The 72,089-nt window shown below is 45.6% G+C and overlaps 1 protein-coding gene across 2 annotated transcripts; it reads right to left on the reverse strand.

The window, feature by feature from the left end:
* Positions 1-1,364: 1,364 nt before the first annotated feature.
* PHF12 (PHD finger protein 12) lies at positions 1,365-57,257 on the reverse strand. 2 transcript variants are annotated; one of them, XM_073667903.1, is made up of 15 exons: positions 56,662-57,254; positions 52,366-52,547; positions 22,973-23,045; positions 22,142-22,526; positions 21,882-22,002; positions 16,688-16,820; positions 16,293-16,457; positions 15,921-16,079; positions 14,379-15,117; positions 7,734-7,862; positions 7,471-7,614; positions 4,957-5,058; positions 4,488-4,570; positions 3,252-3,390; positions 1,365-1,966 (listed from the first exon to the last, which is right to left on the reverse strand). In XM_073667903.1, exons 1-15 carry the CDS (start codon positions 56,713-56,715, stop codon positions 1,626-1,628), a joined length of 2,949 nt encoding a protein of 982 aa, XP_073524004.1. In that variant the 5' UTR covers positions 56,716-57,254; the 3' UTR covers positions 1,365-1,625. The 2 variants fall into 2 exon arrangements, with proteins under 2 accessions (XP_073524004.1, XP_073524011.1); XM_073667910.1 differs by lacking the exon at positions 52,366-52,547 and having other exon boundaries at positions 56,662-57,257.
* Positions 57,258-72,089: the final 14,832 nt, after the last annotated feature.

A 72,089-nucleotide genomic window follows, 5' to 3' on the forward strand; every position in this document is an offset into this window, starting at 1 on the left:
CGGTTTTAAACGGCAGAGATGGCGGTGGGGGTATTAGCGTAAGGGGGAGCACTTAAAGGGTCCCCCTGAGGCACCATAGCGCTGGTGCCAGCAGAGAGACAGGGCTGGGAGGCCTGTATCTCTGTATGCCTTGTCTGCCTGTACTGTACCCCGGCCCCAACAGGAGTCTGCAGCAGGGCTGGGATTCCTGGAACTTGGTGCAGAGTGTCAGCTACTGGGAGCTGCGGATGCCTGCGCAGGCCCTACCTGAGGTGTCTCAACCTAATGCCCCCCAGAGGGGGATTGGGGAAGGAGGGGGGTCTCGACTTCGGACCAGCACCCGAGGGGCTGGGGAAGGAGCGACATGGTAAGGAGACGTCTCGACTTCAACTGTGCACCCCATAAAAGGGGGCAGAGGAAGAAGCCATGCCGGGAGTCTCGCAGGAGACCCACTTATCTTCATCTGTAATTCCGTCGGAAAAAAATCGGAAAAAAAAATGGAGTAAAAATCTTTAGGTGTGCCTCCTATGCGACACTAAGCAAAAACTGGAGAAGGCTGACGCCGTCCAGGGGTGTATACTGCAGAGGAGGAGCCACTGTTAATCTTTTTCAGATTAAGCATAGTGTCGCCTCCTAGTGGACAGCAGCATAACACCCATGATCCTGTGTCCCCCAATGAGGTGACAGAGTAATACGCTGCGTCCAAAACGCTGTTATTTCCTGATCGTGGGCACATAGCCTCATCACTCCCAAAGATCGGAACTTATGGAAAGGTATTACACACAAAAGCTCAGAAAGAATCAACTTTTTATATATACAGAATACAGGAAAAAAGGTTTGTAAAATCTAAAACGATACAATTATATTTACATTGAATCTAGCTCGTCCAATCTCCTCAAAGAGAAGTGGCAGTATTACATTAAAAAAAAAAAAAAGGGGACAAACAAGTATACAACAAAAACGTTTGTTACAACAGACAGGAGCCAAAAGGCATATCACACGCAGCACTGTATACATTAAAAAAATATTGAAAAAAAAAAAAAATCCAGGGCAAAAGGGCAGCCATCTGTTGTATATGTACAAAACGCTGAATGCTGTACTCGCTGTCACAATGAAGAGGCTTTATTAGAGCGGTGGTCAGACTAAGGGTGGACGCTTGTAAGCAGTTACATGTAACAAAATTAATCCTGTATTAATGGAAACCTGAAATGCTCTATAAAAGTGTCACTGGCACAAAAACAGGTATGAGCTTGTGGTGTCATTTATTCATTTACAATGGCATGAAAAGAAAAAAAAAATCCTAAATTCAGTTTTTCGGGTCTCCAAACGTTACAATCTTGTCCTGGGTAAACTCGCTACAGGGAAAGGGGCTCTCGGAGTCTTAGAATAAAAAAAAATAGATATTTATATATATTTATAATATATGAAATGTATGATAGAAATATATGTGCAAATGCCCCTAAAATGAGCAGAGGAAAAAAAAAAAAAGAAAAATAAAAAAGGTGAAGCTTCTTCATATCATGCAAATGTGCAAACTCGTTCTGGCCAAAACAGTTTCCGAGAGGCCGTTGGACATGTTTGCTCTGCCGAATAGGTTGAATTTCAGGAAGAGTTTGCCGTCTTGTAAGAGTTCTAGTGTTTGGTTCCTAAGGAACAGAGTTGGATCGTAAAACGGGCACCTGGTGGGGCGACTTCAGAGAGATCTTGTCTTCCAAGTCCAGGTCTTGTGCTAGGACTTCACTCTCGCCCTTGGGCTGCCTTGTTGCAAACTCAGTGATGGAGAACAGGAATTGAATGCAGCCCAACTTAATGTAGCTTCCATGGTGAAGGAGAGCGGTGCCCTCCCAGCCAGCCCCACTGCCTCCGATGAGACTGGAGCTGCTGGCTTTGCAGTTACACGGCTGGACGTGGGGACCTTGTGCATGGGAGTTCATGACCGCCTCTTCCTTAACTGACTCTGGCTCGGGGTTTTGGCTCTTGCGGTGCTCTAAGAGGGAAAAAAAAAAGTTTTAATGAAAATTTTTAATTAGTCTTCTTCTCAGAGTGTGACATCATGTGAACACGTAATCGAAGGACATGGTAAAATGTGCCGAACACAGTGGATTTTACAACTGCATTTGTGCATGGAAAATCCATAGCAAATAGTTGCAGCAAAGTGGATACGATTTTACCAAATCCCATTCACACGCCGTAGAAAGAATCCCCGAACCATGCAGATTTTACATGGATGAGAGAACTTATGGCAAATTCACATACATGAATGACACCTCATGAAGTGGTTATATCCAGGGTGGTGCAGGAAATAACCTATACTCACTTCCCAACCAGCGCTACACCGACAGTATGGGGTCCCACCGGCCTCCTGGCATCATAAAGCAGGGGTGTTCATGTGACCACTGATCGACTGCAGCCTTTACATTTCAGAAGAAAAGGAAGACATCTCTTGTCCTATTCGGACAAAATGTGAAAGCTGCAGCTGATCAGCGGTAATGCAATGTCTCCAGAAAAGGGGGCGGAGGAGCAGCGCCGACATCGGAAGTGAGTATAGGGTTTTTTTAAAATTGCACCTCGCTGAACCCATTAAGTTTAAACTTTAAGTAGGGGAAAAACCCCTTTCAGACAAAAAAATAAATGGGATGTATGGGATTACAAAAACAGGGCTGCTTTCTTCCACACAATGCTACATCTGATAGTTTTGTGGGCAAGTGTTGCGGTTTTCCGTCAAAAAAGCGAGGCAAATTTATCTAATCCACTACAATACCTTCAAAAGGGGTTTTCTCACAATCATCTAATATTGCTGGGGTCCCACCTCTAAGCCCCGCAGTGATAGCATAGTGGGGTCTCCCAAGTGCCCTCATGCAGTGTGGAAACCCCAGGACTTTGGTCTCCTTTTCCAGAGATCGATGGTCCCTAGCAATCTTACATTTATGACCTATGCTATAGACAGATAATAAATTCTATTTGTGGGGAAAGTCCTTGTAATAGGTGGGCTTTGAGGTGTCCATTTTTCTTTCTGAGTACAAGAACTTTTAACAAGTGACTCTTGGGAAGTCTACAAATCGGAGGTATATCATGGATCCTACAGACAATGGAGTCAATTCCATCATTCAATATAAAACCTCCAAGAAAACGCTTGATATTTACCAGGTTATATCACTCAGTGATGGACGACATCTATGTTTGCACAAAATTTACAGAAATAGGAACACGTTTTTCTATCATATTACTGAAATTGGGACCGGGGAACAACACAAAAAATACCACCCGCTTACTTATAACGTTCTGCACTTTGGCAACAATACTGCTAGGAGGGGTCGGGAGGATCTTCTCAGAAAAGTCGCACGAATACAAGACGTTATCAACAGTCGTCCCGTGTTCACTGTAATTCAGCAGCTCGTAATGCTTTGTGTTCTGTATGGGGGAGAGCAGAGGAGACATTTCAACAATTCCTTCATTATCAGGAGCAGCAATATTAGAGTAAGGTTCATGACCAAAGCAAGCGAGTGTGGGAGGAAACAAAATCCCACAAATATGGGGAGTACATGGAAACTCCAAGCAGATGTTACCCTCAGATGATTAGAAGCCGAGAACCTCAGTACCCAGAAAACTCACTGAACGATAATGAGCTTTACAAAGCAGATCCGCCATTGCAGGATTCAGACATTTTCTAGCATTAGGCCCCATGAGGAAAAACTAGCGCTGAAACAAGGCGAGAGCAGAAGTGCCATAGCCGGGTGAATGGGAGTCTCCATAAACATATGACCACAAACTTCTGATTTCCTGGTGCAGTGACTGGAACGACTTGTCTGCACACAGGGTATAGGTGGAACTAATGACTGTACAAATTAAAGGAGATGACACTGTATTTTTTACTGCAAAATGGATTTTTCCTTGTGACTGGGGTAACTATACAGTAGTTCCAGAGCTGATGATCGAGGTGAGCCAAGACTGGGTTAAATCAAAGGCAAATGTACAGGTACCAGATGGATATATGGTAACTGCCGATGCAAGTGTATACACATTAAAGGGTTATCTGGGACTTTGTTTGGCTAAGAGTCTAAGCAATTAGCGGCAGGTAATTAACTACCTGCCTGTTCTGCAATGATGTCTTCTGGCTTATGCAGTGATTCTGTGGCTTCATTTGACCTCTCGTCACCAGAGAAGCTCTCTCTCTTCTGCTCTGCTGGTTGGGTGTCACTGCTGACATTATGCTGATTGACAGCCGGCTCCCAGCAGATGGGCAGTGAGGAGCAGGCTGTCAATCAGCATGACATCGGCAATGACGTCCTGATGACAGAACAGTGGATGAGAAGGAGCTGCTCTGTCGAAGTGACATCATCGGAAGCATAATTGCCAGCAGGAGTGATCCGTGACTACTTTGAGCCGGCAGAGATCGGCATCGGTGCAGCACAGGCAGGAAGTTAGGAACTGCCTGCAGCTAATTGCATAGCCTCATGACCAAACCCCCTCCCCCACCACAAATCCTGGATAATCATACACATACTCACCTCATCGTAAAATATGCAGGCATGCTTCCCAGAAACATAGTTGCAATGCCCATAATTTGTAAGGCACACGTCCATGTCTGCTCCTGCAATGACAGTGGTGACATATAATGAATGTGCTGATGGGCACAGGAACTAAGCAACAGCAGAGATAACAGGTTTAAGTATTCAAGCAGAATTATAATGTAGGATCAGTTTTTGCAGTAACAAAAGGTGGGAGAAAAAAAACAAACAAAACAAACCCTTAACTCCATAATTAATGTCTATGAAAAAAAAAGAAGAAAAGCATTGTGCAGCAGACATGTGATGTTGTGATGTAACAATCGCCACTGTCTCACCTGTCACCTATATTGTTTTAACACTATAAATGCTTGCCACTTATGCTACCCAAGAAAACATGAGAAGAATTGCAAGGGTTCAATGATTTACAAGAATAGTTTTAAGACTGAACGAAGCAATGTTGTAAACTAACCTGTGCCAATATAGAGAGTCCGGTAGCACATATTGACGGGAGCCCCCGTACCCATCATCAGGGGGTAAAACACGGCCCTGGCCTGCACATCTCTTCTCTGGGCTGCATCAAGGCAAACAGATAAGAGACACAGTTATCACAACTACAGGAAAACAAGACGTCTACTCACACGGCAGTGCTCTGCTCAGTATTCCCTCCTCACACGGCAGTGCTCTGCTCAGTATCCCCTCCTCACACGGCAGTGCTCTGCTCAGTATCCCCTCCTCACACGGCAGTGCTCTGCTCAGTATCCCCTCCTCACACGGCAGTGCTCTGCTCAGTATCCCCTCCTCACACGGCAGTGCTCTGCTCAGTATCCCCTCCTCACACGGCAGTGCTCTGCTCAGTATCCCCTCCTCACACGGCAGTGCTCTGCTCAGTATCCCCTCCTCACACGGCAGTGCTCTGCTCAGTATCCCCTCCTCACACGGCAGTGCTCTGCTCAGTATCCCCCATTAGTATTTCTAAGCTGAAATTAGAAGTGGGTCCTAAACAAAGATGTCACAGTGGAAAGATTTTTATCTTTTGAGTGTCTAGTTTCTCCTACATAAAATGCTCATTTTAATGTGAGGCAGAGAACTTACAAAAGCCATTCTGAAAAGGATTTACAAAGTACACCAGTCTCATCAAGTCTAAAAGATCTATGTAACTCCTTCCCTCCGCAGACATTTTATAGTTTTTGCACTATCGTTTTTTCCAACCCCTTCTTCTAATGCCGGGGTCACACGAGTGTTGACTCGCTCATGCGAGAGGACCGGGCCATTATGCTAATGATACTCGGCTCTAACTCTGATCAGAGCTTGGTCCGAATGTCAGCTCAATGATCAGATTCTCTAGGAGAGAATCGTAGCACAGGTGAGGAGAAGATGGAGAACTTCATTTCGCCATCGTCTGAGTCTGCAGATGTCGGACTGCACTTGGATAACATCAGAGTGCAGTCTGAGGTTTTACCCATGGACTTTTATAGGTGCATGTCATTCAATTTGCAGAGTCACTCATAGCTGCGATTTTTTCCACAGACAGATTCATTCTGTGGAAAAAAAACCCTCTGATTTGCACTGCCCCATTATATAACATTGGTCCAAGAGTACTACCTGATAAAATATTGGATAACACTCGTCCGAGTTATACGCTGGTGTGAGCCCTAAGAGCATTTACATTTTTCCATCAACATAGCTGTATGAGGGCTCATTTTTTGAGTTGCAGTGTTTAATGACAGCATTCATTTTAACAATCAATGCAGTGGAAAAACAAAAATCCAAGTATTATTTACCAAATACAGTGAAATTCTGAAAAAAAAACACGCAATGCTTTTGGGGGTTTGTTTGTATGGAATACATTCTGGTAAACTAACTGAATCGCGATTCTCCAGGTCAGGGCAATCACAGACTAACTTGAACCTTTTTTTTTTCATATAAGTTAATACATTTTTTCGTTTTCTGTCGCCATTTTCCGAGACCATAACACTTTTGTTTCTCCATCGACTGAGCAGGATCACTGCTTGTTTTTTAGCATGACGATATTATTGATAGACATTTGGGCTATACAAGACATTTTGATCTGTTTTTATTAAATTTTTTTTCTTTTTAATGAATAGTGACCAAAAAAAAAAACTAATTCAGGTGTTCTGATTACTCTTCTCACTATGGCATTTACCGATCAAATCAATTTATTTTATATTTTGATAGATTGGAGTTTTTTTTAATTCGGCAATAGCAAATGTGTTATTTTCTTTATTTTAACGGGGTGTGGGGTGGTGATTCAAAGTTATAATTTTTTTAAACCTATTTTTTTTACTTTTATAGTTCCCTTAGAGGACATGAGCCTGTGACTGTCTGATCGCTTATGCTATAAATGGAATTATTATATTGTAAAATATAGTGAAAGTTACGGTCTCCTTTGAAGCGTAGCATACAGGGGACAGAGATGGCAGTGACCGGGGCAGTCAGCAGGCCCCCGGCTGTCACAATAACCCATTGGCACCATGCAGTCGTGTCACAGAGCACAGATGGGAACCAGCATGCAGAAGCATTGAAGCGCCTTCTGAGTAAATGTCGCTACCAAAGACTGACATTGGTGTTTATATGGTTAGAGACAGATGCCGGCTATTTCATATAGCCGGTATCTGCAGCGTGTGGAGGGAGCTCAGCCCCTGGGTCCCTTATACACGTGATCACTCTTGCAATCATTTACATGTATGTGAAGTTGAACTGAGGGGTCAAAGGAGTCATCTCACGACGGACATAGTGCTTTTCTGCCATCTCTGGAACTGGCATCTCCCTCTAGAACAGGGATCTGTCTGGCAACTGACCAGTCAAAACCGTGCACTAAATGGAGAACGTACTCATTAAATGACATGAGACAATCCCTTTACGAATATATGAAATCTGTATTGTGAAGTCTGGTGATCGTTCCTCTTTTAGGCTTACTGGTTTCTGCACAAGTCGACATGACTGGAGACAGAATACAACCCACCTTCCACATGATGTCCAAGCGAAGGCGTTGGCGGTGGACGGGTGGCACTTGCTACAGGATGGTCTTTGGAAGAGAAGATCTCTTGGATTCTTTGCATGGCCAAAAACTTTACCAGCTTCTCATCCAGCAAGTTTATCTGGATCTCTGCAATATTACAAAAAGAATAATTCCATAATAGTGAGTTATAAGAAGCATCAGGTGATAAGAGGAGTATTTAACACCACAAATATGAAAAAACAAACCCCCTTAATACGGTCAATTACCTCCGTTTCCGTCCATCAACGATTTTAGAGAGTTTGTAAGTTCTGTCATCGCTGCAGAGTTTACTGTACACGGGGCAGAACCAGTTGAGGCCCCATCGATTAATAATGTACTGGCTTGGACTTTACCATCTGTAACAAATCAATCCAATCACTACAACAGATAATGTACAAATGTTTCTGGTCCATATGTAAAGTGCCTGTAGTTTTAGAAAACTTCTCATATGTAACATGTTTTAAATGGTGAGACCCCAAACAACGACAAAACAGCTCAGCTGTGCCCCTTTGGCTTTAAATGGACCTTCAACAATCAAAACCTCTGACCTGTCACTATGTCTGGCTTTCTGAAGCCAGAGGTGCACACCAATGTTCTGTACATTTATTGCTCATAACAGACTATACAAAATTAAAAAAACTATTGCTCAACACATTTTTATTTTTAATGGACCAAACAATCTTCTAAAGTTTATTCCAAAATATGACCAAGAGGGGACAGGGACACGAGAGGGGACAGGGACGATAACCTCAGCGCACAAATACAAAGTAATTTTGTGCTGTACAAGTTAAAAACACTAAAATAAAATTAGACAGGTGTGCACACACAGTATATGTATACCCCTCCCCTCTTCCAAAGTAATTTTACTCTGGCTGTACGAGTTCTGCCTCTCTTCGACTAAGGACCTGACTGAATCTATATTCTAGAGCCAGGGATAACTTTTTTTTTTTAAAAGGAGTTGTCCCCTTTCAGAAAATCACCCTCCCCAGGTCCATTGCTGTGTCTCCACTGCTGCTCCTGATGTCGTGTAGACAGTGGGGTATCCAATCACTTTGCTCAGCGGCTCTGCCCGTGTAGATGCATCGCTCCGCTTAAAGCTCAGTTATTGGCTGCTGTGCTGTGGACAGGTCATTACGTAGAGTTGCGACTTCGTTCTGTACCTGGGGAGGGTGCAGTTTTTTTTTTTGTTGTTAATGAAATACTGCGCAGGGGGGGGAGAAAAAAAAAAAAAAAACAAAAAAAAAAAAACGGGATTTTCTGAAGGGGTACAACACCTTTTACATAGGTTTTCTAAAATGTGCTCATTAACAAGTGTGATGTCTAAATTGTCCAAAATCACAAGAACTGGCCACCACCAGCCTGTAAGACGTGTACCCGATGGCCTGGCAGCCACGTCTTTAGAGGGCTTTCTCTGTCCTAATGCTGAACATTCAAATTTGCTGCACCATGTATGAGTGATCGTAGACGCAGCACTTCATAGGGGGTAACCTGGCTATATTTACTATATATAAGCCCCTAAAACCTGTTCATCTGTCATAATATTTTCAAACTCTGCAAGATGCATTGGTACAAGATCAATGCCAACTACTTGCAGGGGGGTGTCTTTATTAAAAAGGGTACACCGCAAAATGTCAGTACATAAATGCCTTATAAATGTGGATCTTCTCTCTGGGACTCGCACCCATCTCCAAAATGGGGTCCCACGACCGTAGTCCTATCTGGTGAGTTAGTCACTGGCGCCACATCCACCGGGGAAGAGAGTGAACAGCACAAGTATGCAGCTCTCTAGTCACTTCTATAGGAATCACAGAAACAAGCTTCCCGGTACGCCGGCTATTCGTCCCCATTGGTACTCCGACTATACGTCCCCATTGGTGGCTATTATTGCAAACATCAGATGAGATTTACATTTATTTACTAATGAAGATCACTTTTATCATTATCATTGATCTTTTTGTCATTTAAAATTGGGTCAAATTAGTCATTTAGACTGGACCTTAGGATGGGTGATATTAGGCTGTGTGCCCACGATGCGTTTAAGCGTTTCTGCAGCGGCAAAAAAGCTGCAGAAAAGCTTAAAAAACGCATGGTAGAAGGCCTGCCATGATCCCCAATGATAATCCGCATGTGCTGTGCACATGCTGCAGTAATTTCCGCTGCGGATTATCATTGCGGGAAAAAAACGCAGCACTACCAATTATTTTGCGGAAGTGCTGCGTTTTCGCCGCCATTGACTTGCATTGAAACGCATGGATTCCTCATCACTGTATATGTAGATGCGCATTCCATGCGTTCTAATGTGCAGATGGTACCCAGGTGTGGAGGACAGGAGACTCTCCTCTGGACCCGGGTACCATAGAACCTGTGAAAAAAAAGAATATGATAAAAAATAAATGTTATATTTCCCTCCTGATGGCCCCCGCTGCGCTTGTCCTCCCATGCCGGCAGCTCGCGATGGACTGAAGGACCTGCCCTGACATCATAGTCATGTGACGGCAGCTGCTGACAAGGGAGAACGGAGCGAAGCAAGACTGTGGGGGCCATCGGAAGGCAAGTATAATATTTATTTTTACCATTCTTTCGGTCACAGTATATAAATCCATGCTGTTTGCATGGATTTATATAGTGTGACCAAGTTGACAAGCACTTTCCAAGTAATGCTAAAATCACTTGGAAAGCGCTTGTCAACCCGCATGCGGAAATGCATGTGAAGAACGCTTCACATCCGCATGTCCCTGGCAGGAAAACGCATGTACAATCCGCATGTACAATCCGCATGTACAATCCACATGCCTTTTTTCTGCCAGGGAGACGCAGAAACGCTCAGGAAAAATCTGGAGCATTTCTGCATCGTGGGCACATAGCCTTACAGTAAGCCTGAACAACCCCTTCAAGATTGAATGGAAACTTAAAAAAACCCCAAAAAAAAACAACAAAAAAAAACAAAACCCATTAGGATCACTGTGTAAAGTTGGCCAAAAAAAAAAACGTGTGCATGCAGCATTCTGTCCAAAATGCTCCCATGTTTTGCTTCGCCTGGCTTCTGTGTAGAAGTGGTCATCTATGGCTGTGGTCTGCAACTTGAAGCTCTCCACCTGTGAAACTACCAACTCCTAGCATGCCCTGACACCACAGCATGCTGGTGCTTCATCGCAGCTGGAGCACTACAGGCTGCCGACCTCTCTTCTATGGGAACTTGAGCCAACAGGATTGGGACAAAACCTGGAAGGTGAAGAACATCAATGCTTCCAACTTAGTGCAACACCAAACATAGTTCGATTATTCCCACCAGCAAGCTGTGCCGGCCAAGTGTGCAGGTTATGGGGAGGGCCGGGAGAGAGCAGTCATCCGAAGATGCTATAACTACTGTATATGGCCAGTCTTTGTGTAGGGGCTAGTTCAGAAGAGTGGATTATATATATGTACGTGTGCTGTCCATGTTAAAATCACATACCCCACTGGCGAAAGTTAATCAATATGTGTGTTAAGTTTTTCCACTTGGACCAAATGTCTGAGTGGCAGGGGAAAAAAAAAATTCAGTATGCACTAATCTTCTGTATCTTGGACGAGACTCGTCAATTACACATTCTATGGGTGACCAAGAAAAAAAAAAAAAAAAAAAAAAAAAAAAAAAAAAAAATCGGATGCCATATGGATCATCAGGTGAGCCCAAAGGCCAATCAGCGCTTGGCGTCACTGTCCCCACCTCCTTTGGATGTATTACTATTTAAGAGAAAGTGAACGGCCAGCCGCACATCTCCGTTCCTCTTGATTATGAATAGGTCCAAAGGCAGGGACGGTGATGGCAGCAATGATTGGGCGCAGGGCTCATAACAGAACAGGTGCCCCGGGAACGTGAGTGCAGACACCGCTGGAACGGCGCCGGCATGGCAGGTATAAGGATGCCATACAGGTAAAAAAAGAAATCTGGACACAGATGACTATTGTCTTACTTCTGGATGAATATCAAATGATTTTTTCATATACTTGTCTGAGCCTGGCCTAAAGTTGAGACTTACAGCTGGTGCCCAATTTTTATCTAAGTGTTGGAATTCTTATTCAAACCGGCTCATAATGTCCCTAAGTGTAATTTATCGGCTCAGCGGGGGTCCCAAACGACAAACCATCAATATCAAAGCAGTGGACAACTTCTATAAAGGAAACCTATGACATACGGATTTCAGAACAACTCTACGTGCTGAGTTTTTGACAACAGTTAGAATTGCTATAATCCAAATCTGCAGTCATGCTAAAATGTATTTGAGAGTCAACAAACAATGATAGCTGCTGAGGATGGAAGGCATCAAGGCCACATGCTGCTGCCAATGACTGTGGTCTCCTCAGTGCAGTAGACATTAGGCATGGACATCAGCAGGAGAAGTTGCTCTTTAACCACCAAATGTAGAAAGTTGCATCCAAGTGATAGGAGATAACTTTCTGAAAGCTGGGGGTGCAACCACCGTGGCGTCACCGATCCTGAGAAACGGGGCTCTGAAAAGCTCGGGCTGAATGGAGCAGAGGTTGGTCATGTGCACTGCCTCTCCATTCATTCTTAATAGGAGCACCGGAAATTGCAGCGCTCGGCTGGTCTTCAGCGCGCCTATAGGAATGAAAGAAGTGGCCGTGCGCATGGCCAACTACTGCTCCATTCAACTGGGATTCTACAGAGCCCTGGTTATCAGGATTGTGGGGGCCACAGCAGTGAGACTCTTGCAATTGGAAAGTTATCCCCCCTCCCTTGGATGAGTTAACTTTCAAACATCCTTTTAATTGGCCATTATTCAAAAAGAGAACTATTCCTTCTAGACCCCCCTCACCTCACTGTACACATGTACACTCAGCTCCACTGGAGGCTTTCACAGGGGAGAACAAAAAAGGGCCGTGCATGTTGAAATCCATCATCATTGACCATTATTTCCACCTCACATCTGCGGTTGAGGGAGAAACTAAACAGCCCTATGCAGATTACAGTCGCTGCTTCTCCTGATGTTTACTGAATGCACAGGGCCTTTGAAGCCCTCGTCCGCATTAGAGAACAGTCGGCCAAATGATCGACCGTCATCTCCCCCTACAGAGGACACAAGAGCGTTCTTATCCAAGAGAACCTGCCAGAGTCCACTAAATTGGAAACTGGACAGATTTTATTTCCACCCAGGACACAATGCGATCGTAACCCAAGCTGCAGGTAGCATTAGCCAGTTTAGGATAAAGCCATTTTCCACCAGTCCTGACCAGGCAAACTTAAGACCCAGCAGCTCTTGCTCACTCCCTACACAAGACCGCTGGGTAACAGAGGAAGCACAGTTAGTGCGTCCTAATCTGTATACATAAGCGCAGGTTCAGAGCTGTATATAAGGAGAACTGAAAAGGAAAACATGTTTATCTTCCCTGTGAGAAGTCTGGCTGTGTCTGACTGCCGGCTCCCATTCTCCATAGCTGCACATTCTCGTGTAAGCTGCTTACATCGCACTGACGTTTTACAACATCAGTGCAGAGTAAAGAGTGGACTACCCACACGTATATAGTCTATGGGCGGTCTGGAGGTAGTTAATACAAGCCATAATAAGATTGAAAGTCATAAGAGTCAGTCTCCTCCAGTGCACAAAATAAAAATAAAGACTACATAAAAATATATATACGCGACTGTTCTACAATGCAGTTGGAGTTTATATTTGCCGACTATATAAGTAAAGGCTCATCAAAGGGGAGCTTCCAATTCATGTCTATTTTTTCCCACTGAAGAATCACAACCCAGAAAACTTTTGTGACGTAGCACACAAGAGACCTGACCCGGGTCTTGATGCTGCAGTTCCCACAACGCAGCAGTTCCCTGGTGATTATTTCCTTAGGAGACACAAATAAAATATGACGGAGTGCTGTGGACTCTAATTTCTAAACAGAGATCAGCAATGCCTTTGTTAAAACTACATTTGAGCACAATTATTTGCATGACCCTAGTGGCTGTGTCTGTTCTCCTAGTCTGCTGGACCAGCTTGCCACTCCCTGTGCCATCCTTGGTGCTGTTCTTCATTAGTAAGTCTTACAACATCATGGGGCCTACTAACAAGGCAGAAGGCAGGCAGAAGAAAGTTTGTAGTACTCTGATCCGCTGCCATGGTTTGCTCAGCTATAGTTACAGGGCTTATAAAATTAAATACATTTTCAGCCAGCCCTGCAGCTCGCCAAATTCTAGCGCCGTGAAATGTACACGCCATTAGGAATCAGGGACCGCTGGAACTGGCAAGCGGATTTATGTGGCCGCAATTTTCCCTGCCAAGCTGCAGTGCGTGCTGAAAATTTACTATGGGTTGGACAACCAGTTTTAACCCGTATCTGAGCGTTAGGGAATTTCAAGAAGCCCTCTATTACCGCAGATGTTGTCTTTTAGAGCAGAAACTATTCTACTAATATCAAGACAACTGAATAGGGAGAATGGAGTTGGCACTAGCGCCAATGACAATATTGCAGGCCTTCTGCTTGCCTCTCTCACAAAATACATACAAAATAGCGCTAACTATGCAAGAAAAGTAGTCCTTGACAACCCTTTCCAGAAGCGCTGATCATGTACAGCAGTGCCCATGTACAGTAGTGCATATATGTATGGCTCTGGCGCAGTGGCCTATGTCCGCTATAATATGCATTCAACATCCAGCTCAGCTAAGGCGGCCGCAATTAGAGATTAACCACCTAAATGCCTCCATGTAGTCAGACAAAGATGGGGCACCCTCTGTCAACCCCTACCATGCTTATGTGACAAAAGCCTCGCTGGAAACGTAACACCATTTTGAAATGTTCCAACTGTGTTCAAAACCTTGTAAATCATTACAAGCAGGAGAGACTCCCAAAGTGGGGGCCGTAACAAAATGACCTACCTGTGGGTGGAGCTGCTACACAAAGCCTGGATGCGCTGGAGGCAGCAGAGGCCAGGTCGCCCCCAGCTGCCTGTGGAGGTGTAAGTGCCCGGGTGCCAGAGAGAGGTGACCCAACTGGTCTGGAATCGTGCTGACTGAGTGGAGGAGCAGGTTGCGTTTGTTTCCATGACAAAGTGCTAGTAAGCTCCGGACTGGTGCAAGAATTAGGAGGGGTAAGAGCAGGACTCGGAAGCCTCTGGGTGCAGTGCGCAGGTCCCGTCGTTCCTTCACTCTTCAATATGTGATTTGGGAGAGCAACTGTTGTGGGAGGAGTGCCTGACCGAGGCCGCGCTTGTCTCTGAGAAAGTACAGAAATGCCAGGGCTGGTTGCAGACAGCCTTTGATGGTCATGTAACTGTTCCGTGGGGCTTGGGCTAATATAAGCATGAGGCCCGTTAGATTTGGACTCCGGTACAGCAGGTCCATTGGAAGTAACACTGCTGGCTGAGGGATGTGGTTTCACCACAAAAGCAGCATCATCTTCCAACACTGTAGATTGACTGCTCGGACACAGTCCTAAAGATGGAGAAAACGGAGGCTTGCCATCAGCGTGCTGGTGAGAGTTGGACAAGGGACCATCAGGCGATATAACTGGTTTCACATCCAACGAGTCGCCGTCCTCTGATCCCCAGCTTGGCATCTGCTTAGCAGATAAGTATTTCAATATGCTGCACTGAAGTGCAACCACACTACGGAGCCACTGAGGATTCAAAACAAAACCCAGAGAAAGGTGGATTAAAACTAGGAATACAACTCCCACCCGATACCTCGGGGTACAGGATTACATGCATAATGGAGGATGTAGGCATTTGTGGCTCTAAGGCTATGTTCACACTTTGACTGCAGCAAAAATGCAAAGGCGGTTCTCTTGGCAGTAAAGAAGCTGCTTACAAAAAGCAGGTTTTGCAGCATTTTTTAAAATACATTTGTCTCTTGTCCATGCGGATACAGTTTATTGCCTGTTGTTCCTGAGTTTTCTGCACAAAAAAAAAAAAAAAAAAAAAAGCAGCAAAATCTGATACCTGTGTTTTTGCAGCATTTTTTGAACTTACTCGTTGCTTTCTATGGGTGAAAAAACGCTGCAAAAACACTGAAAGATTTGACATGCTGCAGATTTCAAAAACGCAGCTCTTTGACAAAACAGTCAAGGAAATAAAAACCACAAGTTTGTGCACGAGATTTATGAAATCCTAATAGTTTTTGCTGCTATTATAAAATGCAGCTTTTAATTTGCATTAAAAAAAAAAAAACACAGAAAAAACACAACGTGTGAACATAGCCTTAGTGTTCTGCCAATAAACATTTAGGGTGTCAGAGTGGTAGCATCTCACTATAGGTGGACAATTACCCCATAGTGACAATTAGAAATAAAACAAGTCCAGAACTAGAACTAGAATTATAAAAGAAATGCTCTCAACATGCAATCCATACTCAAGATTACCAAAGTAACAAAACTGCCCTTTTTACCATTTTACACCTTGTGATGGGGGGTGGTCTACTAACCTCTTGTTGCTCGGCTTGGTTTGCTAAGTGCTCAGAGTGCAGGAGGTGCTTTTGTGATTCATCCGGTACACCATTGCAGATTAGCTCCCCATCACGTATTCCTGCAGGGGGCAGTAACTCTGGAGGTGATTGATACTGGGCCTTGATCGCTTCAGGAACCTGATGAGAAGCAATAAAGAAAATCAGAACAAGAAATTGCATTGTAAACTATTTTAAAACCAGTAATAACCTAAAACACTCAGAAGTATTGAATTGTGTAAAAATCCTTTATCCATTATGCCACAATAATCCATAGCAAATGCACTAAATAGTTATTTTCTCCATGAACGTTTCCCTTTAAAACCTTTGGAAAATGCTTTTAGTTGTTAGCACCTTGACTGTGTTTTTCCTGGTGGATGGCAGCTGCCTCCGGTTTGGGGGATATATTTTATGGATACGGCTCAGAAAGTCCAGCTTTACCGCATGCTGTGAAATGCCATCCTGGAAGCGGTCAAACACCTGGCATCGATTACTCAGGGTCATATTCTTCTGGTTTAGCTGGAAGACACACAGTGACATTATACTACAGACTAAAATTCTTCATTAAAAAAAAATATAATGTATAAAAAAATAAAAATAAAATCAGGAAGCAATTTTGATCCATTTACCCAACAAGCCGATTTTGTAGTTATCCCGCAATATAGGAGCTATTGGGGGTAAATACCTTAGACAATCTTTCTACAAAGGAATCAATCATCATCAACTGTGTCCAGCAGAGAATCACTCACCACGATGTGCTCAATATGGTTGGGACACATCCAGCGGCCGGTCGGCATGGCAGTAAGAGGGGGGTCTAAGCAGTCCATATGGAATAAGAGCGGGCAGTAATCACACTGAATTAGTGGTGCCACACGACAGCTCCTAGCAGGTAAAATGACAGAAGGGAATCAGATATGGGTATCTGCAGCTAGTGTACATAGATTTCCATAAGATCACATTTCAATATTGCAAAAAAATAAATTGCTGGATCAGAGTAGATCCCACTAAACCGCAGAACGGTGGACTTGTGTTCCCGCTTCTCTCATTCTTTTACATCCATAATTCACAAGGAGCTGAATGAAGCAGCAGGATGAGCATAAACCCCGCTGCTCCACTCTAAATCTATGGTGTTAGATATGACAGTAGCCAAATACACGGAAGCTCTGAGCCATATTTGTCCTTTTAGTACCAAAGACCAGTCCGTTAACTATTGGGACTTTAAGGGTTGACTCCTTCCATGATATACTGTATTATGGAAGGAGTGTCCACTTTATGTATTGCTTTACACAGAGGTGTAACTACAGGGGGCACAGCGATGTCGGTCATACCTAAGCAGTGGTGTCTGAGGGGGCCCAAGTCCTCTCTCCCATACAGGTACTGTAGTATGCAGATCACTTGGCAAGTGTGAAGCCAGTTACAAACTTTGCATTGGGGAACAGGAACTTCAGGTTATGGCTCTGCCACAACAGTGTGCACTGTCATTGTGCACATCGCACAGCATGCAGGGATTAGCCCTGCTCATAAAAGGAGCATCACCGCAGTCTCTGCCCCTTGATCACACTTCGGTGGAGTATTCCAGCACTCACTGGGATTCTCAAACAAAGCATCATCAAAAAGGAAGTGGGGAAAAAAAAAAGAAAAGCAGTTAGATCGTTTTGTTAGGGAATTTTTAATTTAATTATATTTGAGAGCGACCCTTTAATCCCTGACTCATATAGGTCCATATCTTTATTGTCAACTGAAGTTAAAATTATTGCGAAGGTTCTGGTGTCTAGATTGAATGCAGTAATTTCTGCAGTTACCCATACTGACCAGTCAGGCTTCATGCCTGCTAGATCCACAGCTGTTAATATCCGGACATTGTTTCTTCATCTTCAATTGTCGGTGGATGGTGATAGAGCTGTATGTTCTCTGGACGCCGCTAAGGCGTTTGATTCTGTTGAATGGGAATATTTATGGGCGGTGTTGGAAAAGTTTGGTATAGGACTTAGTTTTATTTCATGGGTTAAATTGCGGTATGGTAGGCTGATTGCTAGAATACGGGTAAATGGACACCTCTCCCCAGCTTTTAGACTAAGTAGAGGTACGTGGCAGGGTTGCCCGTTGTCCCCCCTGCTCTTTGCACTGGCCATTGAACCACTGGCATCGACTATCAGGGGTTGTGTTTAGTAGAGGGAATAGTGAAGAGAAGGTCGCGTTATACGCTGATGACACTTTATTATTTCTGGCTAAAACTTCTGAGTCCCTTCCTATAGCAATAGAAACGATAGAAACATTTGGAAAATACTCTGGTCTTAAGAGAAACTGGAGCAAATCAGTCAAACTTCCATTGGATAATACAGATGAGAATGCTTCCCACTACATTAACTCAAGTTTACAAGTGGTATCGGAGTTTAAATATTTAGGCATCAATATAATCGACAAAAATAAAATGATTGAGAAGTTGAATCTTGATCCAGTTTTAATTAAATTTAGAGGTAAACTAGGCACCTGGTCTAAGTTACCGCTGTCGGCCGTGCTAACCTGGTCAAAATGATCTGGATGCCACAATTGCTGTATGTTCTACACAACTGCCCAATATGGATAAATCGGAGGTTTTTCTTTAACGCCTTTCCGACGAGGTCAGTAATAGTGCGCACCAGGCTGCCACCCCCTGTTCAGCGCGGGCTCCGGCGCGGAGCACATGTCAGCTGATTATTACAACTGACATGTGCCCGCAACAGCCGCGGGTGGAATCGCGATCCACCCGCGGCTGTTAACTAGTTAAATGCCGCTGTCAATCTGACAGCGGAATTTAACAGCGCCGCAAGCGCGTCACTTACCCCGCCCATCGGTGACCCCGTCACGTGATCGAGGGTCACTGATGGGTTGGCATGACAACCCGCGGTCTGCAGCAGACCCCAGTGGTTGTCATGTAAAGATTGCTATGAGCACAACCTAGTGGTCGGTGCTCATAGCACAGGAGCATTTCTGCTACATAGAGGTGATCTGCTCATCACCCCTATTGTAGCAGAGGTGATCGGACAGTTGCTGCTTGTAGTCTCCTATGGAGACTATAGAAGCAAGCAAGAAGTGTAAAAAAAAAATGTTTTAAAAAATAATTTAAAAAAAAAAAAAAAAAATATATAAAGTTTAAATCACCCCCCTTTTGCCCCATTCAAAATAAAATAGTAAAAAATAAACCCCACATACACATATTTGGTATCGCTGCGTTCAGAATCGCCCGATCTATCAATATAAAAAAAGAATTAATTAGATCGGTAAATGGCGTAACGAGAAAAAAATTCCAAACGCCAGAATTACATTTTTTGGTCGCCGCAACATTGCAATAAAATGCAATAAAATATCGGATCTACCCCAAAATGGTATCAATAAAAACGTCAGCAAGGGTGCGCAAAAAATAAGCCCTCACCCAGCCCCAGATCCCAAAAAATGGCTTTTTTTGTTGTTGTTTTTTTTAAAGCAAACTTTGGAATTTTTTTTCACCACCTAAATAAAAAAGAACCTATACATGTTTGGTGTCTACGAACTCGTAATGTCCTGGAGAATAATAATGGCAGGTCAGTTTTAGCATTCAGTGATCGTGGAAAGAAAAAAGAAAAACAAAAAACAACTGTGTAATTGCATTTTTTTTTGCAATTTTACTGCACTTGGAATTTTCACCCCGTTTTCCAGCACAGGATATGGTAAAACTAGTAATGGCGTTTAAAAGTACAACTCGTCCCGCAAAAAATAAGCCCTCACATGGCCATACTGACCGAAAAATAAAAAAAACTATGGCTCTGGGAAGAAGGGGAGCAAAAAACGAAAACTCAAAAAGGAAAATGCTCCGGTCATGAAGGGGTTCAATTCAGTCAAATTTAGAAAATTAATATGGGGCAAACAGACTCCGAGAATTAAACTGGAAAGATTGCAAAGAAACAAAACAATGGGAGGGCTTGCGGTTCCTAACCCATGGGTATATTATGTGGTATCTCAGCTTCAGCATATTCGGGGATGGGACGACCCTGGGGGAGGGGGAGCTCAGCGTATGTTGCTACAGCATTATTTCCAATCAGAGAAACTGAGTTATTGGAGGCAAAATACCGACAATGCTGTTATGCCACAAACTTTGGGGGATGGTGAAAAAATTACAAGGAATAGAAGGTGTTTCGCAATTTACTTCATTATGGAACACTCCATGGCTTCCAAGTCTATACCAACTGGTGGGATTTAACTCCTGGAGCGCCAAGGGTTAAAACAGACTTAATCAAATGCTGATAGGTGATGTGATTAAGGAATTCTCACAGCTACAAAACGAATATGGGTTACCTCACTCTGAACTCTATAAATACTTACAATTTAGGCATGCATATCAGGTGGATGGCATTGTTTTGGAAGGAGGGGTACCCCGAAACGCAATAATACAGAGAATAGCTAATCTGCACAGTTCTCGTGGACAGATCTCATTACTTTATAACATTCTCTTAGACGTTAAATTGACAAACCAGCCGATGCGATCAAAAGAGAAATGGGAGAGTGTAATGGGACCCATAGAGGAAAATCACAGGTCAGATATACTGGAAAGAGCTCCACATCTGTCTTTAAGTGAATCCCATAGATTGTCCCATATATATGAGGCACACATCAGAGAACAGAAAAGATCGCACTCACCACGGGATGCCTTGTGAATGATCCTTTATTTCAGATCTGGCGTGTTATCATAGGCGCAGGTACATGGGTGCACCCATATACCTGCACCTGTGATAACACGCCAGATCTGAAATAAAGGATCATTCACAAGGCATCCCGTGGTGAGTGCGATCTTTTCTATCCTCTGATGTGTGCCTCGTGATTATCTGCTTCAGTCGATGCAGCACCACCCTCAGTGGATTAGCCAAGGACTCAGGATTGCCTGTATTACAGGACTGTGTGCTGGAAAAGGCTGAAGGCAGAGCTGGTGCCGGTCAGCAGCTCTTCTGTTTAGTATTGTCCCATATATATGTGATACACCAGGTATGCAGGACACCTCAATTCTTATTTAATATAGGATTTCGTTCAAGTCCCCACTGCCCTAGATGAAAAACTAACATAGCAGATCTGCTTCATATGATGTGGAACTGTTCTAACTTGGGTGTCCTTTTGGAAGAGTGTTATAGCAATGATTAACAGCTTTTATTCAATTGACGTAGAGCTTTCACCATTAGTATGTATACTGGGATATGTTGAAGATCTGACTACTGACGAGTACAGTAAAATTGCGGCAAGTATATATGGCAAATAAATTGATAGCCCAAAAATGGATAGCAAGTCAGGAGTCTACGATATCAGAATTTATTGATAAAGTTAACTGGCTAGTAAATTTGGAAAAAGGCATATACCTAAAAACAGATGATCTCTCTAAATTTGGCAAGATATGGGGTCTATGCATTGATGGCTCTGGTTTGACATCTAGGGAACTGAGGAGATTTAGCCTCGGCTTGCTTTGAGTTACGTTTATATGAGGCCTCAAATTAACATTTTTATTAATTTTCAAAGAAGTTTATTAGTACTTCCACAAATTATATGTAATTGGATTGACTTGCTACTATGTTCAAATATTTGTTCCTCTAATTATGCTGGTTTTGCAGAGCCAAGATGTATAAATAACTCATGTTTAATGCTTTTTAAGGTTGGGGGGTGGAGAACTGTGTTTCTCCGATGTTTGTCGTCTTGTTTTTTCCTTTTTTTTAAAAAAACTTTTTTTCCTTTGTGTAAATCTTTATAAAAATCAATAAAAAACTTTTTTTTTTTTTTTAAATCAAATCAAAAGTATATTAGAGTAGTTTAGATTATGGCACTAAATAAATAGGAATTTAGGAAGAAAATTACTTTGGACAATGGACCACCCCTATAAGGTAGAGGCTGTGTGTGCGTTCGGTCCTGGTAAACATAAGATCTAAGATCACTGGTTATAATTCATACCTGCTACAAGTGAAGCAGACTTTAACCGGTAAAGGCACCAAGCCGTTGTGATCCAATTCATGCTGTGCTTTCTTCACGTTTTTCCCTGTCATTTCTTCTTTCCTACGACGCTTGCTGGTGCCTGCAGAACAATTGGTAGCACATTATGTAACCAAAAACTGTGCAAGCAACTTCACAGCAAGAAGAAATCCAAGAAGCAAACAAACAGACTGTGGATATTCTGGCATGTGCCGTACTTGTGAACGGCAATGAGCGCTGACCTGGAAGTGCTGTGGTGCAGGTAAGTTCATTAGGCAGCTGAAACTGGGTCGGGTTTCGTTCCATGGCTGCTGCAATAAGCAACTGAAATGGTCTCTTGAGTTGAGAATGACTGTAGTCAGAATCTACAGGAGGCTCCTCATCCACATCTATCATGTCCTCATCCATGTCATTTTGCTCAGAGTTGGGTGTATCGGTGCTGGCACTAGATGTTGGTGTGCCTGGGCGGCTTACTCTTCTCTCTAACATCCGCGCTTGGGCAAGGGCTCGAAAGCTGCCAGCAGCTCTTTCAGAAAAATCCATGTCACTGGTGGGTGACACTGTCCTTCTTCCGTATCGGTCAAACAAGCCATTCACTTGCCCAAGCTCCTTCTTACGCTCACGTTTCTGCAAGGACAGAAATCCCGTTATTGAGGTTTGTATAATTGTAATAAGAATGTAACCTGCAGATTGCTTCCTGACTTCTAGACTTTGAGGACTGGCATCAATAAATACAGAAATCTGTCACAAAGAGCCAAGAAATCATCGGGTACTCCAGCCCTACATGGACAAGTATGATTTCTTTCCAGAGAACACCAGGTTTTGCAGCCAAATTATACATTGTGCAGGAAGAGGGGTTTTATCTGAAGAAATGTGGAAGGAAAACAGCCTGGCATTTGTTAGACTACATTTGGGCATGCAGCCAATGCTGGTGAATGCCCGCCACTGCACAACACAGCCACTCTCTGAAACCCCCCTTTGTCCATGTCTTATCCAAACTAGGAAGGAAAGCTCAATGCACAAGACCCCACCTGCTGCATGTCCATAAATACATAAAGCCTAGAACACAATACCTTCCTACGTATGGTGCAGCGATGACACATCCACTCTCCAGGGGGCAGCATTTCCTCGCTCAGGGGAGGATTGCTAAAAGAAAAAAAGGGGGAAAGTAAACAATTAACATCTAAGAGTGTGAGCCATGTATTCCTACAGATCACCCATTATTTTTTTCAGTTCACATATATGATACAAATAAAGAATTATGTGACTATTAAGAACATCCCCCATTAATAAGATTAAACAAATACATATTTGGTATTACCACCTCCCTCCCGGAGTTGCAAAAAAATAAAAATTGCAATATAAAAAAAAATATATATGATCAAAAAACATATTCCAAAATGGTATAAATAAAAACACCAGCTAGCTTCACAAAATAGGAAAAAAATCCACAGCTATTTGCACACAGTTGCACTGATCAAAAGAAGAAAACGCGCCACTTTTAACATTTTTTTCATCATGTCCGAAAAAAAAAAATAAAAAGATGCAAATTGGTTATTGCCATAACCGTACCGACCTGCAGGAATCATACTGCCACGGATTTTTTTTTACTGTATAGCGACCACCATAAAAACAATCCCCCCTCCCAAAAAAAACAATAGCAGAATTGCATCGGAAAAATTGAAAAAAGTTATGGCTCTTGGAAGAAGGCGAGGAAAAAAAGTAAGTGCAAAAACAGAAAATTGTCCAGTTCTTAAGGGGTTAAAGACTAATTTCAGCTGCAATTCTAATGTAAAATGAGGAGACCGGAAATCCCTTATCTGCTCACCAGCGGTTACACCTTGACATATAAATACATGTATATCTGCTCTCTAACAGGTGGGACGCCACAGGAAAACACTACAGACAGAAGCTGCAGATGTCGGAGGTTGGCACATAACACACAGATGATTCTTGATACATTTTATATATTACTATGCCAAAAATAATCTGTGGCGTTCGTTCACATAGAATTTTTAATGACAATGATTTGGAAGTGGATTGTGCTTCCAAAAATCCAAAGAGGTGTCAAATAACCTTTGAATAAGTTTCCTATTGCTTTCAATAGGAGCACACTACTATTGTGCAGGAAGTTCTGGCTTTTTATTTAAACACTTGTTTTGAGAATTTCCAGTTAAAATCAATAGGAAAGTTACTAAAAGTATTTGACTTTTTTTTTTTTAAATGTTGATTTCAGAGCACAATTCGCTTCAAAAGGCTCATCAAATTCTGTGTGTGAACATATCCTGAGAGTTCGGCCAGATGGTGCATTTGTGACGCGGTTAACAAAAGCTGTATTCACAAATGTGCGTTTTACAACAGCGTTGCCCAAATTTAACAGGTGATTATCAAAACACCAGTTTGCAACCAACGGCAATCATAGAAATCACCGACAATGACCAGGTTTGTGTATGCAAAAACGGCACACGGTTTTTACCATGACAGTAACAACGACCGAAGGCGCTTCCGTTGGTGGTGGGGGGGTTTCCAATCCACAATTATAGTAGTTGTTTAATACTTTTACATTGATGCCCTATGTCTGAACGGCCGGGGTCCTGCACCCAGCATCCCCACTCCGGAAGTGCTTACTTGCAGAGCTTGGCCGTCTAGCTGTAGTGGCCGTCGCGGGGTACTGCACATCCGCCTGCTATTCAACTCAATGAGAGGCAGATGTGTAGTACGCCAAAGCACCCATGCTCCGCAAGTAAGCACTTCAGGCTGGCAGCGACCAATAACAGCTGATTGGCAGGGGTGCCGGGTGAAGAAAAGCAGCAAACTTGAAAGATTCTACTATTTATTTGCTGCAATAATGATCCGACAATCAAAGTGCAACCGACGTATTCACATGAAAGGGATCAAAAAGGTAAAAACAAGCTAAATTTGAACAGTTTAAAAAACCTTTGCAAAATGAGTTTCCACTATAAAAATCTTCATCAGGTGCCTAAAAATCTTCCCACAGGGAAGATCTAATCAATTTTGTTCATTCTACTAAGAGTTTCATTGGGTAGACATGACTTTAGGTATTTGATATATTGAAAACCCTTTTAATGGTGTGAATTCAACCATATTATGTGAATTTCGTATTGATATAAATAATTGAATAATTATAAAATATAGGTTATGTTATCATTGTTCTTATGTTTATTTCAAATTCCGAGAGAGATGAGAAGGGGGGGGGGGGGGGAATCAAAAAATAAAACGCAGAAAAATAAGTGGAGGGAATGTATTTGTCATTACACAGATTCTAAGGTTTCATTGCGTCCATCTGGATACAGGCGGCCCAGCCGATATATACAGTAGGACTCCGTAGCATTGAGGACCGTTTTCCTATTTCACGTAGAAGGGGGAATTTTTTTTTAAGTGCGACACAGATAGAGTCAAATTTTTTATTGTGTATTAGGGTAATGTGTTTAGATAAACTTTGTTTAAGATATCCTTGTTTGACATTATAACTATGGCTATTCATACAAATTAGAGGTTGAGTTGTCTGGCCAACATATTGGAGCCCACAGATGAATGTCACAACATAGATGATGAAATCTGAATTATATGAAATTTCTTGTGTACATTGTATTGTCATTTTAACTTTCATGGTTTTTATCCCACTGTCAATAATTTTACAACAATGACATGGTATGATTCCCCCTATTAAATGAAGTGACAAAACTATTTCCATTTTGACGTGTCCTCACTTATTGTGAATCTTTCTGGATGTTTAGTTAGACAATCATTTTGTGTTCTTTTAATATAATGTTCAGGCTGATCTAATTAATGTCTTAGGCTGCGTGCCCACTATGCGTCTTTCAAGCAGTTTTGCCACGGCATTTCCGCTTGGTAATACATGCCCCATGGTCCCCAATGATAATCCGCATGTGCTGTGCACATGCTGCGGAAATTTCCGCTGCGGATTATCATTGAGGAAAAATACGCAGCATGTCCATTAATTTTGCGGACAAACAGTGTAATTGCCGCCATTGACTTGCATAATATCCGCATCACTACATGTGCACATGTGGATATTGAGCGATTCAATGTGTGGATGGTACCCGGGTCTGGAGAAGAGGAGACTCTCATCCAGACCCGGGTACCATAGTACCTGTAAAAAAAAAGAATTTAAAATAAAAAATATACATTATACTTACCTTCTGATGGCCCCCGGTCTCCTGTACGATGCGTTCTGGCTCCCGATGGTGTAAAAGGACCTTCCATGACGTCATTTAGTCATGTGACAGGTCACGCGACTGCTGACACGGCGAGCCGTACAAGAGAGACCGGATGCACCGGAGAGAAGACCGGGGGCCATTGAAGGTGAGTAGAATGCTCTTTTTACCAGTTTTATTTTTAACTATTAACCTTTCCAAGTGATGCTAAAATCGCTTGGAAAGCGCTTGAAAACCCACATGAAGAAATGCATGTGAAGAACGCTTGACAAACGCTTCTACCTGGCAGGAAAAACGCATGTAAAATCCGCATGCGTTTTTCCTGCCAGGGAGATGCAGAAAAAATCTGTAGCATTTCTGCACCGTGGGCACATAGCCTTAGGGCAGGGTTCCCCAACTCCAGTCCTCAAGGCCCACCAACAGGTCATGTTTTCAGGATTTCCTTAGTATTGCACAGGTGATGTAACTATTGCCTGTGCTGATGATGCAATTATCACCTGTTCAATACTAAGGAAATCCTGAAAACATGACCTGTTGGTGGGCCTTGAGGACTGGAGTTGGGGAACCCTGCCTTAAGGGTATTGTTTTTCCTTGAATCTGTAATATCTTGGATTGTTGTATATATTCCTGTAGAATGTTAGCCCACAAGGACAGGGTCCTCTTCCCTCCGTACCGTTCTATCATTGTTAGTTTGTTTACTGTAAGTGATATCTGTATTTGCTATGTAACCCCTTGTTATGGAATCAATGGCGCTATATGAATAAATAATAATATAATCTGTGGTGGATGTGCAGTTGCATATAATTTGTCAGAACTGGCTCGCCGTTATATTTGTTTTCTATTTGGAATAGTGTGAACTATAATAGTCCAAGTAGCCATTGGTGTCCACTGGCTTAAAATGAGTTTTACTTAGTCCTTGATATACAATTCCAGATCCAGGATTACAACATGTTTTATATATATTTGCTATATTCTACAGCACAGACAAAGCCAATTAACAGCAAGGTAATATCACAGAGCACCATACTTCCGGCGAGATGATGGATTGAGGCTACGGTCACCTCTGAATTAGGAGCCACAGTCACAGATCCTGGAAGAAACGCTGGATAACAGTTCAGAATTCTGCACAGTTTTGTACAGTAAAATGCCAGGCCCCATGACGGTCACCCAACAGACCTCAATATAGTCAATGGTGTCTGTTAGCAGCGCCGTCCATATGCTTTATCTCAGGAATTCTGCACTTCCACATTTTCATTATTCCATCCAATGACGGAGAACAAGAAATGAAGAACATGTGTGAACATAGGTATAATCGCACTTCAAGGGCAGAAAACAGTCTGGTAACATTGAGACAAATAGGAATCTTCCGCGTCTCTACAGATGGACACACAGTACATGGCAACATGTATTAATCTAATGTAGAAGAATATGGCGATTATGGCATTTGGGGATCTTTCACACCATTATTAGTACAATGTCAGGTTTTGCATGAGAGATATATAGTAATAATGGGAACATATATCATACACCTACATCACAGTTGAATTGCTTCACACATTATAAGGTTAAACTCTTATTTTGCTGTTGAAGCTGCAACTAAAAATGATTTTCGGAGCAGTTGACATTTGAAGTAGGCCAACTAATACTACGGATATTCTCAGAGAATTTCACCCTTTGCAATGAGATTCAACAGAAAAACATGTCCAGTGTGAATATGCACTAAAGGTTCTTATAGGAGGGTAACTGTGTATATTCATTTCCCACCTGTAAGAACCTTCAACATATTCAGCTCACATGTGGCAGGTTTTCTGCAAAATTACAGTATATCGCAAAGTGTGAAATCTTGAAGGACTCGAGAATAACTATAAAAAGAAGAAGAATATACACGTGTTCTTAAATCCAGGGCTGTGGAGTCTGTAAGCCAAACCACAGACTCGGCCCCCTCAATTTCCTTGACTCCACAGACGGCCTCACTACTGAGCGTGTACATAAAGTGCAGCACAGATTCATCTCAACTAAAAGCCGAGACCCTTAGATCAGGAACAGAACAGACCTTTATAGGACATTTCATAACTTTCCCAAATTCTTATGAAACCATTTACAGCACATACGGCATTGTACTACTGTACCCAATATATTATATATTTTAGGAGTAAGTCCATTTTATACCGACTCCAAAGCCCTGCTTAAATCATATCTATTTAGTAACCGGAGTGCATGCATATTCATGATATACACACACATATTGTGGATGTGTGTAACATATAAATATATACATATGTGTAAATAATGAACATACTACACACAGTTTTTCTTAAATGGGTAAAATTATATAAGGCTAATAAGACCAAGCAACTTTGCCGTTTACAGGTTATTAAAAATCATCTACATGGAGAGGTTTTTAAATGTTGCAGTTAACTGCTTGTTGCCTAGGTTACTGGCCACCTCTGCAATCAATCAGCAGTTGTTGATTTCTTAAAGCAAGTAGTGCAGTGCATACAACCTCTTTGCTATAGAGCTTGTAAGTGCTGCTCTGAAGCTGGCATGATTGCTGGATCTGGCCAGCCTCAGTGTCCTTTCGATCATCTGATGCTGCAGAGGCAAGGTTGCTTCAGAGCATAGGAAAGGGCAAATTTTCACGAGTTTACTGACCCCCGGCAAGCAGAAAGATGGCAGGCTGGGGAGCGCTTCTGAAAAGTCAACTTCAGACAAGACCCAAGTTTGCCATGAACCTTAAATAGCTGTTGAGTATTCTTTCAACCCTCCCATAGACATGCACCCTCAGCTTGATCTGGCATGCATGTGTTCACATTGAGGAAAAAAGGATCAAGTCTCAGCCAAACATGGCTTGTGGCAGCTTATCTCCAGTGGGAAAAAAAAAGAAATAAAGGATTGTATGTTGAAACACAAGTCTTGTGTACCATCGGGAATGTGTCAGGACACTCCTATAAACATGAGAAGGTGGGCCGAAGTCAGACACACCCACACATTACATTGTCAACAGCGTTAATCTAATACCAATGCATGGGCCAAGCAAACACTAGAGTAAGGGCCCCGTCACACTAAGCGATGCAGCAGCGATCCCGACAACGATACGACCTGTCAGGGATCGTTGCTGCATCGCTAATACATCGCTGGTGAGCTGTCAAACAGGCAGGCTCACCAGCGATCAGGGGAGCAGCAACATCGTGGAAAGAATCTTTCCACGATATCCTGCTCCTAGTTACCAGCCTGCTGAAGCAGGAGCAGGCTGGTAACTATGGTAAACATCGGGTTACTAAGTGAGCGTGTGCCCCTAGTAACCCGCTGTTTACCATGGATACCACTCTGCTACGGTGCGCGGGAGCCTCCGCGCACCGTAGCAGAGTGGTATCCATGGTAAACAGCGGGTTACTAAGTGCGCGCGTGCCCCTAGTAACCCGATGTTTACCATAGTTACCAGCCAGATCGTTGGTCCCGCTGGTCACACACAGCGATGTGTGCTGGCCAGCGGGAGGCCAACGACCAAAAAATGGTCCAGGACACTTTGCAACGATCAGCAACCTCACAGCAGGGGCCTGATCGTTGCAAAGTGTCACACACAGCGACATCGCTGGTGAGGTCGCTGGTGAGTCACCAAAACCGTGACTCAGCAGCGATATCGCTATGTGAGACGGGGGCTTAAAGATCTGAAAGCAGATGCCTGGGGGTGTCACATAGCCAGAAGTAATGTGGTATAAGAGACTTTCCGCTCATTTTCTCTAGAAATAAGCAATAGCTTTCCTAAACATTTATACAGCATCTCTTTTAGAAAGGAGGAGCATTAACCAGTCTGGAGGGCCGTAGAGATGACGAGGAACTGGAGACAAAGAAAGCAGAAGTCTGGAACAGGTCTGGAGACAGGAGCACAAAGCCCGCATACCTCGCTTCATTCCAAGAGAGCGAGACCAAAGAACCATGCACCATCATCTCAGGAGTCCGAGCGCATGCCATCCCCTCAATACTTCACCATACAAACGCCCTGCACCGTCACAGCCTGACTGCATAAAATGCCGTAGACCCGAGCTTTATGTAATGAAGGGCAGCCGTAAGTACATCCCCTAAACATAACTGAAATTTGTGTCAATGTAAAGCTATGTCAAATTTGGCAGTGAAAAATGGTGACAAGGAAAGATCCCCTAGTTTACACATCGAGGGGGGATCTGCGATCATCATATGAACACAACATGTGCATCTACTGCGATGCCTGCACGCCATGTGGCAAGTATGTGGGCGTAATGGACTGTGCAATGTTCTGCAGAAAATCGCCAGGAAAATCTGGATATTTGACAAATGTTTTCTGTCGTTCGCTGCTGTTATACCCAAAGACTGGAGATGAATGGCAACGCCCCAAAAGGTGTTCTCGCCTTTAATTCCAATGTGATTACGAGATCAGCTTCACAACCGTGTTAAGAGCAACATTTTCTTCATGGGTAATCTTCTGCAGGTTTCTTAGAAACCGCAATATGGAAAGTATTACCAGCTTGTAAACATTTCCCATGCTTATGGTGCAAGCATACAAACAGGCAGACATTCTTCCCAGAGAAGACATAACATGCTGCCCAGGGTATCTGCTCTTTATTTGCCCTGGCAAAGACTGTGATCCACTGCTCTATCCCTTCTCCAAGGGGGGGAATATAGACCTGCATGCCTGAGCCAAGCCCACCAGAGTACGGCCCCCTCGTAACCTTCTCTCAGAACGTCTTTTTTTTTGCCCAAGTCTTACTGATAACAGCCAAGATAGAAATTACATCAGAATGTCTTGAGAGGTGACAATGTCAATGGTTGGCCTATATCAGACTGGGATACTTTTTTTCCTTTGGTACTATTCCAAGTAGAGGCATCCTACAAAATATTCCCACAATTTATAGATACTGAACAAAAGGAAGCTATGCCGATACAGCGCCATCCACTGGAGCTGTATATCAGGAAAACATCCTTCTGTATAGTCTGAAAGACATTGCAAGATATTAAAAACAACAAAAACACAAAAGGACATGGCCTGAAACAATCTACAGGATAAATCTATGACGTGTTCCTAGAATTAATCTGAAGATCATATTGACGGACTATTTCAGAACAAAGGGCTCTATACAGTCTGAAGTCTTTTTGTTTTGCTTATAGATTTCAGTGAATTGAAATCTGACAATAATCTAAACAAAGAGCCATTGATCTGAATGACAGGTTGTCTACAATGTTGTCAGACGTCCAAAGCAGAGATCCCTGAGGAGTCTTAGCTTTCTGAAAATCAGTGAGGGTCCACAGCCCCAGCCTTCACCAACGAGATCATGTCATATGTACCTGAAGACGGATAATACTGATGGCCTGTTCTTCAGGGTGGGAACACGACTCTGGTCATCCTCACCGATGAGCTCTGATGTGCCCTTTTTATTTTTTTAAAAAAAACAGGCCAAGCTCTATATATTCGTTATTGTCAGTTTCCGGTATTAAGGCTTTCTACAGTTCAGTCCTATTCAAGTGACTGGGTCTGAGCTGCTATACTGGACTCAGCGACTACAAAATAAACAGAGCTGTACTGGTAACCCTTCTCATTACAGCACCATGGAATCAATGGTGCTATAGAAATAATAATAGAAAGCACACAGTGATGGATATTTAGTAAGAGACCCCCACCAATTTCATGAAGATTACCTATCCTTAGGCTATGCTCACATGTTGCGGGTTTTTTTCTGCAGGCAAAACCGGCTCTTGGTAGTAAAGCTGCTGCTTACAAAAAACAGGTTTTGTTGAGTTTTTACTGCATTTGTCAGGGTACATTTGTCTCTTGTGCATGCTGATAAAGTTTAGTGCATAAAAAAAACAAAAAACAAAAACACACATGATTCAACTTCCTCAGGTTTTTGCGCCAAAACCTGATACCTGCGTTTTTACACTACTCATTGCTTTCTATGGGTGGAAAAAAAAAAGCGGAAAAAAGTGACATGCTGCATTTTGCAAAAACGCTACAGTTTGACAAATCAGTAAGGGAAAAAAAACTATGCATGAGATTTCTAAAATCTCAGCCTTTGCTGGTTATGTAAAATGCAGCTTAAAATTTGCATAAAAAATGCAACCTGTGAACATAGCCTAAGAGCATTTCCACTGACTGATTATAGTGAATGAGAGACTTTAAGAATATTAATTTCCAATTGGCAATTATAAGCAACCGATCACCTTACAAGCAAAATGCTCATTCTTTGGGCAAAAAGAATTTTAGAGAATTGCTTAGGGCTCCAGATTGGTTAATAGGCGGTATTTAGAAAATTCACAGAGTGTCCAGGAGTAATCCTCATGCTTGAACTTGCAGGATGTGGGATCCCACAACCTTACACAATTGCTTCAAAAGAGCCAGCTCTCGCTCTCTGCACTAACCCAGCAGTGCTGCGTACTTTACAAAGCTCTTACTGAATGGCAACCGTTCTAGTGATGTTACTGCCAGGTTAGTGCAGAGCGCGAGATCTTGGCTATTTCATTCTGAAAGCAATTGTGGAAGGTTGTGGGATCCCGTTCTGCATGCCAAGATCCCATAAACCAGAAGCTTGGGCCCAAGTTTTGCTAGAAAGTTGGGCCCTTTTGGTGGGGTGGGGGTACGGACTACTGATGAGCACTTTTAGAAAAATCATCTGTCTGGGGCTGCCCACTCTTATTAAGTGAAAACGATATCCTAAGACAGGGTTTTTTTTTTTAAATAAGTCAGTAAAAATAATCGTTCTTGGCAGCACATCGTCCTGCGTAAACAGGACATGCTGCTGAGAACAATGACAGGCTAAGCACAAAGATGGATCTATTACCGATTGTTCTGTGCACATTTAAAGTTCGGTCGGCCTGTCTAAACCAGGCTATTAAACGACTGCCGATCGACTTGCAAACAGCAGACTGGCAGTCATCTAACTACCGCGATCGTATAGTGTGAACGTACCTTAAGACAGCAGTCACCACTTCGGACATGCAACCTAAACATCTATACAGGAATCCATCACATCTACACAATGGCTCCTTATAAAGGAGTGGAGAAATAACCTGTAATCCTAACTTAGAAAGATATCGCTTATTTCGCCGTTGGCCACCAGGCTCTCTCACCTATGGTTAATACAGTTGCCCTGAGGACAGGAAGTATCTGGTCTCCTATAAACCTTCATTATATAAGCATTGTATCCCCGAGGAATGCGTTTGTCTGCCGAGTCCACTCCCTGTGGTTTGTCGACAAGGAAACTGCATTAACACTTTACATACAAATGCTTCAAGCTCTGCCGAGCGCAGGGGAACATGGGCTCCACTCTCTCAATGTGGCCTTTCAGAAATTCCTAACCAAAAAAAAGAAGAGCCAGTGTTTGCCATGTGCCCTTTCAAGACTCGGGTTGACAGAATAATGAATAATTAATCCGGCATCCACAGTCCATTGAGTCAGAAAGATTTCTCACATGGGTAAAACCATTACTATAAAAGCCCAAAGCAGGGCTGGACGGTTCCTACCGAGGATGTGCCTAGAAGTTTTCTATAGGTATCTACATTTTTGGGTACTTTTCAATTAACCTGATCCTTTATGGGACAATTTTAGTTGTTTTTTTTTTATTCTCTGGGCACCATAAAAAATAATAATAAAAATAAAAGTTATCAACATACCATACCCTACACGTGCCCTCCGTTCCACAAATGACCTAAGACTAAGATCCCCCATAATCCGAACCTCGCACCTCCGTCTCCAAGACTTCTCTCGTGCTGCGCCAGTTCTCTGGAATGCTCTACCCCAGACAATCCGATGCCTAGCCCCCAAGTGCGCTTTAAAAACCCATCTCTTCAAATAAGCCTACCACCTCAAATACCCAGTAAACTAACTTTCCCCTGTCCCCTCCTTCTAAATATTATTCAGAATCTGCTCCCTACTGTTCATCTGTCTCTACATCCGCTATGCATATGATAACTGCACTCGATACTTGATTATTGTACTTAAACATACGGGCTGATGACCGGATCATGCAGCTTTATATGAAAATCCCTATTTATTATAATTGCCAGACCTGAAATAACAAGCACTTTTCACCTATTGTGTTCCCCCCCATTGCCTTGTAGATTGTAAGCTTGCGAGCAGGGACCTCACTCCTAATGTAACTGTTTAAACTGTCTTAAATTATATTGAATTTATTGTCTGTACATGTCCCCACTTAATTGTAAAGTGCTGCGGAATATGTTGGCGCTATATAAATAAAAATGATTATTAGCCATATGAAAGCTTGTTCACAACTTTGTATAAAAACAACAAAAAAATGGTTTGTGTTGCCTTTTTAAATTCCCACATCGATGGAACTGTATGGGGTTTTGTTTTTTGCGGGGTGAGAATTTTTAGCAGTACTATTTTGAGGTACATACGACTCTGAGCGCTTCTCTTTCCCTGCTTTTGGAGAGGACGACCATAAAATGCAATTGTGGTGTTTTGAATTATTGCCGCATGGGTTAAATAATTTTATATTTTGAAAGATCTGACTTTTACAGGGAGGGGATGTGATGGGTGAGTAAAGACACTGCCCCCCTAAGTCTAACCACGTAAAAGGTAACCGGGCATTCGATTCAGCATGAATCAGAGCCGGGCTGGATGACTGCAGCCACAATTGTTTTACTCTGAAACTTTCAGAGAAACTTTGGAAAGCCGCCCTAGTTGATTGACACATTTCTCCCCATCAGTCAACTTAAGCGAGGCAAGGAGAATCTGGCAGGAGACCATATTGGACTCACCACATTTGCCTTACGATCCCAAGCCGGATCTTCAAACTTTGTTTTCTCAAAAATGACGAAGCATTTCAAAAGAAGAAAAAACAAAACACATACTTGCCTGCAATCACACAGCATGAGGAAAAAAAAGTGGTGTAGGAAAAAGCAGGTACGACCACTTATAAAATGTAAAAATATTTATTCAGTATCCATTGAGAAGTTTCTGAGCTAGCACTGATAGCAGGGCAGTATAACACAGCCGCCATCCTACAGGTACAGACATGGACTACTGAATCTGCTCCAGACATCCTCCATATATGTATAGTAGATGTTGGGAAGGGGTAAAAAAAAAAATTTAATGAAACTTATTGTGGAGTCATTAAAAGGAGAAGAAAAGAAAAAAGAAAAAAAAAAAAAAAAAAAAAGGGCAATTCATATTGCCCCAAAAAAATCCTTGAAATGTTATAGCTGCCTTTCATGGCTGAGACGGGAATACCTTCATCCAGGCTCTGAGAGCAGAAGGCGATGCTACGAAAACAGCTGAGCTATGCAGTTTCTGTATTTTCCAGAATTAAAGTGGTTATGATATAACATAGCACAGATATTCTCTGATGTTCCTGGAAATTTGCTTCCAGTGTACAGACCTGGCTGCAGTTATACCCGTTTCCGCCATGAAAGTCTGAAATCGAAAGGATAGGTCATCAATGTCTGATCAGTCGGGGTCCGACACCCCCGCCAATCAGCTGTTCTCAGTGTCAGCAGCCGGAAATGCTCAATTGAGGAGCTGCAGGGTACTGCACATCCGCTGGCTATGGATCTGAATAGGGGGCGGATGTGCAGTACCTCGCCTCGGCCACCATCAGAAAATGAGCAGCTCCGCAATTGAGCAGTTCTGGCCAGCGGACACCACTGCAGACACCGAGAACAGCTGATAGGTCATCAATGTCTGATCGCCCAGAAGGGGGCCTATCATTAAAGATAGGTCATCAATGATAAAGTAGTGGACAACCTCTTTAAAGGGGAGATGTATGACACACAATTCTCTTTGCACCTCTGTGCCATGTAGCCCCATCTCTGGTCACAGATACTGTGCTATATCCATTAGCAGATCTAAGTTTTTAATACGGGAAGTAGTTGAATTTCTTTGGAAAAGGGCTTAGAATCGTAAAAAAAAAAATATATAATATATAAGTGAGTATATAATATACTCACTTCACTAGTCCCCCGCTCCAGCAATGATGTCTTGGCATCCACTGCAGGCAATCACTGGCGGCAGGGGACAGGAAGCAGCAGAATAATAGGGGTGGGAGATGGGGAACAAGTGGAATTTTTTCAGATTTAAAAAATTCTCTCTTAGCTGAACAACCCCTGTAAATGCATAGTGTGTGTACATACATGCACATTATAATTATATATAGCTCTTATACAAAAAAACACACTCCGATGCAATTCGAAATATCACCTTCTTTATGTTTGATGTAATAAGATGCGGTTCCTTTCTACTTATTAGTTAGATATATAATCTTTATATTCTTTGTGGGCAGCAGATATCTATACGAGTGACCTGTGTAGCTTGGTGCTCACGAGAGCTTCAGTATAAGGCCTCATTCACATGTACATTTTTTCCAAGTATGTACCTATTATAGTTAATGTGACTGTTCACATGTCCATGTATCTGCAAAACACTTACAAGAAAACCCCAAAAACACAAACATGCCGGTTTTTGATCCGAGTTAAGGATAAAACCACTCATTCGAGTCTGTGGCTCTGTGAAAATAAAGAACACACAGCAGTCATCCGTGTGATGCCTGTTAACACTGCAATGGGCAGAAAAAACGTTGCAATCTTTTTTTTTTGCTCGCAAGAGAAATCACTGATAAAACACTTAATAAAGACTGATCAAATACTGGTGAAAATTAGACTTTTTTTCACTCGCGAAAAAAAAAAAGAACAAATGGACATCTGAAAGAGCCTCAATTCTGTTACTATAAGAAATCCTTAAAAAGCAATACCCTTAAATAGTTTCCCTAAGGATAAGCCATATCATAGAAGCCAATATCAGAGCAGCGGGTGCCCAATACTCCGGGTCCCCCCTGACCAGCCGGCAGGCACAGATGTTAGGAGTTCAGTGTCCTCTCAAGCCCCCGTCTCACATAGCCAGATAGCTGCTGTGTCACGGTTTTGATGACGCAACAGCGACCTCACCAGCGATGACGCTATGTGTGACACTTTGCAGCGATCAGGCCCCTGCTGTGAGGTCGTTGATCTCCCGCTGGTCAGCACACATCGCTGTGTGTGACCAGCGGGAGCAGCGATCAGGCTGGTAACGATGATAAACAGTGGGTTACTAGGGGCGCACACGTGTGGCACCCCAGGGGTCTGGTTTCCACAGTAATAGCAATATTACGTCTGTGAGCAGGTGGGAGGTCTCCTGGGCAGGAATCCTAAGCATGCCACACCTCCTGCCCAGTCCTGGGAGGGGAAGAACTTCCCCTACATAAACTGGGGCTGAGGCAGGGTTAGGGGAGAGGAGTTCCAGACAGAGACGGAGTCTGGTCTGGACACGCAGAAACAGGGACAGATAGACATCAGGAGCTCTGTAGGAGCCAAGGAGAAGCGCCAGGGGCTGGAGCTGTGCAGAGCTCGCCCTGGGAGAAGGTACTAAAACCGGACACAGGAGTCAGAGGCTGTGGGGAGTAAGATATACCCAGCAGCAGAATCCATCCGGCAGGGGATTCCAGGTCCTCTGGCCATAAAAGCCCGGAGGCTCAGTCACAACGAAGGGACCAGCACCGCCATCCCGGAGCGGAGGCTAACAGGAGGCCCCAGGTCACCAGCCATACGGGTGAGCACCACACGGTATACCCAGGGACGTGGGCTACTTGTAACCGCCGAAAGCAGGGTAGCCAGGAAGGGTACAGACTAACGGGAAGGCCTACAACTCCACCTGGCCAGGGGAACTCCGGCTTACTCGCAGACTAACCAGGCCCCAACTACTAGCCAGTACTCCCGGGGGAATTTGCCTTGTACCATCAGTAAAGACCCTGAACTGTACCCTCGCGTCTCCGTGCTTCCTTGTCGCACCATTAGTGCTGGGACATCCACACCATCACTCCCAACATCAACCTCATCCTCTGCCCTGAGGCCATACCCCTCCCGTTGAGGGTTATACCATCCACGCTGCACATCCGTACCACCGGCCTCAGCGGACTGCCCTGCAGCGGCGGCTTCATAGCCGCATTCAACGGGTGGCGTAGTCGGACACTAATACCATCATACCAATAACTGCCACTTAGTTTGACCACCCTGGGCACGGACCGGGTCACCGCCACACGAAGACTACTACCCCCATCGGATCCGGCTCCGGGTATTCCCCGCGCGCCGCACTACAGCACTGGCCCAGGGGGCGCGTCAACTTTGGCGTAGTCGGCAGGATTACGTGCCCGCAACCACCGGGTACTGCGTGCCTGAAAAAGAGACTTTTATACTTACCTGTGGTGAAGTTTCCCGCCGTCCGGAGTCGTTTCCCGCCATCCGGAGCCGATTCCCGCCATCAGACGCCATCATGGACCGTTTCCCGCCGTCTTCTGCCTTCTTCCCGCCATCCGCAGCCGCTTCCCGCCTTCGGACGCCATCTTCGGGACGCCGCACGGGAAGAAGAGGGGCGTGGACTCCGAAAGCCCGCGAGAACTGAAGCCCCGCCTCACGTCCGGACGTTGCGTAAGGTCCTGGAAGGAGCCCAGCAGACGCCGACGTCACAGGAGCGCGACGGAAGGTCCTCAACCCTGACGATCCACTGCGGAGCCGCGGCCTACGGAAGAGGATCATCGCAAGGTAGGCCACGGTCCACTAGGGGGGAGGAGGATGTCGGATACGGAGGAGAGCTTCACCGTCACAACCGCCGCCAGCGCCACCGCTGCTGCGGTCATGCCTTTCACCATGCCCTATATCCCGGGGGCAGCCTGGCTACCCCAGTACTCAGGGGAGTCACATACCCTAAATGACTTCAGAGAAAGGCTGGATAGCCTCTTCCAGGTGTATCCCCTAACGGAGGCGCAAAAAGTGAGCATCCTGGTGGCCCAATTAATCGGGGCAGCCCAAAGGGAGGTAAAGTCCTGGCCACCTGGGAGGAAGAGGACTGTCAGAGACATACTAACCCGGCTGAAAGACACATTTGACACCCGCACCTCAGCCGAAATAAAACTAAGATTTTATGGGTGCAAACAACGGGCACATGAGAGCATAAGAGACTATGCTCTAAACCTACAAGAGGCCCTGAGAGCCATTAAGCAGGCAGACCCTGACAGCGTGGGAAATGAAGATAAGCTGTTCACTGAACAATTCATTGAGGGTCTACTGTGCAATGCCCACCGAACCCAGTTGCGGGCAATGGCCTTACAGGACCCCGACCTGGACTTTGCACAGTTCAAGGACAGAGCCATCCGGGTGCTCCGAGAACCGGCACCAGGTGGCGCTGTGACCCACAGGCGCCCTGCTATCACTTATCACCAGGAGACGGCGCCCTTGTCTGCAGGGCCTGTGGGAGCTGATGCGCAGGCTTTAAACAATGACCCAGCTACAGACCTGCACCATCAGGTCCAAGAGCTAACTAAAAGCGTTGCCGCGCTAACCCGAACTGTGCAGTCTTTACAGGTTTCTACTGCAGGGAAGATCGAGCTGGCATCCGGACCGGAGGACATCCCGTGGCGCCGACCAAGGAGGACCCCACCGGCCAGAGGAAGACCCAGCGATCGATACAACGAGGACGGACGACCTATTTGCCGCCGCTGCAATCAACCCGGACATGTGGCAAGGTACTGTCATTTAAACGGGCACAACCTGGGGTAGAGGGCCAACCCCCAGGCATAAGACCATCAGGCCCATCAAACTGGCGTGATAAATACGTAGGGGGACGTCCAATCTTGCCTGTGGTACTGGATGGCATTCCTATGAGTGCCCTACTAGACACTGGGTCACAGGTCACCACCATCCCGTACGTGCTCTTCAAGCAGTACTGGAACGATTCGGACATAACCCGCTACCCAGATGACGACCTGAGTATCATCGCCAGCAATGGTCAGCCCGTGCCGCAGGGGGGATTCAAAAAGGTGACCATTAAGATCGGTAAAGTCGAACTGGCGGCACAAGGACTGATAATAGTGGACATAGACCGTCATGAGAGTCACCCTAGAATCACCCTGGGAACCAATGTAATTGAAAATTGTCTTGCAGAGGTGATTCTCATTTTACAGCAGGTTGCCAAGAACGCCAGTTCCGGCCAGCAGCGTGTGCTCCAAAAAGAGATCCGGGCACTGATGAAGCGGCAACAGGTGGAACTATCTGGTGGTGAGATAGGTAGCGTGAGAATGTGTGACCCGTTCCCTATTGCCATGCCCCCAAAAAGTGAGATGATGATTTGGTGCCGGGCGGCTATTGGTCTAAGAGGTAGAGACTACCAAGCAATGGTAGAACCCATCTACTCAGATAGTAGGCCCACCATTTTGACAGCACGGGGGGTGGTCGATGTACGCCATGGGAGGGTGCCCGTTCGCATCATAAATATCGGTGAGAGAGAAGTACACCTGCCCCGGTATGCCACGCTAGCTAAATTGTTCACCATAAACCAGAATTCTGTACAGGCCGTGGAACCCTTGCCTCCATCTCAACCAGAGGAAGGTAACGGCTCTAAGAAACCAATGGAGGACTGGTGTCAGCAACTACATCTGGGTACTGACTCCACTCCCTCACACCAGAAACAAGGAGTCTATCGGGTGGTTCAAGAGTACGAGAGAGTGTTTAGTAAACACCCGCTAGACTTCGGGCGAGTAAAGGGGGTAGAACACCACATCCCCACGGGAGACCATCCTCCCATAAAGGAGAGATACCGACCCGTACCCCCTGCACACTACCAACACGCCAAGGGGATGCTTAGAGACATGAAGGAGGCTGGGGTAATCAGGGACAGCTGTAGCCCCTGGGCAGCTCCACTAGTCTTAGTGAAAAAGAAAGACAACACCATGAGAATGTGTGTAGACTACAGGAAGGTCAACCGTATCACACACAAAGATGCGTACCCGTTACCAAGGATAGAAGAGTCCTTAGCTGCATTAAAATCTGCTAACTTCTTCTCTACTTTGGATCTCACTAGCGGGTACTGGCAGGTTCCTGTAGCAGAGGCAGACCGGGAAAAGACCGCATTCACCACCCCGATGGGTCTCAGCGAATTTAACTGTATGCCGTTCGGGCTCTGCAACGCACCAGGAACCTTCCAACGGTTGATGGAATGCTGTCTGGGACACCGGAACTTCGAGACGGTCCTGTTATACCTGGACGATGTCATTGTCTATTCCAAGACCTACGAGGACCAGCTGAAACACCTGGCAGAAGTGTTCGAAGCTCTGGCAAACTACGGCCTAAAGGTGAAACCCTCCAAGTGTCACCTCCTGAAACCAAAGGTGCAATACCTGGGACACGTGGTGAGTGCTGACGGAGTGGCTCCTGACCCTGATAAGATCACCGTGATTAAGGACTGGCCAAGACCCTCCAGCATAAAGGAAGTGCGGCAGTTCCTTGGGTTGGTAGGCTACTACCGAAGATTCATTCCCGGTTTCACCAAAATGGCAGCCCCTATGCAGGACCTCCTGATAGGTCAATCTCGAAAAGCCAAAAACCAGAAGCCGCCCTTCAGGTGGGAAAAGTTGGAAGAGGAGTCCTTTTGCCAGCTGAAGATGGCCCTCCAGGGGGATGAAATCCTGGCATATCCAGACTACAGCCAGCCCTTTATCCTCCACACGGACGCAAGTAACATCGGGCTAGGAGCCGTGCTGTCCCAGATCCAGCAAGGAAAAGAACGGGTAATCGCTTACGCTAGCCGAAAGCTACGACCCACCGAGAGGAACCCTGAGAATTATAGCTCATTCAAGCTGGAGTTCCTGGCAGTAGTGTGGGCAGTGACCGAACGTTTCAAGCATTACCTTGCCTCCTCCAAATTCATCGTGTACACGGATAACAACCCGTTGACACACCTGGACACTGCAAGGCTCGGTGCTCTGGAACAGAGATGGATGGCTCGCCTGTCCAACTTTGAATTCACCATTAAATACCGGGCAGGACGCTCAAATGCCAACGCGGATGCCCTGTCTAGAATGCCGAACTTACCGGACGTAGGGGAAGATCCAGAAGATCTGGAAGAAGTTGAGCTCCCTGCGTTCCACCGTCATGGGATTACCCTGTATTCCAACCGTGTGAAGGACAGGCGCTCCGCGACGTTCAATCCCTTGCCCCACTACAACTGGGCGGAGACGCAAGACAGTGATCCTGCAGTCCGCCTGGTGAAGGAAATGCTGACCCAAGCCGATGCCAGTCTGGACCCAGACGCCCCAGAGGAGACTAAGCAACTGTGGAAGGAGAAAAGTAGGCTGTTCCTCTACAGGGAGAAGTTGTGCCGGAGAATGGTTAACTCTCGAACGCATGAGTTGACCTGGCAGGTAGTGGTCCCCAGACGAGACGCGGCTATGATTCTGGAGGCGTACCACAACGGAGCAGGACATTTCGGGTGGAAGAAGCTGGAGTTCTTATTGCGTGAACGGTTCTACTGGGAAGGCATGAGAGGAGCCATCGAGAGGTGGTGCAGAGACTGTGGACCGTGCCACCTAAGAAGGAACGACCGTGCCAGCCAGAAGACTCCCTTGCAGCCCATCATCACCCGACAGCCACTGGAACTGGTAGCCCTGGACCATGTGAAACTGGCTCCAAGCAGATCTGGGTATGTCTACGTCCTCACAATCGTAGATCATTACTCCCGGTTCCTGGTGGTGGTCCCGATCAAGGACTTAACGGCTCAAACAGCAGCTAGAGCCTTCCAGCAGCACTTCTGCCGTCCACACGGGTACCCGGACCAAGTGCTGACAGACCAAGGGCCAGCCTTCGAAGCGGAAGTCTTCCAGGAGTTCTGCAACCTGTATGGCTGCATGAAGATAAGAACAACGCCCTATCACCCTCAAACCAATGGACTCTGCGAGAAGATGAACCAGGTGGTGATAGATCTGCTAAAAACATTGCCCCTGGAAGAACGCAGTCTGTGGCCTGAGAAACTGCCCGATCTGGTGGACCTGTATAACCACATCCCTGTTGGTTCCACCAACTGTACCCCGGCTTACCTAATGAGAGCAAGACCTGGTAAGCTGCCTATTGACCTGGATATGGGAGTCCTGACGCCTGAGGACACCTCGCCAGAGGCAGGCTGGGATACAGAACGGCAGCAGCAGTATCGGAAAGTACAGGAGAGCGTCGAGCGAAGTCTGTCTCAAGCTAGAGAAAGGCAAGAGAAGGCTTATAACCAGTATGCTCCCGCTGTTCCCCTGGTACCTGGAGAGCAGGTCTTGAAGAGGAAGAGGCGGCTCCACAAGTTGGACGACCAGTGGGAGAAGGACCCGTACACCGTACTGCCATCAAGCCATGAGAGCCCAAAGATTTGCGTGATCAGTAAGGATGGAGGAGAAACCACAGCCGTTGTCTCCAGAGACCACCTGAAGAAGTGTCCCGAGCAGCTGCAAAGCCCTGAAGAAGATCAAGAAAACCCTCAACCCGCAGAGGAAAGGGAAGAAATGATCAGGACTGTACTCGGAGACTTCCCCCGGTCTTGGACACAAGTAAACGGTGCTGTCGTGGTACCCGTCCTCACCTTTCTCCAGCCAGCCCCGCAAGTGCCTACAGAAGAACCAGTAGAGCTGGAAGAGCAGCCGGCCCAAGAGGCAGAAGAGTCTACACCAGCAGTACAGGAGGATCAACCCTCTGCTAGTAGTGAGCCTGCCGTGCCCCTAGTGAGCCAAAGAGTGCGCAGAAAGCTGCCCAGCCTGCCCATAACACCTCCTACACCCTGTAGTGCAGGACCAGTGAGTGAGCTCCGTAGGTCCACTAGGGTTACCAGAGGCCAGATGCCCGTACGTTGGAGAATCTAAGTTGGCTAGTTGCTTTAACTATTTTATGTTTACCTGTTTTGTTGTAGCCGTTGCTAATTATGTTTTTCAGTTACAGGTTTCTTTATATGGACTGACAGGTTATGGACAGTGAGTAACCGGAACTCTGTTGTAAATATGTTTGGAGCGTAACCCAGGAATGGACTAAAGACTGTTGAAGACTCGGGGCAGGACAGACCCCTACCTGGTTACGGCTCCATGTTCTTTGGTGAAATGGACACCCTTATTGCTTCCCGGTTACGGACACGCCGTGACCATCTCATGTATTTAATTGTTATTGTTTATACCCTGTTATGTTTAGTCCGGGAGTACTAAATTTCACTAGGGGGGAATGTGGCACCCCAGGGGTCTGGTTTCCACAGTAATAGCAATATTACGTCTGTGAGCAGGTGGGAGGTCTCCTGGGCAGGAATCCTAAGCATGCCACACCTCCTGCCCAGTCCTGGGAGGGGAAGAACTTCCCCTACATAAACTGGGGCTGAGGCAGGGTTAGGGGAGAGGAGTTCCAGACAGAGACGGAGTCTGGTCTGGACACGCAGAAACAGGGACAGATAGACATCAGGAGCTCTGTAGGAGCCAAGGAGAAGCGCCAGGGGCTGGAGCTGTGCAGAGCTCGCCCTGGGAGAAGGTACTAAAACCGGACACAGGAGTCAGAGGCTGTGGGGACTAAGATATACCCAGCAGCAGAATCCATCCGGCAGGGGATTCCAGGTCCTCTGGCCATAAAAGCCCGGAGGCTCAGTCACAACGAAGGGACCAGCACCGCCATCCCGGAGCGGAGGCTAACAGGAGGCCCCAGGTCACCAGCCATACGGGTGAGCACCACACGGTATACCCAGGGACGTGGGCTACTTGTAACCGCCGAAAGCAGGGTAGCCAGGAAGGGTACAGACTAACGGGAAGGCCTACAACTCCACCTGGCCAGGGGAACTCCGGCTTACTCGCAGACTAACCAGGCCCCAACTACTAGCCAGTACTCCCGGGGGAATTTGCCTTGTACCATCAGTAAAGACCCTGAACTGTACCCTCGCGTCTCCATGCTTCCTTGTCGCACCATTAGTGCTGGGACATCCACACCATCACTCCCAACATCAACCTCATCCTCTGCCCTGAGGCCATACCCCTCCCGTTGGGGGTTATACCATCCACGCTGCACATCCGTACCACCGGCCTCAGCGGACTGCCCTGCAGCGGCGGCTTCATAGCCGCATTCAACGGGTGGCGTAGTCGGACACTAATACCATCATACCAATAACTGCCACTTAGTTTGACCACCCTGGGCACGGACCGGGTCACCGCCACACGAAGACTACTACCCCCATCGGATCCGGCTCCGGGTATTCCACGCGCGCCGCACTACAGCACTGGCCCAGGGGGCGCGTCACACGCACTTAGTAACCTGCTGTTTATCATGGTTACCACTCTGCTACGGTGAGCGGTAACCTCCCGCTCACCATAGCAGAGTGGTAACCATGATAAACAGCGGGTTACTAGGTGCGCGTGTGCCCCTAGTAACCCGATGTTTATCATGGTTACCAGCCTGCTCCTGCTTCAGCAGGCTGGTAACCAGGAGCAGGACATCGTGGAAAGATTCTTTCCACGATGTCGCTGCTCCCCTGATCGTTGGTGAGCCTGCCTGTTTGACAGCTCACCAGCGATCACATAGCGATGCAGCAAAGATCCCTGACAGGTCGTATCGTTGTCGGGATCGCTGCAGTGTCGCTAAGTGTGACGGGGCCTTTAGACCAAGTCCAGATGAATGTATTGGGTCTGAGTACATAACAAATAGAACATGGACCAATACTAGCCTGTGTGCTAGTGCAAGGAGCCAGCAACGTCCATAGTTGGAAGTAGTCAGAACTTAGCTTTACTGTGTACGTTTTGTCACAGCTGCCTCCTGCCTGCAGGGCATGCTGGCAGTTGTAGTTTCACAGGAGTTTTGGTGTCGCAGATTGCAGACTCCAGTTCTTATGAATTTCCAGGACTCTCTACAATGAAAACCACCAGCGATGTGACATTAATAGCAATGTGTCACACACTGTCTCTGCCACGGCTGGACAATTGTCAGGTGAGAGGCAGTCATAGCCAAAAGAAATTTGATATAAACGTCTCATTTCCATGAGTAAAAAGTCTATTACCGAATGGTCTTCCTGGCTGATATTACTAATGCCTAACAAATGTCAAACAAGTTGATGTAGTAGTAATAGTGCAGATGGCCAACAGAAGCCACATTATCAGTGTCATTGCCGATCTTCAGCATCCTAATCTCCAGCTATATAGACAGCTGCCGAGTGACATTTATGGGGCATATAACACCTGGCACACAAAGAAGACATAATACATACAAGGCAAACAGCGCACGACAGAGGACATGTCTGGCCGGCCAAGACCTTCCCCGGCAAGATCAGCTACTCCCAGGGCTCGTAAGGCAGGTAACAATATCCTCCAAGCCCAAAGGGTTGGATCATTTCTATACCCTTAGCAAGATATATGTATATGGCAAATTACACACAAGGGTTCTCCGAGAGCAGACTACCTTCTTTTGCTGGAAACATGTAAGTGTAAGTCACTAGGCTATACACTTTGCTTCACGTTTTCACTGACGTGACATACGCGAGTCTCATGATCCCAAATAGGACCTACACGAAGTGTGAATGTAGTCGCCGCCTGGTAATACATCAGACAACTGACTCAGCGCTGGCAGGACGCAGCAATGATTAAACTGGAAATTCTATAAAACCACCATATCCTCAGAGACAACAGACTGCGGAAATCAGCGCATCATTGTCACTATTCATGTTGCTCGCAGATAAGGCCGCGTAAACGTGGAGATAGCAATCAAATAATGGCTACCTGTGTACACAGCATACAACGGCGGCCATCATATGCTGCAATCACACACGTCTGACTGATTCTTTGCAAATCTTTATTGGGTGAAAGTTCAGGGCCCTTTCACCTAGTAACTCTTTGGAGCACAAAATAAATAATTATGGAATGGATCAGATTATATATATATATATATATATATATATATATATATATATATATATATATATATATATATATATATATATATATATATATATATATATATATATATATATATATATATATATATATATATATATATATATATATATATATACACACTTATCACTGCAGAAAAATAAGTTCAGCGACTTTCTAATAAGCAGGGTATTACCATTTCTCATCATTGTCAAGATCTGTTTGCATTAAGTCTATGAACTCATTTGTGCTCAGACTGGAAACCTGTACAGGCCTTGTCCTGTTGTAGCTGACAAGTCCAAGCAATCGCAGCGCAGACTACAGAGCTATACTTTTACCTCCGCTGAAGCATTGTAGCAAACCACAGGCTGAAGACAGATTTAGTGAGCCCTTAGCTGGGAGCAGTATGAGGTCTGTGCAGACTCACATGGCCACAAGAGGTCCTTTATTTTTGCTGCAGTTAAGGAAACAGTCCTGGAAAATATCCTTTGTGGTCCTGCATGTGCAAGTAAGAATTTTTATTCATTAAAAAAAAGTAAAAGCACGCTATAGGACACACAAAAAAAAAAGAAAAAATAACAAATCACAACACGCACACTTCATTCCCTGAAAATTGTGCATTTTGTGCATTCATGCCCAGTGGTTAGCAACTGAAAATTAGGCTGACAAATTTTGGTGGGTTTGGTCAACCGTCTAATGACTACAGTGGCCTCTCCAGTAGTGCTCTGGAGTCAGTAAGCCAAACCGACTCCAACTCCTCAATTTCCCTGACGTCTGACTCCACAGCACTGCCTCACTACTCAGCATGTACATAAAGTGCAGCACAGATTCATCTCAACTAGAAGCCGAGATCCTTAGGCTGCGTGCCCATGATGCGTTTTTCATGCGTTTCCGCAGCGGAAACGCATCAAAACGCTTGGTAATCCGCACCCCATGGTCCTCAATGGCATTCCGCAATGTCAATGCACATGCTGCGGATTTTTCCGCGGCGCTCAAAATCCGCAGCATGTTCATTAATTTTGCGGACACGCAGCGGAAGCGCCGCCATTGACTTGCATTGAGACGCATATAATCCGTGTCTGTACATTTGTACAAGCGGATTATATGAGATTCAATGTGCGGATGGTACCCAGTTCTGGAGGAGAGAAGACTCTCATCCAGACCTGGGTACCATTGTACCTGTGAAAAAAAGAATAAAATAACAAATAAAGTTTATATTCACCTTTCCGACGGCTCTCTCTGCATGCCGGCAGCGCTGAAGGACCTTCGGTGACGTCACAGTCATGTGACCGCAGACCCTTCACCTCTGTGTCTCGCGATATGCCGGCAGCCAGGAACCAGACAGGAACGAGCGCTGCAGCCAAGCCGGGACATCGGGGGTGAGTATAGCTTTATTTTAAGCATTGTTTTACGGTCACACTATATAAATCCATGCCGTTTGCATGGATTTATATAGTGTGACCTAGTTGTCAAGCACTTTCCAAGTGATGCTAAAATCGCCTGGAAAGCGCTTGTCAATCCGCATGCAGAAACACATGTGAATCCGCATGCATTCTGCAGGAAAAAAGCATGCACAATCTGCATGCGTTTTTTCTGCCAGGGAGATGCAGAAATTTTCTGCTTCATTTCTGCATCGTGGGCACATAGCCTTAGATCAGGAACAGAACAGACATTCATAGGACATTTCATAACTTTCCCAAATTCTTATGAAAACATTTACAGCACATTCTGTATTGTACTACTGTACCCAACATATATTTTAGCAGTCGGTCCATATTATACAGACTCCAATGCCCGGCTGCCAAGTCACCTCAAAAGATGACGTTGGCTGAGAGGATTAGGCAGCAGCATTTCTACATGCCTGATCCATTTGTTCTCAGGAACAATGAACACCAGACGTGTCTGGCAGTGGCTCTACCCCCCGCCCCCATACAGAACACATTTCATTCTGCGTGCATATTAGGAAAGGGGTAGTGGTTGTGCGACAGGAGATACAGTTATGCGTCCATACATACACAAAGAAAAAAAAGTAAAAATGTCTAAGGTGATGGCAAACTAAAGTTTGCAACAGCTGCAAGTAAACAAAAATGTCCCTATTCATTTACAGCAAATAGCTAATATATGTTATTTTATAAGGGGGATTACTTTATTGGAAAAGGAGCTGTCCAGGTTGTAAACAACCTGTCTAAGGCATTAAAAAAAAAAAAAAAAAAGTATTTTAGGCTTTCGTCACACAACATATACCTTTCTCTTCTGCTCAAAAAATAAAGGGAACACTTAAACAACAGAATATAACTCAGAGTAAATCAAACTTCTGTGAAATCAAACTGTCCACTTAGGAAGCAACACTGATTGACGATCAATTTCACATGCTGTTGTGCAAATGGAATAGACAATAGATGGAAATTATTGGCAATTATCAAGACACCCTCAATAAAGGAGTGGTTCTGCAGGTGGGGACCACAGATCACATCTCAGTACCAATGCTTTCTGGCTGATGTTTTGGTCACTTGAATGTTGGTTGTGCTTTCACACTCGTGGTAGCATGAGACGGACTCTACAACCCACAGAAGTTGCTCAGGTAGTGCAGCTCATCCAGGATGGCACATCAATGCGAGCTGTGGCAAGAAGGTTTGCTGAGTCTGTCAACGTAGTGTCCAGAGGCTGGAGGCGCTACCAGTAGACAGGCCAGTACACCAGGAGATGTGGAGGGGGCCATAGGAAGGCAACAACCCAGCAGCAGGACCACTACCTCCGCCTTTGTGCAAGGAGGAACAGGAGGAGCATTGTCAGAGCCCTGCAAAATGACCTCCAGCAGGCCACAAATGTGCATGTGTCTGCACAAACGGTTAGAAACCAACTCCATGAGGGTGGTATGAGGGCCCGACGTCCACAGATGGGGGTTGTGCTCAAGGCCCAACACCGTGCAGGACGCTTGGCATTTGCCACAGAGCAACAGGATTGGCAAAGTCGCCACTGGCGCCCTGTGCTCTTCACAGATGAAAGCAGGTTCACACTGAGCACATATGACAGACATGACAGAGTCTGGAGACGCCGTGGACAGCGATCTGCTGCCTGCAACATCCTTCAGCATGACCGGTTTGGCAGTGGTTCAGTAATGGTGTGGGGTGGCATTTCTTTGGAGGGTCGCACAGCCCTCCATGTGCTCGCCAGAGGTAGCCTGACTGTCATTAGGTACCGAGATGAGATCCTCAGACCGCTTGTGAGACCATATGCTGGTGCAGTTGGCCCTGGGTTCCTCCTAATGCAGGACAATGCCAGACCTCATGTGGCTGGAGTGTGTCAGCAGTTCCTGCAAGATGAAGGCATTGAAGCTATGGACTGGCCCGCCAGTACCCCAGACCTGAATCCGATTGAGCACATCTGGGACATCATGTCTCGCTCCATCCACCAACGTCACGTTGCACCACAGACTGTCCAGGAGTTGGCGGATGCTTTAGTCCAGGTCTGGAAGGAGATCCCACAGGAGACCATCCGCAACCTCATCAGGAGCATGCCCAGGCGTTGTAGGGAGGTCATACAGGAACGTGGAGGCCACACACAATACTGAGCCTCATTTTGACTTGTTTTAAGGACATTACATCAAAGTTGGATCAGCCTGTAGTGTGTTTTTCCACTTTAATTTTGAGGGTGACTCCAAATCCAGGCCTCTATTGGTCAATAAATTTGATTTCCATTGATGATTTTTGTGTGATTTTGTTGTCAGCACATTCTACTTTGTACAGAGCAAAGTATTCAATGAGAATATTTCATTCATTCAGATCTAGGATGTGTTATTTGAGTGTTCCCTTTATTTTTTTGAGCAGTGTATATTTATTCACACACACAAACCTACGTGCAGAAGAAAAAAAACTATTTGGTAAGCAGCATATAAACAGGTATCTTTTTCAAAAGTATAAAACTATGTAACTATATTAAAAAGGATGTACTGGATCCACAAAAAATGTGCCAGGGTCACCATAGGATAACCACAGCATTACTTACCTGTTAAATCTCGTGTCGGCATTAGTTTACTTTACTGCAGCAATGACATCATGGCAACAAGTGACGACTGGAGCAAATCACTGACATCAGCAGAACGGCAATCTTGTAGCACGTATACCCCATTGCCACATCATACTATTGCCCTCTGACATACAGACTAACAAATACTCTAAAGTTTGCAACACTTTACACGGCTTAGGCATAAAGTGACATAGGGACCATTGTAAAAAAGTATCGCGCAGTATACTGCCCGACTATAGCCCAGCTTATTGCACCATGCCAGTTTCTTTCTGTAATATGCCAACTCATACTGGCCCAGAGGTGGTTAAATGGACACGTTTACTTCTGTCCAGATCCTGGAGCCCTATGGACATGCTTTTCCCAGCATACATAATTTGAACATAGCCTTAAAAAGAGGTGGGGTAATTGGATTGAATGGAACCAAGTAAACAATAGTTGAGACTAATGTGCTTTGTAGGTTTCCTCCTACAACCCAATAACATACCGATATAATGCTGCATAAACAGGACGTAAAGATAGGCATGTCACAGAATACATATCCTTCTAAAGCTGTCCGGAAACATGGTGTGAACAGAGCCTTATTAAGCTGCAGAACATAACATTATATTCTGTTTTCAGGGATTTTACACAATTGCACAACACATTATTCATCCATCTACCATACAGGAAGGTAAAACACAGACGCTTCCCATACGACACTGTGTATAGCGTCATGTCATGTAAACCTGTACAAGTTCCTTCCTGCCTGAGACAAGGCTTTAACATGGCGGTCTTAAAGCATACAGAGCAAAAAAAGGGGTCTGGGCAGCATTCCCCTATGTATATGGACGGCCACTTGTACAATAGAAGTCGTCCTTGAACGACAAAGCTGGCATCATTCCCGGCAGTGCTCCACTCGTTTTACCAGGAGCTTTATACAGGCCTAATTATATGTTCTCCCAGGGCAACGAGAACAGAGATGTGTCACCGGCTAATAACATTGTAAACTCTGGGCTGGGAAACTTTCACTTATGCTGAAGATTCAAGATATCAGTCTCCAGGCAGCAATGTAATAAGAGCAGTAGCTGCCACCGATGCCCTGTAACAAAGCCACACCAGTGCCCCGACACCCAGGCTCATCAGCAATTCACTGCAATGGGCCAACAGACCCAGGGAAGCCTCACATTACTGGGACCGGAGATCAGCAGCAGCACCACCTGTGGGTGACTGCAGGCGGAGCACTGTGTATTGTTTCTACAGAAGTCTATAGAAATACATTTCATATATACACAGAACTGCTGGAGCAAAATGAGCAAATCACAAGCAATATATAACTCCCAATATCCATCATTTACTGCACAGACAGTAAATACAATGACAACATTAAAGCAACGCTACAAAATAACCCGAGTAACCCTGTATCATAGCAGGATGGAGACGGCACACTGACAGGAAGGCCAAATAATGACAATCCACACTGACACTGTATCAGGAACCCTCTCCAAAACCAGACAGTATATGATGGCAGGACAGCAGTAGTCTATGGCCCCTTACCAGCACTGGAGGTGGAAGGCGGCCGGACAGTGGTCACAGCACAGCAGGTCCCCTCCTTCCTTGCAGCTATCGCAGCTGTCATGGTTTGTAGCCCGTCCACTTCTTCTGGGCTCCTTTTCTGGTCTCCTGCTTTTCTTCTCCCCTTCTTCACTCTTGGGTGGTGCCAGGAGAGCTTGGATTTGCTGGTGTAGGCACAGGAGAAGGTGGAAAGCATTAATAACAGCACATATCTTCTGACCTATTGTACATTGTGTATTAGGAGGATCATTGTGATAAGAGCCATCTGATGAGCTGGACCTGTCCATTCACTAGGAGCTCCATTGTGTGACAGTTCTTACAGCATGCAGATTTTCTATTTTTTTTTTTATTCTAAAAAAGGAAACCAGACACACCCCATAATAATCAGTGCAGTCCCTACGTTTCCATTTGTATCATGAATCCTACTGATCCATTTTGTACAATAATTCAGTTGTCTGCTCTTAAAAACGGAATTCCCAAATGCAGGTGTGAACACAGCCTTAGCCATGTCGGTCGGTTGTATCAGATGCTGCATTTTCTTAGAATACATCCACACATGACAGATTTGTTAGAGAAGTCTCTGCAACGGTTTCATCTGAATGGAGTGTGTGGAAACCCATATTCTTGCTGCAGAAACATGGCCATTCAGATGTATGGAAGGGATTCAGTCTGTAACACGGGAAAATATCCTAACTGCTCCATTCCCCTCCATGGCCGGTGTCCGGTATTAAAGCCTAGTCCCAGTCACTGTTATCTGTAATCTCCGTGCCCATTGCTTTCTGTGCAGAATAGTGACCCGACAGATATGGTTAGAATATCTATTATTGCTTTATTTCCAAACATCCATAGGAAACAGAAGACTTGACGCGGATGTGAACAGCGCCTTAGGCTGGCCATACACATTAGATAGTTTGGCTGACAACTATCGTATCTCCTCCATACACAGAAGCTCTGCTCTTGGCCCTGCGCTCCTATGTTCTCTATGAGATGCTCTGCCAGGATCACTGTACAGCAGCAGGGAAAAGAAAAGGATCGGACGACTGACTTCCAACCGCCTGATCCTTGTACCCTCATACATAATCTGTCAGGGGACAGTCGACTGCTCCCACCGAAATTGGCGGGTTTGGTTGACTTATCTAATGTGTATGGGCATACACCCTAGATAGCTGCCAGATGAAAGTCGGCTATTCATGACGCCTCCCTACATACACACGCAGGCTCGGCCTTTAATGTATTCTCAATGGAAAAAAAGGAAAATAAGCCACTTGCAGACAACTCTGGCAAAAGCTGATCACCACCATTCAGAACAAAGAGATTGGACATGTTGAAACAGAACAGACTGATCTTCCATCTGCACCTCCCCCCAGTAAAAGAAGAACTGTCAGGTTCTGCTGACATTCATATGATGCATATGGCTATCTTAAAGGGTCTGACCACTACTATCCAAACCTTTTCTTAAATGATATATTCCCCCTTGGAAAAAAATAAAAATACCCTATGCCACACTTCCTATAGAAGGTCTATTGAGGCTTGCAATACATTGTTATGCCACACTGCCCGGAGAGGGTCTATCGAGGCTTGCAAGGCATTGTTATGCCACACTGCCCGGAGAGGGTCTATCGAGGCTTGCAAGGCATTGTTATGCCACACTGCCCGGAGAGGGTCTATCGAGGCTTGCAAGGCATTGTTATGCCACACTGCCCGGAGAGGGTCTATCGAGGCTTGCAAGGCATTGTTATGCCACACTGCCCGGAGAGGGTCTATCGAGGCTTGCAAGGCATTGTTATGCCACACTGCCCGGAGAGGGTCTATCGAGGCTTGCAAGGCATTGTTATGCCACACTGCCCGGAGAGGGTCTATCGAGGCTTGCAAGGCATTGTTATGCCACACTGCCCGGAGAGGGTCTATCGAGGCTTGCAAGGCATTGTTATGCCACACTGCCCGGAGAGGGTCTATCGAGGCTTGCAAGGCATTGTTATGCCACACTGCCCGGAGAGGGTCTATCGAGGCTTGCAAGGCATTGTTATGCCACACTGCCCGGAGAGGGTCTATCGAGGCTTGCAAGGCATTGTTATGCCACACTGCCCGGAGAGGGTCTATCGAGGCTTGCAAGGCATTGTTATGCCACACTGCCCGGAGAGGGTCTATCGAGGCTTGCAAGGCATTGTTATGCCACACTGCCCGGAGAGGGTCTATCGAGGCTTGCAAGGCATTGTTATGCCACACTGCCCGGAGAGGGTCTATCGAGGCTTGCAAGGCATTGTTATGCCACACTGCCCGGAGAGGGTCTATCGAGGCTTGCAAGGCATTGTTATGCCACACTGCCCGGAGAGGGTCTATCGAGGCTTGCAAGGCATTGTTATGCCACACTGCCTATAGAGGGTCTATCGAGGCTTGCAAGGCATTGTTATGCCACACTGCCTATAGAGGGTCTATCGAGGCTTGCAAGGCATTGTTATGCCACACTGCCCGGAGAGGGTCTATCGAGGCTTGCAAGGCATTGTTATGCCACACTGCCTATAGAGGGTCTATCGAGGCTTGCAAGGCATTGTTATGCCACACTGCCCGGAGAGGGTCTATCGAGGCTTGCAAGGCATTGTTATGCCACACTGCCCGGAGAGGGTCTATCGAGGCTTGCAAGGCATTGTTATGCCACACTGCCCGGAGAGGGTCTATCGAGGCTTGCAAGGCATTGTTATGCCACACTGCCTATAGAGGGTCTATCGAGGCTTGCAAGGCACTGTTATGCCACACTGCCTATAGAGGGTCTATCGAGGCTTGCAAGGCATTGTTATGCCACACTGCCTATAGAGGGTCTATCGAGGCTTGCAAGGCATTGTTATGCCACACTGCCCGGAGAGGGTCTATCGAGGCTTGCAAGGCATTGTTATGCCACACTGCCTATAGAGGGTCTATCGAGGCTTGCAAGGCATTGTTATGCCACACTGCCTATAGAGGGTCTATCGAGGCTTGCAAGGCATTGTTATGCCACACTGCCTATAGAGAGTCTATCGAGGCTTGCAAGGCATTGTTATGCCACACTGCCCATAGAGGGTCTATCGAGGCTTGCAAGGCATTGTTATGCCACACTGCCCATAGAGGGTCTATCGAGGCTTGCAAGGCATTGTTATGCCACACTGCCCATAGAGGGTCTATCGAGGCTTGCAAGGCATTGTTATGCCACACTGCCCATAGAGGGTCTATCGAGGCTTGCAAGGCATTGTTATGCCACACTGCCCATAGAGGGTCTATCGAGGCTTGCAAGGCATTGTTATGCCACACTGCCCATAGAGGGTCTATCGAGGCTTGCAAGGCATTGTTATGCAACACTGCCCATAGAGGGTCTATCGAGGCTTGCAAGGCATCGTCATGCCACAGTGCCCGCAGAAGGTCTATCGAGGCTTACAAGACATTGTTATGCCACACTGCCCGGAGAGGGTCTATCGAGGCTTGCAAGGCATTGTTATGCCACACTGCCCGTAGAGGGTCTAATCGAGGCTTACAAGGCATTGTTATACCACACTGCCCATAGAGGGTCTATCGAGGCTTACATTGTTATACCACACTGCCCAGAGGGTCTATGGAGGCTTACAAGGCATTGTTATGCCACATGAGCCCTGGAGCCAATCAGCAGTCACTATTGAGCTGTGGTGCTCTCACTTCCTTTGGACAAACCTCGGATGTCCGGGGGAGGTGTGACCACTGCAGACCATTAACGACTGCCGATTACAGGACATTGTTATGCTATGCAGTCAAACCTCGGTACAGGAGGACAAGGTGTTTTTATTTTACAAAGGGGAATATAATATTTAAGAATAGGTTGTCTGCGTAGTGGACAATCCCTTTAAAGCCGGGGATACAAGGGATACACTTGGACGGACCTATGAAAACTACTACAACAAGAAGAATAAAAGGGGGGAGAAAATGCCTAATCTAACCAATCAGATTAAAGTTTTCATTTATCAGAAGCTCCAGGGAAAATAAGAGCAATCTGATTGGTGGCTGTGTGTCTGCCCACTTACACTGGCTTGGATAAGTCACCTTCAGGGAGGTAAAGCCTGCAGAAGGCAGGAGCCCGCACAGCACACTGCAGGCTGACAACAGGGAGCAGTAGCCTGCACCCCCGCCAGTGCTCCAGTGATGGAGCTGGGCCCCAGCACTGCGCATGTCTCCCCGATGATGGCGGAGGCCGAGCTGCTGCCGTGTCTGCACCGGGCGCCCGCCCCTCCCTCCATCATGTACCGGGGCTGCTGATGACACGGTGATGGCGCCGCTTACCTCCATCAGCCCCCCGGACGTGTCCAGGTCGTACACAATGGTTTTGGCCTCCATGGCCAGAGACTGCACGGCCCGGCGCCTGCAAAACGGGTGCACCGAGAGGAGAGGACACCGAAGCCTCCCCCGGGATCAGATCCTGAAGTAACGGAGCTCCTGGAGGCGGAGGCCGGGCACGCTGCAGGCGGCAGCTCGGGGGAAACAGTCCAAGGAGGGGGCGCTCCCTGCTCCGGGGATGTGACGAGGCCTACCCAGGGCCTAGCCGACTGCTCGCCGGTCCCTCCTCCTGCGCTGGCTGCGGTCTGCAGGAAGCATCAGGGCTCCGGCCATGTTGGCCCCGTCTTATCACAGGGGAGAAGGGCAGGTGGCGGGGCTTGTGTACGGCACACTGTTCCGTGACGGGCTCGCTGTTGCGCTCCACTCCTTCCGCGGTCGCTTACGTGCGTCTCCCCTCCCCCAGCAGCGGCCGCGCACTTGGCGCAAAGTGACTGCGCGGGAGACAATCCTTTGCGCTTGCGTGGAACAGAGAAAAGAAGGGGGGAGCGTAGAGTCGCTACACAGCGAGGATAGGAGCAAGGGACGTCACGGTGTTCACGCATGCGCAGTGCGCTTAGACAGGTTGGAAAGACGGCAGACAACGTCTACGTCACCAACCTCGCGCATGCGCCCAGAGAAAAAGAGCAAGGCACTTGGAACAGCCGCGAGAGGGGCGGGATACCCTGTGACATCACTTAGTAGCGCATGCGTTCTGTGTTTAGAAAGCGCATATACACCACCGGGACACAGCCGGGGGCGCGGCGTCAATAATTCTGCTCATGCGCATAGATGGAGACTCTTCGTGTACAGCCGCTGTATGCACTGTGAAGGGGAGTGTGAGGACGTCACACGCCGTGCGCACTGCTTCACCTTCCTGCAGACATGGGAGTCTTTTTGTTTATGTTTTGTCTTTGTCTGCGCATGCGCATCATGTGTATGTAAATAGAGGGCGGCCATGTTGGTGCTGGCATGTAAGGAACGATGACTTCCTGTGTCCGAGACAACCAGCTCTTTATAGTGTCTCCCCCCAAGTATAGTGCAGCTAGTATGGCGGCGCTGCTGTGTACGTGCATTGGGAGAGTGGTCTGTGATTAGCGGCCCAATAACCTTACATAACGAACCACAAGCTCCAGGGCTGCCATTGTGTGCAGCACAGTGTAATACATAGGAACGGAGGAGAAGTAGCCAGTCCTATCCATCCGGACAATCGAGGAAGGAGCTGACAACTTAGAGGCTATTGCTGATTTGCTACAAAGCCTCACGTGATGAACACTGGAGCTTCCTGATTGGCTACAAAACTTCACGTGATGAGCATTGGAGCTTGCTGATTGGCAACAAGGCATCACATGATGAGTATTGGCATTCTTTCTGCCATAGACATTTTACACTGTGTTCACAAATGCACTGGGGCGTAAAAACGAGTAACTTTGAAATTTATTTGTTATTAATAATCCTCTCCAATCACAAGACTGGAGGGAATTTTTTTACAATTGTTTATGGCTTGCTGTCTGAGCATGCCCAGTGCTTACAAGCTCTTTCCTAGACATCCCCAGGAAGAAGCTAAAGCTAAATGCATGTCAGAGTTCTGTTGGCTCCTGCTTACCTCTCTCTGCACTTGCATGACTTGATATATTTTGTTGCATTTTTTTCTGACTTAACCTGCATATTAATATGACCCTACTACGGAATTATTGAACTATGACTTCTGTCTGCATTCATGCCATATTTAAATGCTTTTAAGCTAACTGTAGCACTTTGTATTTTTATATTATATTCATGACTGTCAGCTATTAACTAGTTCATTTTATGCTGCCTTGGATTGTCCGGGAGTTCAGTGTCTTGTGTATCCTTTGTGTCTATTGGAACAACACGAAAAAAAAGGAAGTAATTTCACACAAAACCTCAAAAATGGGCTGGACAAAATTGTGAGCACCTTTTCCAAAATTGTGGGTAAGCAACTTTGTTTCAAGCATGTGATGCTCGTTCAAACTCACCTGAGGCAAGTAACAGGTGTGGGCAATATGAAAATCACACCTGAAACCAGATAAAAAGGGGAGAAGTTGACTCAATCTTTGGATTGTGTGTCTGTCTGTACCACACTAAGAATGGAGAACAGAAATAGGAGAAGAGAATTGTCTGAGGACTTGAGAACCAAAATTGTTGACAAATATCAACAATCTGAAGGTTACAAGCCCATCTCAAGAGATCTTGTCCTTTGTCCATGGTCCACAACATAATCAAGAAGTTTACAACCCATGGCACTGTAGCTAATCTCCCTGGACATGCACGGCAACGAAAAATTGATGAAAGGTTGCAATGCAGGATAGTCCGGATGGTGGATAAGCAGCCCCAATCAAGCTCCAAAGAAATTCAAGCTGTCCTGCAGGTCCAGGGTGCTTGAGTGTCAGCGCAAACTATCCATTGACATTTGAATGAAATGAAATGCTATGGCAGGAGACCCAGGAGGACCCCACTGCTGAAACACAGACATAAAAAAACTAGACTGCAGCTTGCCAAAATGTATGCGAATAAGCTAAAATCCTTTTGGGAAAGCGTCTTGTGGACAGATGAGACTAAGCTAGAGCTTTTTGGTAAAGCACATCATTCTACTGTTTACCAAAAAAAGGAATGAGGCCTACAAAGAAAATAACACAGTACCTACAGTAAAATATGGTGGAGGTTCAAAGATGTTTTGGGGTTGTTTTGCTGCCTCTGGCACTAGGTGCCTTGACTGTGTGCAAGGTATCATGAAATCTGAAGATTACCAAAGAATTTTGGGTCGCAATGTAGTGTCTAGTGTCAGAAAGCTGGGTTTGCGTCTTAAGTCATGGGTCTTCCAGCAGTAGAATGACTTCAAACATACTTCAAAAATCATCCAGAAACGGACAAAAACAAAGCGCTGGCTAGTTCTGAAGTGGCAGCAATGAGTCTGGATCTAAATCCCATTGAACACCTGTGGAGAGATCTTAAAATTGCTGTTGGAAGAAAGCGCCCTTCAAATATGAGAGACCTGGAGCAGTTTGCAAAAAAAGATTGTTCCAAAATTCCTGCTGGAGCTTGTTGACGGTTATAGGAAGCGATTGATTGCAGTTATTTATTCCAAAGAGTCTGCAACCAAATAATAAGCTGTGAATGGCAACAATTTAGTTTGGTCCATTTTTGGGGTTTTGTGTGAAATTATGTCCAATTTGCCCCTTTTTCTCTTTTTTTTTGTGTTGTTTCAATACACACAAAGGAAATAAACGTGTATAACAAAACGTGTAATTGCAGTAATTATCTGGGAGAAATACTTAATTTTCTGGAACAAGGGTGCCAACACTTTTGGCCATGACTGTCTCATTTTGAATATTAATAAAGTTCACTTTAATTTTATGTGGGCCTTTTTGTTTCCAATTTATATTTGGTTTTGACTCTTTCCTATAAAGCTTGTAATGGCTGCTTGTTCTTGCTGTATTTCTACACTTCTGTACCTGCTAGTTTTGACACCAGGCACTTCCTTCTTAATGCACAGCTGGCCATAAGCTACAGTGAGCAGTGCCACTATCCAACAACGCCAGCTAGATCCTGGCCACGCTTGTGTATTACTGTGCAGGCACCAACAAAATGGCACTCTTGTGGGATTCCAAGCAATTTCCTCCCCCTCTTTTCACACAGGCAGAAGGGAAGGAGAGGCGGCATACTAGGGGGAACAGTTCCTGCCCACTTTTGCAGCAATAGTAATGCAAGTTTGCATTGCAATTGCTTTTCTAGTCAAATGTGAGCAGCTGCTCCCTCAAGTGGCAAAACATGGTAAATATGGGGGAAAAAATATATTACTTTTTATATAATTCTTCATACTTTCTAAATTGTGAAAAATGAAAAAAAAAAGTGTAAAAATGTATTAATTTTATGTATATTTAAATTGTGAGCCCCAATGGGGACAATGATGATGATGTCTGAAAAGTGCTATGGAATTAATAGTGCTATATAAGTGAATAAAAAATACATTTTATATATAATATATATCTTTTTTTAAACACATTCCTTCTATGGGGTCAGTCACGTGAGGAATCCAGCATACATACCACTATTGCAATGACCCAAATCATGGCATTGAAGTGCCTCTCTCCACCATGCACAAATATCCACTTTTGGGAGATGTTTGCATAGACTCTGTACTATTGGGTTCAGGTTGCTGGAATTGTCCTGGCAAAATTGGGAATTATTTGGAAATATTTGATTTATCAATCTGTGATTTTTGGTTTCCTGCACCTATGAAGTTAGAAATATAGGAATACTGATAGAGATGTGGACACAGTTTGATCTTCACAACAAGAACGATTTGGGGATCAGATGTTTCTCATACAACAATTAATATTGTATATAATATGTAAGCCATTGTGCACGGCTATAACTGCTATACTGCTCCACTAAAAATGTATGGGGCTATACTATATCTCTGCACTTTTATGATATTCTCTCGGCACATGGGAGAAAACAATTGTGGCACCATTGTATGCTGTATACTTTCCTGGGGTCATGTAAGCCATTATAAAGTCTGATATTTAATATTAAAGAGGTTCCTAGTAGAGATGAGCGTTGTTCGACTCGAACTGTTCGCCAATCTCAAATTCGAGCTGTTTTGGGCGGTGTTCGAGCCGTTCGGCGATCACGAACGATTTGAGAAAAATTCGGCTGTTCGAAGTTATGTTCGATAACTGTTTGTGCACAAAAATCATAACTGGATTTTTTCTCAGTAATGCTGAAAATTAATGTTAATACGCAGTTTGAGTGTACAGCGGGGTGGGGGGAGGGGCAGGGGATGGATCTCTGCAGAAATAATGAAGATCTCCGTTTTTTTTTCTCTTTCCCGCATTTACAGTGGGGAGGTGCAATCTGTCAGCCTATCAGCTGCGCACACACGGAGCAAACTGCTTTTTTTCACACAAGCAAGGGCATGTGTCATTGGCAGTGTATGTCACATGTCCTTGCCCTATAAGACCAAGCCATTTTCCCCGTCGCCACCATTTTCTCACTGCTGCAGCTGCGTGTTAGACGGCACCGCTGTTGCTGTGTGCGCTATACCTTGTTAATTTCAAGCCAATTTTCGCACAAATCTACAGATAGCTTGGGAGTAGGGAATAGTTGTGATTGCAGTCCTTTTAAGGACTAGGTTACAGCATTTCCTACGACTTTTATCAGGCAGGTCTGTGCTCTTAAATAGATAGATTGTGGGAGTAAAGACTAATTGTAATTGGAGTCCTTTTCAGGACTAGGTTACATCAGTTCCTATCAGTTTTTGCCAGGCAGGTCTGTGCCAGTGCTGTGCAAGTTTTTTTCACAGCATTTGTCTGAATCTAGCAAAGCAAATCCTTTTTGGCCTATTGCAGAGTGTGTTAGTCAGTGGAGTAGCCTATCTGTGTTGCAAGATATACCACCTGTGTATAGAATACCAATTTTTTTACTGCATCTAGTGAAGTAAAACCTTTTGGGCATAGCATCATTCTATTATTCCATCTATACTGACCTCCATCAGGTTGCAAACTGAATATAATTTTTTTCTGCATTTAGCTCTGAAAAAATATTTGGCCTTCTAGCAGTGTGTGGGACTTTCTCTATTAGTCCATCTATACTGACCTCCATCAGGTTGCAAACTGAATACAATTTTTTTCTGCATCTACCTCTGAAAAAATATTTGGGCTTCTAGCTGTGTGTGGGACTTGTTCTATTAGTCCATCTATACTGACCTCCATCAGGTTGCAAATTGAATATAATTTTTTTCTGCATCTAACCCAGCCAATAGTTTTGGCCTAATACCACAGTTTGGCCACTCAGCTCTGCTCGGTTCCCATCCATTGTTTTTTTGTGCAAACAACTCCAGAGTTGTGAATTAGTTAACCACCAAAATGAGTGGAAAAAGGCCTGCTGCTGGTGGAAAGGGGAATAGGCGTGTTGGGAAGGGGAAAAAAGGTTGTGTCCGTGGGGTAGGTGTTAAAGCAACAGTAACATCTGCAGAAGAAAGACCATCTTCCAGCCAAACTAAAATGTCTACTTCTTTTAGCAGACAATGTGATAAGATCCCTTTCTTACGGCCACGCCAATCGCTACAAATTCCAGATGAGGCACAAAAACAGCAGGTGCTTCAACGGATATCAAGTGCTCCTTTAAGTGGGCTCTCCTCCACATCAACTTCAACATCACAAATACTCCAGTCCTCAAAGGTGTCACCCCAATCGCACTTGCTTCCTCACAGCTCCCAAATCTCTAGCTGCCCGTCTGAGTATGAGGTAGAACAGATGGTTGAGTCTGCAGAGCTGTTTACTCATACTATAGCCTGGGAATCAGAGGTCGACTCCAGCGCTTCTGTGAATCCAGACGAGGAAATGATCTGCACTGATGCCCAGAATCTTTATGAGTCGGATCCAGGACCAGACGCAGAAGGTTATGACCATAATGTAGACCCTCGTTCCCAAACTGTAACTCCTGTTGGTGGAGACAATGAGGAAGACGATGATGAGACTCAAATACCTGATTGGAGCAACAATTTTAGTTTTTTGTCAGGGCAGGAACAGGTTGGCTCTGAGGACGACAGGTGTGATAACGCACAGGGTGATGATGATGAGGTTGGAGATCCCACTTACTGTCAACCCCTAGTCAGCCAAGACATGAGGTCAGCACAGGAGGTGGAGGAGGATGCTAGTGACGACGAGGTCAGGTTGCGCCTTCCTGGACAGAGACGTAGTACTGGAAGCACTTCAACAACTTCATCCTCAAACACAACTCTGCCTCTCACCACAAGTCGCGGTGGCTCTTCAGGTCGCATGGGTGCTAAGCCTTGCATAGCCTGGGCATTTTTTCAGATCGATAAAGATGACCCAACTCGTGTTATCTGTAACATTTATCAGCAAAAGCTAAGTAGAGGCCAAAAAATACATAGTTTGAGTACTTCATGCATGAACCGGCACATGGACATGAAGCATAAGTTGCAGTGGGAAGCTCACTGTGCTACAATGCAGCCTAGCCGGCCGGGCCAACCACCGTCTGCCATATCTTGTGCATCCACGGCCTCTTCATCCTCTGTGACTGGGGGGACAGCAGTCACACCTGTTTTGGGGCGCAGACCTGCCACCTCTTTACCCGCAACAGCCAGCGTGATTGGCAGGTCATCATTTTCTTTGGAGGTGGTAACACCAGCTGGTGTTGAGCGCTGTCCGACATCGATAGCACCACCTTTGGATCAAGGCAACCTAACATGTCCGCCTGCATCTTCCTCACAGACCGGCAGTTTGCCGGGGACACCCTTATCAACCCCGTCTAAGCACAATAGCCAGCCCTCGGTCCCTCAGATGTGGACAAGTAAAAGACCATTTCCTCCTAGCCATGAGAAAGCTAAGAGGTTGAATTTCACCATCTGCAAGCTCTTGGCTACAGAAATGCTGCCTTTCCGCCTGGTGGACACAGAGGATTTTCGAGACCATATGTCCGTCGCAGTGCCCCAGTACCAGATGCCCAGTCGGCACTACTTCTCAAAGAAAGGTGTGCCTGCGCTCCACCAGCATGTCGCACACAACATCACCGCTTCTTTGAGAAACTCTGTGTGTGACAGGGTGCATTTCACCACAGACACTTGGACGAGTAGGCATGGACAGGGGCGTTACATGTCGCTGACTGGGCACTGGGTAACTATGGTGACAGCAGGACAAGGGGCTGCTGTCCAAGTCTTGCCATCCCCACGAGTTGTGCGTCAATCCTCTTTATCTCAAAGTTCCTCCACTGCTTCTGCCTCCTCAACCTCCTCTCGGTCCTCCACCTGCACCCAAAGCCTGTCTGGTCATGCCACAAGCTTTCTAACTGCGCAGAAGGGATCCTGCACACCTCCTTACTATGCTGGCAGTAGGGCTCAACGTCATCAGGCGGTTTTTACTTTGAAATGTCTGGGAAATGTGAGTCACACAGCTGAGGAGTTGTGGTCAGCTCTGGAGAACCAATTTCATGAATGGTTGTCTCCACTGGACCTGAAACCAGGGAAGGCTGTGTGCGACAATGCTGCAAACCTGGGTGCGGCCCTTCGCCGGGGCGATGTCACACACGTGCCTTGTATGGCTCACGTGTTGAACCTGGTTGTCCAGCAATTTTTAGCCCACTATCCCGGACTAGATGGCCTTCTGCAGAGGGCACGGTCGCTGTGTGCTCACTTCCGCCGTTCGCATCCCGCAGCTCAGCGACTTACATCTCTACAGAAGTCGTTGGGCCTGCCACTTCACCGGCTAAAATGCGATGTGCCTACCCGGTGGAATTCAACTCTGCACATGTTGCAGCGACTGTGGCAGCACCGACAAGCCCTGGTGCAATACGTTCTGACGTATAGCCTGGGCCAACGAGATCCAGAGGTGGGGCAAATCACGCTGGAGGAGTGGTCTCAGATCAGGGACCTATGCACCCTTCTGCACAGTTTTGAAATGGCGACGAAGATGTTTAGTGCTGACGATGCCATTATCAGCATGACTATTCCGGTGATTTACATGCTGGAGCACATGTTAAACAGAATTCGGAGTCAGGTGGTGCACAAGAGGAGGTGGAGGAAGTAGAGGAGGAGGAGTTGTATGCGGAAGGGCTAACATCTGCAAGGTCCAGACGGTCGGCATCACCAAGGCGGCAGGCATGTGAGGGTGGGGGAGATGGTTTTACCAGGGCGCATGGTAGCAGCCAAATTAGTGAGGAAGGTGCAGGAGCCCAGGAAGAAGTGGAGGACGAACTGATGGAAGACTCATCAGATGAGGGAGACCTTGATCACATTTCTGTTGTGCGAGGTTGGGGGGAGAGGACAGAGGAAGGAAGCATGATTGTTACCCCGCCACCAACACAACAGGGACTTGGTGCTCCTGGATGCGCAACACACATGAGTGCCTTCTTGCTGCACTACCTGCAACATGACCCTCGAATTGTGAGAATTAGAAATAATCCTGACTACTGGGTTGCCACACTGTTAGATCCCCGGTACAAAAGTAAATTTGCAGAAATTATTCCTGCCATAGAAAGGGATGCACGCATGCAGGAGTATCAGCAGAGACTGTTGCAGAATCTTACATGTGCTTTTCCACAAAATACCAGTGGTGCACGTAGTGAATCTCACAGTTCCAACTTGCCAACCGTGGGACCGTCGAGTGTTCAGCACTCAAACCGTAACAGAACCACAGTATCTGCTGGTAACATCAATTTTGCGGAATCATTTCACCACTTTTTTAGCCCATCCTTTGCAAGGCCACAGGAGACAAGAAGTCTGACACATAGTCAACGCCTAGAGACGATGGTACAGGAGTATCTCCAAGTAAACATTGAAGCCATGACTGTGTCACTGGACCCTTGCTCTTTTTGGGCTTCCAATCTGGATAAATGGCCGGAGCTAGCCACTTACGCCTTGGAGATCTTGTCATGCCCCGCAGCCAGCGTTCTGTCTGAACGTGTGTTCAGCGCTGCTGGTGGTGTGCTGACAGATAAGCGCACGCGGCTCTCCACTGATAATGTAGACAGACTCACGTTCATAAAGATGAACAAATCATGGATCCGAAACGACTTTTCTACCCCTGTGTCATCCTGGGGAGAGTAAAAGCTTGATGATTGGTTAAAATCACCTCACCAACCGTTTTAAGCTTTCAAATTACTAATCATGTTTATCTGTATCTTGGCTGGAAAATAATTTGGGCTTTGTAGCAGTGTGCAGCACTGATTCTATTAGGCCATCTATAATAAGCTCCACCAGATTTAAAATTACTAATCATGATTATCTGTATCTTGGCTGGAAAATAATTTGGGCTTTGTAGCAGTGTGCAGCACTGATTCTATTAGGCCATCTATACTAAGCTCCACCAGATTTAAAATTAATAATAATTTTTAGCTGCATCTAGCCCGGAAAATAATTTTGGGGCTCCGAGATGCGCAAGACACATAAGTGCCTTCTTGCTGCACTACCTGCAACATGACCCTCATATTGTCAGAATTCGAAGTAATCCTGACTACTGGGTTGCCACACTCTTACATCCCCCAAACTTTTCGATCAACCTTTTCATTTTAATAAAGACCAAAAAAATGGTCATTTTTGAAATTATAAGCATTAGCAGGTTATTAGAAACTGAAATCAAACAGTTTTCAACTCAAAACTTTATTCTAGGTGATGTTACATTTTCACATAGGACCCCTTGTTCGAAAGGAGCTTCTGAACTCTCTTGTCCATTGAATTTGTCAGGTTTTGGATGGTTTCTGCTTCAATTGTTTTGCATGAGGACAGAATACCCTCCCAGAGCTGTTGCTTAGATGTGAACTGCCTCCCGCCATCATAGACACTCCTTTTGATGATGCTCCAGAGGTTCTGAATGGGGTAGAGGTCAGGGGAGCATGGGGGTCACACCATAAGTTTATCCCCTTTTATGCCCATATCAGCCAGAGATGCAGATGTTTTATGTGCAGCATGAGATGGTGCATTATCATGCATAAAAATGATCTTGCTGTGGAATACACGGTTCTTCTTCTTGAACCATGGCAGGAAGTGCTGTTTGAGAAACTCCACATACATTATGGAGTTCATCTTTACCCCTTCAGGGATCCTAAAGGGGCCGACAATCTCTCTCCCCATGATTCCAGCCCAAAACATTACTCCACCTCCTCCTTGTTAGCGCTGTAGCCGTGTTTGCGTGGGGTGTCCATCAACCAGCCATCCTCCACTCCATCCATCTGGACCATCGAGCGTTGCACGGCACTCATCCGTGAACAAAACCGTTTTGAAATCAGTCTTCATGTAATGTTTGGCCCACTGGAGCCGTTTCTGCTTGTGTGAAGTGGATAGAGGAGGTCGACAGGATGGCGTATGCACAGCTGCAAACCTCTGAAGGACCCTGCATCTTGTTGTTCGGGGGACGTTGGAGGCACCAGCAGCTTCAAAAACTTGTCTGCTGCTATGACAAGGCTTTTTTGCCGCTGCTCTTTTAACCTGACGTAATTGCCTGTAGGAAAGAGTCCTCAATTTGCCCTTATCAGCACGCACACGTGTGTACTGTGAATCAGCTACATACTTCTTGATTGCCAAGACACTTCATCCTGATCATCGCACAATGTTGATTGTAGTCATGCCTTGACCTAAACACTCCACAATTTGTTGCTTCTCAGCAGCCGACACATCCTTTTTCTTTCCCATTTTGGCAGAAAATGTAGGCTGCTTAATAATGTGGGACAGCCTTCTTAAGTAGTCTTGCCTTTCATTGGACACACCTGCCAAACTAATTAGCACAGGTGTCTGCAATTGCTTACAGTGATATAAAGAGCCCTGACACACATCACCATCAATGAGTTTAACTGACAAACAAACAAATTCTTCCCTTATCACTCCTAAACACTTTTTGCATAATAATTTGGAACACAGTGTACATGTGCTTTTCCACAAAACACCAGTGGTTCACGTAGTGAGTCTTACAGTTCTAACTTGCCAACCGTGGTCTGTATGGAGTTGTTCAATAAAGGGCCCAAAATTAAGATAACATAGATGGGAGAGGTCTCTATGAATAGGAATTCCTAAGTATTTGATACCCTGTGAGGGCCAGGCAAAGGGAAAGTTGGACTGGATGGAATCCTGTATGGGTTTGGGGAGGGAGACATCGAGGGCCTCAGACTTCGCTGCATTGATTTTAAAATTTGACCATGCAACAAAGTGATCTATTTCAGCCATAACAGCATGGATGGATATGTGTGATTGAGTGATATATACTAGGACATCATCAGCAAATAGAGAACACTTGTACTCGGTGCCTCCCACCTCAATCCACCTAATATTGGGGTTATGGCGAATTGATGAGAGCAGGTGCTCCGTCACTAGGATGTATAAGAGAGGGGACAGAGGACATCCCTGCCTTGTCCCATTGGTGATTGTGAAAGGTGATGAAAATGTTCTGATGCACCCCCTGGGCCTTGGGACACCCGGAGCCGGACCCTTTTTGGTGGATGCTGGTGGTTGTAGTCTCCGTGGCGGCGACCCGGATCCGTGGCTCAGGGCGGTCAAACCAGTGGCGTAACTATTTATGTGGTTTTGATGTTTAAATGTCCGACTACGCCACCCGTGGATTGCGGTCAGAATGAACCGCCGCTGCAGGGCAGACCGCTGAGGCTGGTGTTGTGGGTGCAGCAGAGCGTAGCATAACTCCCCACGGGAGGAGTATAGCCTCAGGGCAGTGTATGCGGAGGATGGGGGTGATGGTGCAGGGCAGCAGCAGTAACGACACGGAGTCAGTGATGCAGTCCAGGGCCTTTACTCACAGTTCTTATTATCCAGACCACGTCTGCAGGTAACGGCTGCCCACGTCGTACTGTGCTCACCAGGTGAGGCGCTCAGACAACTCCCAGATAACTTTGGAGCGCTTCACTGGACCCCCTTTGTGTGTCCTTTGTCTGGCCTTTCTTACCAACCCTTCTGTCCAGCTGCCTCGGGCCTCCTCTTGGTAAACTTGGCGCCAGTTTCCCTGACCCTATGTGGTGCCTTCCTAGCGGGTGTAGCGAGGGGCTGCGCCACATAAAATGTCACAGCCTCCGGTTTCTAGCTGAGGGTCGTTTCCTGCCTCCACTAGTTTCGGGGACCGGTCTCCCCCTTTGGCCTGACCCCTCCACGCAGGTGGATTTGGGCGTGCGGTGGCGACTCGCCCGTCCGCACCCCTGGGATCCCTTCGTTCCTCGTTCCTGGAGCCTTCTCCGCTCCTCTTCCTTCCTTCTCCCTCTTCCAGGCCTGGGCCTCTGTTACTAGGCCCGCCTCCGGAGCAGAGCTCATGCAGAGCCCCTGCTCCCTGTCACTTCTGCTCAGACTTCTCTGCACTGAACTAAGATGGTGCCCACCTTTTATACTCCCTTCTCAATGCACCCAGGAACTGCTTTCTCCCTGCTCCTGCACTACAGGGTTCCCCTTCCTCAGTGTTCCCTCCCCCCACTCCAGCCAGGGACAGGGACTGTCGTGCCCATCTCAGGGGCATATTGGTCACCCTGCCCCACGGCAATGTGGTGTAATGCATGCAGGTGTCGGGTCCTGATCCACACTCCATCCTTACCTGAGAGTGAGATATCACACCTCTGGGTGAGGTGCAATACCTCTCTAGCAACCGAACCCTCAGGATGCTACAGTTCCATTTATCTTCAGCCTAGGTGACGTATTGCGATACAGGGCTGTAATTTTGGCTATAAAAGGGTCCCCTAGACCCCTACCCCAAGCTTTTTAAGAGAATCATATATGGCGTGCCAGGAGACTCTATGGAATGCTTTCTCAGCATCCAACGAGAGTATCTAATTACAAATTTTTAACTGCATCTAGCCCAGGAAATACTTTGTGCCTAGTAGCAGTGTCTGCTAGTCAGCGGATTATCCCGGCTGTTAAGCAAGCTACACCACCTGTAGTTTGGACACTTAATTTTTTCAAAGGAAATGCTTCGGGACCACGGGATACTCAGTGAAGAGCATCAGGAGACACCCCAAGGCATAGGGGCTGGGACTGGCAGTAGGATGCCTTGCGGTGGACAGCCGAGCTCGATCCTTATAAAAGCTTTTTAACTGCAGCAGCTTTAGTGGACGCTACTGGAGCTGGAATTACGCGGCTGCTGGCATGAGACTTGCCCTCCAATAGATCCTTGTAAATGGATTTAAAGTGTATTCATTCAAATTAGAGAGACAATTTAAATTAAAAAGCTTAGAGCTGCCTCCACCACAGGGGGGCTCGCTCGACCCACCAGCGGACAGGCACCAGTATTGGGAGAGGGGGGCTGGCCGTCAGGGTTCACCGCGGCTCTGGCACAAACCCGGCGACACGGAGGTGGCACGGGCAGGAGCGGACTGGCCGTGTCGGCTTCTCACTTTTTGGATTTTAGAAGGGCATGACATGCCTATATCTGTGTCTCCCCCTCCTTTTACTCCTCCACCTCTTTTCTTTTCGCATGACTATATGTACTTGTCACTTTTCCATGTGTTAGTTGTGTCTTCTGAGCAGTTTGTCAGCTTTTGGACACCTTTGAAGGTGTTTTCTATGTGTTTCTATGTGTTTTTGTTTGCCTGCCATTGGTTTTAATGGTGTTCGAAGGTGTTCAACGAACAGTTCGGCGAACACACGGGTGTTCGACGAACCGAACCGAGCTCGAACACTACGGGGGTGGCTCAACACTAGTTCCTAGGAAAGAAAAAAACTAGAAAATTAAATAAATTCTTAAATACCTTTTTTTTTTTTTTTTTAAAAAAAGGGAATCTGTCAGAAGATCAATCCCCCAAAGCCATCTGTATGAGCATATAGGTCATAGAAAATTGGCTAAAATGATACCTTTATATCTGTGTTCCAATGTATTATTCCAGAGAAATCCATGTCTTTCTTATTATTTAAATGAGCTGTTAAGATCTATGGGCCGGACACTGATCTACATAAGAATGTGCTTCCAGAACTTATTATAAATGAAAGGGGGATTTACCAGTGTGAGACATGTAATGACTGACAGTCTGCTCTCCTGATCTACATGTCTCACACTGGTAATGCCTCCTTTCATTTAAAATAACCCCTGGATGCAGAATCCCAGGGATCTGTCTGGCCTGTAGATCTTAACAGCTCATTTACATACTAATACATGGACATTTGCAACTGTAGACACTCATTGAAAAAAAGCGTATGCTTTTTCTTGCATTCTTAGTATATGTCTGGCTATAGAAATCCTACATGCACATAACAATGTGGGCGATTTTCATATGTAGATGCTGAATGTTTAACCCAGATGTAGTGCACCCCAGTGCTCAGGACCTATGGGCAGGTAAATTACCTATACTGGGTCTTTATATTTTAGTTTTGCCAATGAGTGAGGAGAGACAGATGCCTGGTAGAGGCTAGTTTGCACAGTTTGTCCTTGGGACCTGTAGACTGTGGATGAATAAGCTGCAGGAGTGGAAATAAAGGTAAAGTGCGAGGTATGATGCAGGATGCTGCTACATCTAATAAGGTAAAAATAGGAAAATGTCCAATTATTCCTGTGTATTGGAAACCAACGGGAGGACAGGACAGTAGCAAAGCAAATAGAAATACAAAGGAGACAAAAGAACGTGAAACTGTAACACTCCGTGTGACATGATTGCAGTCATTTGTCTCTCCTGCTCCAAATTACGTCCTCCTGTCTGCATCTGTCAATCAAATGACATCACTTCTTATCTGTCAGGCGATGTGCTCACAGACAGCAATTTATATAAAGGCCTAGGAGAGAACAAAGCAGGGAGGGCTCACACCCATGAAGCCACATAATCCACATCAGATCTGTAACGTTCCACATCCAGTGGGAGTAAATTGGGTTTCTTATACTCCATTCATGTACGCTGGACAATATTCTCTTATTGATTACGCACGGAAAAGCCCCGTTAAGTAACTG

Source organism: Phyllobates terribilis, unplaced genomic scaffold (genome assembly GCF_046119375.1).
Source record: "Phyllobates terribilis strain yellow unplaced genomic scaffold, ASM4611937v1 Scaffold_2__4_contigs__length_985480577, whole genome shotgun sequence".
In the NCBI taxonomy this organism is placed as follows: domain Eukaryota; kingdom Metazoa; phylum Chordata; class Amphibia; order Anura; family Dendrobatidae; genus Phyllobates; species Phyllobates terribilis.

Bases quoted from the DNA above. Each gene is read 5' to 3' on its own strand.
- PHF12 (XM_073667903.1), bottom strand. From the start codon at position 56,715: ATGGAGGCCAAAACCATTGTGTACGACCTGGACACGTCCGGGGGGCTG. The intron at 22,527-22,972 runs GTATTGTGTTCT...CTGTCCTTGCAG, and splicing joins GCTGCACCATACGTAGGAAG to AAACGTGAGCGTAAGAAGGA. The intron at 3,391-4,487 runs GTGAGTATGTGT...TCCCCCATACAG, and splicing joins CCTGCATATTTTACGATGAG to AACACAAAGCATTACGAGCT.